Source organism: Lontra canadensis, unplaced genomic scaffold (genome assembly GCF_010015895.1).
Source record: "Lontra canadensis isolate GAN:19392208 unplaced genomic scaffold, GSC_riverotter_1.0 scaffold3, whole genome shotgun sequence".
NCBI lineage: Eukaryota > Metazoa > Chordata > Mammalia > Carnivora > Mustelidae > Lontra > Lontra canadensis.
In genome coordinates, this window is record NW_022630997.1 from 45,961,239 (window position 1) to 46,033,327 (window position 72,089).

The 72,089-nt window shown below is 39.4% G+C and overlaps 2 protein-coding genes across 3 annotated transcripts in view; both read right to left on the bottom strand.

Annotated features, from left to right (window-relative positions):
* Positions 1-11,684: 11,684 nt before the first annotated feature.
* On the bottom strand, positions 11,685-43,020 carry VPS26A (VPS26, retromer complex component A). Of its 2 annotated transcripts, none has more exons than XM_032841505.1 (9): positions 42,909-43,020; positions 36,488-36,637; positions 26,102-26,177; positions 24,796-24,952; positions 24,054-24,218; positions 21,167-21,273; positions 18,601-18,669; positions 15,378-15,520; positions 11,685-13,503 (listed from the first exon to the last, which is right to left on the bottom strand). In XM_032841505.1, exons 1-9 carry the CDS (start codon positions 42,909-42,911, stop codon positions 13,390-13,392), a joined length of 984 nt encoding a protein of 327 aa, XP_032697396.1. In that variant the 5' UTR covers positions 42,912-43,020; the 3' UTR covers positions 11,685-13,389. The 2 variants fall into 2 exon arrangements, with proteins under 2 accessions (XP_032697396.1, XP_032697405.1); XM_032841514.1 differs by lacking the exon at positions 42,909-43,020 and adding an exon at positions 42,556-42,840.
* Positions 43,021-61,625: 18,605 nt separating this feature from the next.
* The window catches only part of SRGN (serglycin), an 11,561-nt gene continuing 1,097 nt past the window's right edge, over positions 61,626-72,089 (bottom strand). Inside the window, exons 2-3 of the mRNA XM_032841529.1 lie at positions 65,343-65,490; positions 61,626-61,867 (exon numbers count right to left, since the gene is read on the bottom strand). Coding sequence (XP_032697420.1) covers positions 61,627-61,867; positions 65,343-65,490 — 389 coding nt within the window. The 3' untranslated portion in view covers position 61,626. The remainder of the gene's footprint in view (positions 61,868-65,342; positions 65,491-72,089) is intronic.

The window sequence follows — 72,089 nt, forward strand, 5'->3', positions numbered from 1 at the left end:
ACTGGAACAACCCCTATCAAAAAAAAAAAAAAAAAAAAAACCCAGGGAGGAAAACCAATTATAACTATAGCAAAATTTCTAGCTGAAAATAGTGAATTAGTGTGTCTGAATTGTGGACACCATGTGTATGGAATGGAGAGACTTAACAAATCCTTAGATAATTTAAAAATTACTGAAAATGCCATCAAACAGGAATGTCTCATCAGATTTGGAAACTAGAAGAATGAATGAGCCAAATATTGAATAGGCAATGAGGCTGAGGCTGATGGTCTTCCTTTTGTTAATATGCCTGACAAACGTTTATAATTATTGGGCCAGAATCGGCAGTTGTTAATCTTATGGATGTAGTAATGTACTCTAATACAGTTTTACAGGAAAAAAAAAAATCTTTTTTTTTAAGATTTTATTTATTTATTTGACAGAGATCACAAGTCAGCAGAGAAAGAGAGAGAGAGAGAAGGAAGCAGACTCCCTGCCGAGCAGAGAGCCTGAAGCGGGATTCATCCAAGGACCCTGGGATCATGACCCGAGCCAAAGGCAGAGGCTTTAACCCACTGAACCACCCAGGAGCCCCAGGAAAAAAAAAAAATCTTAGAACAATTTTAACTGGTAATGTTGTCTACACCTACTTGCAGGTAGAAATTGTGGTCTGAATTTTATGATAGTATATATAGGTTTTCCTCTTCAGCCATTCATAGAATTCTATAAACATTGAAATGGGAATGTTCAACATAAAATTTTTGCTTCTATGGGATAGAGAGCTGTCATTCCCTTTGGGAGTTATTTATCAGCACCTAGTACATTTTAGAGCCTCAGTAAGTGTTTTGTTTGAGTGAGTGAATGCAATAACCATAACTGGTATCCTTGTCTGCTCTCAAGCCTCCATCCATACTTTGCACAGTCACCATAATCTTTTGAAAACACAAATCTGCGGGTGCCTGGGTGGTTCAGTCAGTTAAGCATCCGACTCTTGATTTTGCCTCAGATCTTGATCTCAGGGTCGTGAGATGGATCCCCAAGTCAGGCTCCACGTTCAGTGTGAGCTTGGGATTCTCTCTCCCTCTGCCTCTCCCCCCACTCATGTGCATGTACACACATACTCTCAAATAAAATAAAATTTTAAAAAAATCTGATTAACTGATTCCTGCTTAAAATCCTTTCGTGTTTTCTTTTCTTTTTTTTTTTTTAAGATTTTATTTATTTACTTGACAGAGAGACAGTGAGAGAGGGAATACAAGTAGGGAGTGTGGGAGAGGGAGAAGCGGGCTTCCTGCTGAGCAGGGAGCCTGATGCAGGCCTGGATCCCTGGACGCTGGGATGATGACAGGAGCCAAAGGCAGATGCTTAACGACTGAGCCTCCCAGGTACCCCCTTCAGTGTATTCTTAGTAAGTGTTGAAATAAAGCCCAAATTCCATTCATTTGTATGGCATCGAAGACCCTTCCAAAATTTGCTCTCTTTATATCATCTCTCTGTTCCCCATATCTATCACTCTATCCATGCCAGAACTACACACCTTTTATTATGTCTTCATTCCTCACCTCTGTACCTCTGAACACATTGGATGCCTGTCTTGTATGCCACAGGACCTAGTATAACTTCTATCTAGCACTAAAATTGTGTCATAACTATCTCTAGCACAGTTGAACAACACAGGTTTGAACTTTGTGGGTCTGCTAATACATGGATTTTTTTATAAGTACAGTATTGTGTATGTATTTTCTCATGGTTTTCATAACAGTTTCTCTAGCTTATTGTACAAATTCAGTAATACATATAACATGCAAAATATGTGTTAATCTACTGTTTATGTTATTGGTAAGGCTTCCAGTCATTAGGTAAGTTTTGGGAATGTCAGAAGTTACAGACTTTCTACTCCACAGGGATCAGCACCCCTATTCCCTGCCTGTTCAAGGGTGAAATGTAGTTTTCAAACCTTGGGTGCATCAGAATCATATGGAAAGCTTGTTAAAACCAAAATTGTTGGAGGGGCGCCTGAGTGGCTTCAGTCGTTAAGCATCCCAGGGTGCTGGGATTGGCCCCACGTCGGGCTCTCTGCTCAGCGGGAAGCCTGCTTCTCCCTCTCCTATTCCCCCTGTTTGTATTTCCTCTCTCACTATCTGTCAAATAGATAAAAACTTTTTTTAAAAAAAATCTCATCTCTTAAAAAAATAAAAGAGCTGCACTTTTGCTGTATGAAGCTGGTGGTTATATGCTTAGTGTTCAAGGGGGGGACGTGCAGGGAGTATTAGATCATAAGTGTTTTCTTCAAATTTCTACTTAGAACTACTTTTGAAGATTTCTCTGTTGATTATCATTCAGCTTGATAGTAACTACTGGTGAGATATACAGGGGGTCATATGACCCTTTAAGAATGTAGCAACCAGGGGCGCCTGGGTGGCTCAGTGGGTTAAGCTTCTGCCTTCAGCTCAGGTCATGATCTCGGAGTCCTGGGATCGAGCCCCACATCGGGCTCTCTGTTCGGCAGGAAGCCTGCTTCCCCCACTCTTTCTCTGCCTGCCTCTCTGCCTACTTGTGGTCTTTCTCTCTCTGTCTCTGTCAAACAAATAAATAAAATCTTTAAAAAAAAAAAAAAGAATGTAGCAACTGGGTGGCTCGGTCATTAAGTGGCTGCCTTCAGCTCAGGTCATGATCCCAGGGTCATGGGATCCAGCCCCACATGGGCTCCCTGCTCGGCTGGAAGCCTGCTTCTCCCTCTTCCAGTCACCCTGCTTGTGTTCCCTCTCTTGCTGTGTCTCTCTCTGTCAAATAAATAAAATCTTAAAAAAAAAAAAAAGAATGTAGCAACCATCACGTATTTGATCTTTATCGATGCTGTGCAGGCTACAGGTCAGGCTTCTGGACTAAAGGTGAACATTTTTCTGTCTCTGTCCCACATCATTTCCCTCCTGATGAATTTTCAGTACTTAAATCTTTAAGGTTTTTGAAGGACAAAGGGCTTATCTTCTATAACTTCTTCAAGCTGCCAGGGGTCATAGAGATGTCCCTATCCATGGATCAAAATTGATCACTGTCTGTGTCTACAAGTAACTATCACAGAAGCCAATTGCTGTAGAGTCCAGAGGTGACATTGGGGTAAATTTGTTTCAAGTTGTAAGGATCATCCGTCAGCTGGGCAAAGGAGTCAGGAACTACTTGTATGTATTTCAACAATAGGAGAGAACAAAGTGAAAGACAAAATATTAAGATAAATATAAGAAAAATAAGAACTAAGTGTGATAAGAAGGCTCTTTAACGTAGACCATGGTCCACCTCCTGACCAGGAATTTACCCAGTAATTAGGTGACAATGTAGAGTCCTTAAGAGCACCAATTTGATTATTCATATCAGTAAGCAATTCTGTTCTACTTTTGTCATAATGGGCAATATAGACACAACACTCCACTTCAATAATGGCATGTATTTCTCCTTGTGCTGCTGTCAAGACACCTAATGCCATTCTGTTTTGTAGAACTGCTTTATACACTTGGGTCATTTCAGTATTTAATAATATAATGATCTTTTGAAAGTCATTTAATGTCTTTACTGTGTATTTATCAATGACCTCTCTGTGCCATGTGACATCTTCTAAACCTCCTGATGGAAGAAAAATAGATGGCAGATGGCCATACCCATGGAACACAGATCTTGTCCATCGTCGTTGTAGATGTGGGGCATCAGCTGGACTTATGCTAGTCTTATTGCTATGGCTGTGCATCCAGACATAACCAACAGTACATCTTCCAGTCCCGACTGGTGGATGTCATGGCCCCAGATTGGACCCACAGAACCATTGCGTTCCATTAGGTGCTAGCCATCTGATGCCTGGTCTCCTGTCCAGTCAGTAGCAAACCAATTGGCTGAGCAGGGAGCCCAACATGGGGCTCCCAGTACCCTGGGATCATGATCCAAGCCAGGGCCAGGCACTTAACCAACTGAGCCACCCAGGCATTCCTCAACCTTCATTCTGACCACACGTAAAATTTTTTTCCAAAGATTTCCCTTTGCAAAACTTCTACAATTTTCTTTTTTATTTATATTTTGTCCTAAGCCTTTTTTCTCTAAACAACCCATCTCATTTTAGGACAAAATTACTTTCTTCTTCCCTCAACAAAAGGTATTCCCATCCCTTATAACTTTCTCATGTATCTCCTACCTTGTTATAAGCAAAGTTGATTTCCTTATTTCCATCAGTCTTTTTTTTTTATTTCCATCAGTCTTAATGACATTTAGCAGAATTTTAACTTTCAGAAACCTTCACCCCCAGTAAAAATTAAGTAGGAACCAATTGTGAATTGTCTATTACACCGGGATTCTTGTATAGCTGAAATTCATGAATACATTTCATAATTTCTAAAAACAGGTTTTCCCATAGTACAGTTACTACTAAACCATGAAGCACATTTGCTAACAGACCCAAGTATCCTCAGTTTCTCTGAGAAGCCAAAAGCAGACAAACCTACATCCAGTAACCAATGCTTTAGTATTTTCTCTTATCTGGAAGAGACTTAGATATCCAATGAATTCAATTTATCATTTAACTCAGCAAAACTTCAAAATTTCAGGTTACCAAAGATTTTGAAAGCTGTTTAGAAGTCTTACCTATAAACCTTCTTATTTAGCCCACTCGGTTTTTTTTAAACAATTGTTGTTTTTTTTTTTAACAATTACCCTGGTAAACTGTGATGTGATAAACACAATTAACCCTTATATTAAGTCATTTTTCGCTGACAACTGGCAACAGCAATAACAAGAGCTTATTTGACCTTCAGTAAACCTTGGTAGAATACAAGTTTTACCTTTAATGCTGAGAAGTCTTAAGACATTTCTACCTTAATTAAACTAATGAATTTAAATTAGCTTAAATACTGAATATGTTTTCAGAGTCCACTAGAAGTCAATCAATTTGTGCCCCACTGTCAATTTTTACCTGAGGCACCTGTGGGGAAATCTGAAGGAGGCAGAAGTGGGGTGCTCTTCATTCCTTGATAGTGAGGGTAGGAGGAGCAGGAGGCAATGGCGCCAGGAGCCTGGGGGACCCTCAGAGCCAGTTTTGTAAGTGCTCGGCACATGGTGGTGCAGGAACAGGAGGGGGAAGTGGAGGCAGAGTAGGTGAGATGTTGCTGGCAAGACTGGAGTCAGGTAAAAGCTCAGAGGGCAGAGAAAAAGGACTCTTGGTCCTAACGTTCCTCAGCTCCGATAGATGAGCAGACAGACATTTTCTGTTTTCCACCAATGAAAAGTGAGGGACGCACGGGTGGCTCAGACGTTAAGCGTCTGCCTTGGGCTCAGGCCATGATCCCAGGGTCCTAGGATCCAGCCCCACCTTGGGCTCCCTGCTCAGAGGGGAGCCTGCTTCTTCCTGTCCCTCTGCTGCTCCACCTGTGTGTGTGTGTGCACGCACGTATGCTCTCTCTCTCTCTCTCTCTCTCTCTCAAATAAATAAATAAATAAATAAAATCTTAAAAAAAAAAAAAATGAAAATAGGCAGTCCATGTTGGACCAAGGAAGACAAGGTACCTCCCCAAAACAAAGGGAGTTTTGGCACTTGCTGGGGAATATTCCTTAAAGTCCCTGTCCCAAGGTGAACCAACCAGATCATTGGTTCCAATTATCATAACCATTAACCTGGGAAACGAATGATGGAGAAAACCCACATACAAGAGTCAGACACTCATTCAGTCCTCTCAAGAGCATATTGCAGATCTGACACACAAAAGAAGCAACAAAGAGGAGACTAGCGACTTAGGAAAAACAGGCAGGCATGCAAGGATCTTGACCGCACCCTGTTTACAAAAGAGCTGCGCATCTTGGGGGTTGGATTTATTTTATAGTCCAACAGCATGGGGTGCTTTTTCTTTAAATCCAAATTGACTCCAATATACTAGAAGACAGCCCAAGACAGAGTCCTTTAGGATTGAGAAAGCCGATCTCATAGTCCATTCCTATAAAACGAAGAGAGTAGGGGCGCCTGGGTGGCTCAGTGGGTTAAAGCCTCTGCCTTCGGCTCAGGTCATGATTCCAGGGTCCTGGGATCGAGCCCCGCATCAGGCTCTCTGCTCAGCAGGGAATCTGCTTCTCCCTCTCTCTCTGCCTGCCTCTCTGCCTACTTGTGATCTCTGTCAAATAAATAAATAAAATCTTTAAAAAAAAAAAAAAAACGAAGAGAGTACATTAACTACCCAAACTCCCCTTCGGCTTCTGAATGGCATCCCAACAGGAATATTGCCACAAGTTCCTGGGGTTCAGGGCAGCGGGAGGCTTCCATGTTCTCGACCACTTTGACATATTTGTACTACGTGAGAAGTGATGTCGACCTCCCTTTCCTTCCCCATTGCATCCTAGATTACAGCAGGGACTGGTGAATGGGCTGAAACACCACAGAGACTGGGGCTGCCTCTTTCCATTTTAGGGGAGCCAGTGTATTTGGAGACCAATAATAATACCCTTTGAAAGCCTCTGGATCTAGTATTAATGGATGGGGTAAAGGTCCTGGCCTTCGTTAGGAAGGAGAAGCTATTTTGTATTATACTAAATGTGTTATATCTAAGCTACAAGTACTTTCATTCTAAGAGCAGGACTGAGAATGCCAAACAGCCCATGGGCAAGGACAAATGAGAGACATGAAACAATGAAAGTGTGTCTAACCCAGGCAACCTTCTCATGAACTTCATCCATGACCCAGTCCCAAGGGAGTGGTCCCCCATTGGGTGAATGCCCCAACTGGGCAATAGCTCTGGTCCCTTTCAGGAAGCACACAGTCAGGCATGTCTCAGGTGTTATGTTCATCAAGGGATCACATTGGGTTATTTAGGAAGAAACCTTACACAGGTGTCTTAAGATTGGTGGCCATCCTAATGGCATGTATGGCTGTCCCATGCCTGAGAAGAATGCAAGTATTAACAGGTAAAACAGGAAAAGCCTGATTTCTGAGCCCAACACCATTAGGGCCAAGGTACTGGTGTCCAGCCAGGTGGCAGGAGTTTGTCCCTCCCTGTGGTGTTGGCATGGGCAAGAAGTTCTCTCCCGAGTATTCCAGTAAGACTTGTTCCAAAGGGTTGTACTATCCAGGACGTCTCTGAAAAGGAACGAATGAAAAAGCAAAGACCAGGGCTAAAGAAGGCTTACCAAGCTGCACCAGGGCTCTTGGAGTCATCCCATAATCCCTGTACAGGCCACCAAAATTGTGGGATCGTTGAGCTCAACAGTCAAGAAGTAATTCCTGAGCCATTTTACCATGCAACTTAGTAAGTTTAAGTAGCACAGAGACAGGACCCCTGGGCAGAAAGGGCTCCACTTTTGCTGTATGAAGTCGGTGATGGTTATATGCTTAGTGTTCAAGGGGGAGGGGATGTGCAGGGAGTATTAGATCATTCAGTGTTTTCTTCAAATTTATTCTCATAGAACTACTTTCATAATATTTCTCTGCTGCTTATCATTCAGCTCAATATTAACTCAGTGAGATGTAGAGGCAGTCATGAGACTTTTTTAAGATTTATTTTTGGGAGCACCTGGGTGGCCCTCTCCTTCTACTGCTCTCCCTGCTTGTGCTCTCTCACTCTGTCAAATAAATAAATAAAATATTTTAAGAATATAAAAAAAAATTTTATCTGAGAGAGAGAGAAAGAGAGAGACAGAATGTGAGCAAGAGGAGGGGCAGAGGGAGAAGCAGACTTCCTGCTGCGCAGGGAGTCCCAACACAGGGCTCAATCCCAGGACCCTGAGATCATGACCTAAGCCAAAATCCAGAGTTGGTTGCTTTATTGACTGAGCCACCCAGGTGCCCCGTCACAAGACCTTTTAAAAATGTAGCAACCAGGGGCACCTGGGTGGCTCAGTGGGTTAAAGCCTCTGCCTTCAGCTCAGGTCATTGGGCTCTCTGCTCAGCAGGGAGCCTGGTTCACCCCACCCCGGCCTGCCTCTCTGCCTACTTGTGATCTTTGACAAATAAATAAATAAAATCTTTAAAAAATAAAAATATAGCAACCAGTACATATCTGACCCTTATTGAAACTGTGCAGGCTATAGGTCAGCCTTCTGGGCTAATGGTGGACATTTTCTGTTTCTGTCCCTCATCAGACTTTTTTCTAAAGGAGGACACCTAATTTTATAATCACTAGGAAAATAAGGTTCACTCATTTATTCAGATAGTCAGTGTATTTTATGTCATAAGCACAAAGTACACTAAAACAAAACTGAGCCAAGAGGCTTAAAATCCATAAAATTAAAAGTCTTTTATAAGTGTGGTAAGCACAGTCCTGGAGGTAAGCACAGCACACGTTGGCAGCAAAACAGAGAACATCTAGCTTTTTGACTTGGAGATGGAAATGGTGTCTGGCAAGATTGGCCAGGAGTCTTACAAAAAGCTAGGTGGAGTGCGGGCAGGAGAGCGGGCATTCTCCAAGGAGTCTAGAATAACTGGAGGTCTTTTGTAGCACAGAGTTTAAGCCTTCTCCTGTCCTGGAGTGACATAAGAATTATGCTCATAGAAGGCCCCAAGCCTTAAAAATGATGTTAAAGGGTACACAATTTCCTCATTATGCCTTTGATTTGAAACTTAAAATATGTTATATTCCCATGCAAGCTAGTATAAGCCCCTGGAGAGTGCCTTTAGGTCTGTTCAACAGATTCTGTTGACTATAAAAGGCATGAAAAGAAGACGTTACTGACTCACCTAAGTATTTAGAATTGAGTATTCCATTTGCTTGATCCCCATTGATGAAGGGCTCTAGAATATGTCACTGTGGCATAACAATTTTGAGGAGCAGGCATTTGATTTCCTGAAATCCTCTGCCTCAAAGCAAAAATTTATTGTCATAAACCCCCTCTCAGGGAGCAACCAGGGAAGATGACATTACCAGGTACAGTGAGAAGTTGGCACCATACCTAAACAGACTTTGTCACAGAAGTATTCTATCTACCATCAATTCTCCAAAGGGCCCATTTATCTTTCTTAAGTCATTTGTTTTCCCTTAAGTACCCTTTCTACCCCCAACTTCCCCTATTAAGAAGCCGTGTATAAATGTCCTTCACCGCCTTTCCCCTAACAAGATAAGGCCCCCAAATTCTAACTATCCCTTTAAGTGGACTCCCTCATACTCATTAAGTCAGTCTTTACCCTTGCTTGTCTTTTGTCAGTTTAACCAGCAGGCTCCCAAACACAGAATCTAAGATCTAAAAAAGTAGAAGAAAAGTTTTTCCTCCTCAACAACTCCAAACACTGCCTGCCAACCACTTATTTCTAATTATGTACTTTCCCCCTTCTATGATTTCAAAATAAAACTCCTTTGGGAGCTGTTTCTGAAATTTAAGAGCACCTAAGGTAGAATCGGTTAAGTGTTCTAGTTTTTAATCTGATGATTGCATTGAAAAGGAATCGTGATTCCTTATTTCTGTAATTTGCCACTGAGGTTTCTTTAAAAGCCCAGGGTACTGGATTTACAGAGTGCTTTTTGTTTAGAATTAACATCTTCTAAATGTTAACCTCCATGTTTATGTGTAACTTAAAAACCTTAAATATGACAAATTAATGCTTTTTGGTCTTTAGAATTGAGTACTGCAAGGTAAAGTAGAGAGGAAATGTGTGAGTAGGGAAAGTAGATGATAATTTATCAATCATTCTTGAAAGAAAACTTATTAATATAAACAGCATGACCTGATTGGAAGGGTTAAGAATTGCAAAAATTCTAGTTTTTTTAAAAAACTGATTTGATTGTTCATGGTTTGTGTTTTGTTTTGTTTAAGATTTTATTTTAGAGAGAAAGCACAAGTGGGGCAGAGGGAAGTAGGGGCAGAGGAAGAGGGAGAGGCAAACTCCCCACTGAGCAGGGAGCCCAACATGGGTCTGGATCCCAGGACCCTAGGATCATGACCCGAACTGAAGGCAAATGCTTAACCAACTGAGCCACCCAGGTGCCTAGATTTATTTTTAGAGAAGAGCATGGGGGAGGGGGTTAGAGAGAGAGATAGCAACCCCCCCCTTGACTGTTCATTTTATTTCATTAGATTCTTGCTATCAGATCCTGCTAACAGAAATTCAAAATGATTAAAGAATGTCCCTCTTCTATTTTTTAGTTCTACTTAAAAAAAAATCAAAGTTCTTGGGGTACCTGGGTGGCTCAGTGGTTTAAGGCTCTGCCTTTGGCTCAGGTCATGGTCTCAGGGTCCTGGGATCAGGACCCCCATCAGGGTCTCTGCTCAGCAGGGAGCCTGCTTCCCCTTCTCTCTGCCTGCCTCACTGCCTACTTGTAATCTGTCAAATAATAAATAAAATCTTTTAAAAAATAAATAAGTTCAGGGGCCACCTGGGTGGCTCAGTTGGTTAAGTGTCCAACCCTTGATTCAGCTCAGGTCACGACCTTAGTATTTTGAGTCCCACATCCAATTCCCCACTCAGCATGGAGTCTCCTTGAGATTCTCTCCCTCCTCCCCTCCCCCTGCTTGCTTGTTCTCTAAAATAGATAATCTTAAAAAAAATAAAAGTTCAAAACTACAAAAAAAAAAAAAAACCACAATTCTTCACTAATGATGGAAACAACCATTTATATGGCTTAGACAGTGTTTCCCAACCCTGGATTTTTCTTTTTAAAGACTTTGACAGAGAGAAAGGGAACACAAGCAGGAGGAGTGGGAGAGGGAGAAGCAGGCGGGGTTGCTGGACTCAATCCCAGGACACTGGAATCATGACCTGGGGCAAAGGCAGCCGCTTAACAACTGAGACAACCAGGTGCCCCACCCTGGATGTTTATTTTTTTTTAAACACTGTGACCCTGGCCCCTGAAATTCTGATTTTACTGGTCTGGGTAGGACCTGACATGGTTATTTTAAAAAGCTAAAGTGATTTGAACATGCAGCCAGGGTTGAGAACCAATGGAAATTGTATTTTAAAAAATTAATGTAAGTAATCTCTTCAACCCAGGGCTTGAGCTCACGACCCTGAGATCGAGTCGCAATGTTCAGGGTGCCTGGGTGGTTCAGTCAGTTGAGCGGCTTACTCTTTATTTCGGTTCAGGTCATAATCTCAGGGTCCTGGGATCAAACCCCATGTTGGGCTCCATACTTAGCAGAGAGTTTGCTGGAGGATTCTCTCCCCCGCCCTTTTCTCCTACTCTGCTCGCTCACTCTCTTAAATGAGTATTAAAAAAAAAAAAAAAAAGTCACACACTCTACCAACTAAGCCAGCCAGGAGCCCCTGCTCTTTTTATTAAAGACACAAATTTCTTTTTTGGTTTATTTCTAGTTTTTTACTCAATTCATCAAATATTAATTTCCATTTTTTTTTTTATTTGACAGAGATCACAAGCAGGCAGAGAGGCAGGCAGAGAGGAGGAAGCAGGCTCCCCACTTAGCAGAGAGCCCGATGTGGGGCTCGATCCCAGGACCCTGGGATCATGACCTGAGCCGAAGGCAGAGGCTTTAACCCACTGAGCCACCCAGGCGCCCCTAATTTCCAATTTTTATTCTTCAAATTGGTTATGCAACAAAGTCTGAAGCAGACTGATAAGCATCTTATTTATGAGTGTTTTAAGCCACCTAATTAAAAGCATTATATAACTATTTGAAATTGAAACACATTTGTTACAAAAATAGCTTCCTAAACTATGAACAATCCTGTCCTCAATGATAAATCTGACAGTGAGAATTGAGAATAGAACTATTTTAATCATTCAAATAGCAAGCTTGGCATCATTTCAAATCCTTTATTATACATCATGGTTGCACAATTTGAGGCTGGTTAAACACAATTGGTTTCCAAAATTTCTTCGAATAGTTCCTAGATTACTACATGCATGTGACCATGAAAATATTTGGCATTTTTAAATTTTGAAACTTTGAACAGGCACTTACATGAAGGAAAACATTACCATTCACAGATAGCCACATTTAAAATAGATGCTCCAGCACATGGTACATGGAACCTTTTGCCAGTAATGAAGTTGGTTACTGACCATTTTATCAAAGTGCCATAGTAGTAAACAGGTTTAAAGAAATGTAATTTGGGTTACTTAGCTTACTCATAAAGTAAGGTTAACGGACAAGACTTGCGCTGAAGTGTATAAAAAAATATTGGTACAAAAACCAGTGAACCCTTAGTGAAAGTAGTTTCACACGGCAGGCTTCATTTTAGTTCCTCCACCCCACATTTAGTGTATCTGAGATCAGACCCCATGCATACGAACAGACGACTGAAACCTTCTTTTGGAACTTTGAATGAATGACTTGAATTTAGTGTTAGCAAAATTTAAACAGAGTGGGTGAAATTACATTTCAGTTTGAACTAGCCAAAGTTCCAGTTTAACAAACATTAAATTGTCCAGATCTAGATAACTACGTGCTTCACAGGTCCTCCTGAGTTCCCCATCCTCAAATTTTCTCCTGGAAAGGGAAGAGAGTATTTGTGAAGGCAAGAAAATTATATTTGTATGTATGTGGTAAAAAGATGCCTTAGATTAAAAAAAAAATTTTAAGTAGTTATAGAAAAATTATATAGTTGTAACTAAAACACCAACATAGAGTCAACTCTACATTGCAGAAAACATACAGTGGTACCTGCTGGATAGTAGTAGCAAAAGAGTTACTTAATATGGCAAAAAAGAAAGAGAGAGAGAAAGGAAAGAATGAAAGAAAAAGAACAGAAGAGAAAAGAGGGAGGGAGGGAGGGAGGGAGGAAGGGAGGATCAGGCAAGCAAGCAGGCCACTGTGACATGCCACATAATCTCAGGGAAAAATTTTAACATTCACACCACAGAAGTTCAAAGAAGATACAATTCAGGAAGCCATGGAATGATAGAATCGAAAGCACCTACAGTGAAACACTCCGTATGTATTTCTCAAACACAAATGTAGAAACATAAATGTATTTCTCAAAAATACTGAGATGCCATCTTTTAAATCTTTGCCGGATGTAAGGCCCAGTCAATTTTTCTATTTGAACACAAACTATTTAATTTTTTGCATGTAGAGAATAGAGGTAATTGTTAGCATGAAAAAGGAGAAAAGTATAATCAACATTACGAAGAAAAGCAAAAATTACAAATACCAGCCTACTCACATGAAAATCTTTAATGTTTATGTTTATGCATATCTGGGTGCTTATCATCATTTCAAAGTATGCAGTTAAAAAAAAAAAGGAAAGAAAAAAAAGAAAAAACGGCAGCTTAAGAAAGTTCCAGTGTTTCAAAGAAAGCGTTTTTTTTTTTTTAATGTATATACATGAAGAACATTTAGTTGTATCATAAAATAAATGCAGCACTGTAAGATAAAGGAAGACTATCATAAATGGAGTTTTGGCCTTCCCCCCCCCCACAAGCTGCAGCCGTCTTTAACAAGCTGAACTTCATCTCAATGGACATAGGAGTTTTTTGCTTTTCTTTTTTTCTCCTATTCAGTTCACATTTCGGGCTGTTCAGCAGATGCCTGTGATTCTGGTGATTCAAATCGCTGGTGAAAGTTTGTTCTCTGTTTCCTCAACTTTTCAGGAGCTTTTCTCCATAAAATGATCTCCTAGTAAAACATGCAAGACATCAACAAATTAATATTCTTGTATTACGCCTTAAATCTTCACCATGGAAATAATGCCACTTCAATTTTAACTAAAACAAAATTAAATTCTTCCCCCCCAAAAAAGCTGTTCTCTTTGCTGCGTGACTTACCTTCTTGCAATTCTCATCTTGGACCACCCTTCTGCCAACCATGCCGCTCCCCTCTCATCAGCAGCAATGCACACCACCACCACCACCACCACCAATCCAATCTGGCACAAAATTCTAGCTATTAAATGCTTTAAAGAATTCCTAAAATCTGTCCTTGGTTTGTTATGTTGCCCTTATAAGTTCAAACCTTTATCACTTCAACCTTAGACACCGAAAGAGCTGCCTGGTAGATGCTTCGGTCTCCAGGGCCTGAGGCCCTTTTCTAACCCATCCTTCCAGTCACTACCAGAGTAGTCTAAAGCACTGCTTGGATTGCACTTCAGCAGTTCTCAGCACCACTAGGATAAATCTCAAACCAGGCATTCAAGATCCTTCATAACCTTTGGCCATCACTCTGTTCCCCCACCAGCCAAACAGTTAACGCTCTCCTCCAATGCACTCCAAATAACCTTGCCCTGCAATTTCTCCTATATATTCTTCAAATACTTATTCCTCTGCCTATTCAAATCCTGTTCCAATCAATCCATCCTAAAATCTCTTTTAAATTCCTGAAATTAAAAAATCCCTAAATCTGCTTTATGAACTCATGACAGGCTGTTTATATTGGTCATCAAACACCCAAATGAATGCCTGTGGGAAGCAATGTATTTATTCAATAGGGCTACAATATGTAACTGATTTGGAAACTGTAAAGTTTACATAATCTATCTTTTTTTGCAGGGTGGAGGGCAGAAGAAGGAGAAAGAGAAAATCCCAAGCAGGCTCTGCACCAGAGCAGAGCCCAATGAGGGACTCGATCTCACAACCTCAAGATCATGACCATCATGACCTGAGCTAAAATCAACAGTCAGACACTTAACTGAGGCATGCAGACTCCCCTATTCTATCCTGAGTTACAAATTACCTATGTTTAATTTTATAACATTATGGCAGTATCAGCATAAAAGGTTTTCTCTCTTCTAAATTATTGTCAAACTATAATTTTTCTGTTAATTAGCTTTTATAATTTTTCTCTTTCCATACATATGCAATGTGAGGACCTTGAGCACAAAGTATGTTTATAAAAGGTAGTTTTTATACTCTTCACAATACTCAGTGCAGAGCAATTTCTAATTTAGTTTTGCGTACTCAACTGACATTCAAATATTTATTAATCTGATTCATAAAAGAGCACTCCAATCACAATCTTCACTGATAAAAAAGAGAAGTAGTTCTATGATAAATATTTCATATAAAAAATATTAGATTTGGGTCATCTCAGGTAAATTTACAACAGAATGGAAAGCCAGAATCAAGTTAATGAAATCATTTAAAGTGATAACTGAAATCTACAAGACACTATTGAATCAAGAAGCAAATTAAAAAACAACACACATATGATCTAAATACACACATACAAGTTTGTCTGGAAACTAATCACAACGTGGTGGAATTTTTGTTGTCTTGTTCTTTACTGCCTAATTTTTTTTAACAAACAGTAGGTATTGTTTTTATAAAAAACCAAAACTTTCAAAAGAAAAATAAAAGCTCTGCCAAATTACAGCCCATTCTGGAATCCTGTAGAATGACAGGAAGAGATCTATCACAACACTATTCCAGTCACACCTACTTCCTTATCACAGAACCTCCCACTTGCTCAGTACTGTAAAGCTGAGAAAGGTGAGAGCTTTCCAGGTGTTTTCAGAACTGCCACAGAACAAAACATCAGCCTACATGGCACCGTACCTGCTGCTTGAAGTACCTTCTGTCTTCCTCATCAACAAGGACTAGATTCAAAAAGTACCTTACTGAAAATTTTTTGTTCACATCTCGCATTGTAGGGGTTGGATCATATCCTGCTAAAAACAGTCTTATTGGGATTGATTCACCTGAAAGAAAAGCAATTTGCATTTAATTCTAAAGATGATTAAATATGGTCACATAACACCTAGAACTAAGCATTATAGAGAAGACACTAACACTTCATTTTTTCATGAGATGGCAGCCTAACAAAAGCTTTTTTTTTTTAATTTTTTAAAAAGATTTTATTTGTCAGAGAATTCGAGAGAGAGCACAAGCAAGGGGAACAGCAGGCAGAGGCAGAAGTGGGTTCCTTGCTGAGCAGGGAGACCAATGTGGGGCTCAATCTCAGGACCCTGGGATCATGAGCTGAGATGAAGGCAGACGCTGAACCCAATGAGCCACGCAGGCATCTCAACGTAATAAAATCTTTAGACCAGGGACTCACAGTGGTGGCACTGCCGCCATTTGGGGCCCAATAATTCCTCATTGTGGGTAACGTCCTATTAACTGCAGCATCCTTGGCCTCTATTCACTAGATATCAGCAGCATTCCCCAAGTGCAGCAACCAAAAATAACTCCAGGCAACAGCAAATGTTCAGGGGGCGGTGGGTGGAACAAAACTGCCCCTAGATGAGAACCACTGCTCTAGAGTCAGAATGCCTGGATTCAGATGCCAACTCTGTAACTTACTTGCTATGTGACCCTGCTCAAGTCACTTAATCATTCTGTTTCAAGTTCCTTATCTATGAAATGGAGAATTGCAGTAATATCCCTGTTGTAGAGCTCTGTAAGGACTGCATGAGTTAATATATGTAAAATGCTCAGAATAGTGCCAGCAGGTAAGTAGTTTGGTTATTCTTTCATGAAGTTCACCATAATTTCTAATCATGTGAGTAAGTTTTTCAATACTTATTTAACTAATTCACCCAAAGCAACAAACATGTTCTAAATGAAGATTATTCCTTCGTTACCAAAAAGACTATTCAGATTCTCCTGGCTTCTTTCCTAAGGGTAGCTATTTGCATATTGTTTTGAATCTTTTATATGTAATAATTTTCTTGTGCACATCCATTTCCTGAAAGATACATGACCCATTACCTTACATAAAACTGTGTGGTTTCTCTCTGCCTGCCTCTCTACTTGTGATCTCTCTCTGTCAAATAAATAAATCTTAAAACAAAACAAAAAACTATGTGGTTGCCAAAATTTTACAAAGTAATCTTGCGTAACAGGAGTATACATATACATACACACACACACATGCGCGTGCGCACGCACGCACACACATGCGGGTCTTGAAGTTAGAAAGCCCTGGGCTCAAACACCAATTCTGCAATGATTAGCTATTAAAGGAAACCAGATTATGTCACCACAAAATCTGCCTCTTTGACATAAAAATTATTTTGAGCTGAAGGCAATTAAAAAGTAGCAAAGAGCAGAAAAGGCTCCCTATTTTCTGCCTAAAGGCAGGCTATAAATTCTTTTAACAAAGACATATTCTCATTAGCCCAGAGATGGCTGATCAGGAATCAGCAAATAAACCTTACTCCATTTGTTTCCTCCCTTAGATTTATTTACCTTCGCACAGCTTGCCACACCCCTGGAAGCCTGCAACTACCTTCCCTTGTCCAGTTAGATCTCAAAATTTATTGTTTTTTTGAAGATGCTATATATGCTGAAATTTCTAAGCCACTGTTTTGGTTATTTTTTGTTGAGGTTTTTCCTGCATGATGTGCATTGCATGCATTGATAAACTTTTTTTTCCTTTATTCATCTGTCCTTCTGAGAGTCCCAGCTGAAATACTAAGATGGGGAGAGGTAAAGGTCTGCCTCCCCTACACTTTAACAAGTTTTTTAACCTCTTTGTAACTCAGTTTAATCTGTAGAGTAAGAGATACCATCACCTAAGTCAAAGGAAACATCGGAGCACCTCAGAGTACAATGCCTCACCTACAGTTGACACTCAATAAATGATAGCTGCTTTTTAAAAAAATTATTTTTTTAAGATTTTATTAATACTGGGGCACCTGCCTGGCTCAGTCAGTAGAGCATGTGACTTTTTATTATTTTTTTATTCATTCATTCATTCATTCATTCATTGGACAGAGAAAGAGAGCACAAGCAGTGAGAGCGAGAGGCAGAGGGAGAGGGAGAAGCAGGATCCCCACTGAGCAGAACCCTGGGATCATGACCAAAGCCCGAGGCAGATGCTTGACCCACTGAGCCACCCAGGCACCCTGAGCATGTGACTATTGATCTCATGGCTGTAAATTCAAGCCCCATGTTGGGTATAGTGATTACTAAAAAAAAAATTTAGAATCTTAAAAAAAGTAAAATTATAAATACTGGCTTTATTATCTTGGATACTGAAGATAATAATGAAAATGCTTGTTTTCTTGGGGGCTATAAGGACTACAGAACCCCACAGAAATTAATGCTCAGCTCTACAGCACCTTGTACTCAGCATGAATAAAAAAGACTTACCAAGATAAACTATTGTAACAGAAGACAAAGTATTATAAATTCAGAACTAGAGAAAAGATAATATATAAATGTCTCTTCTAAATACTAAATTTACATTTTCTTTCTTTTTTTTTTTAAATAGACTCCACGCCCAGTGTAGAGACCAGTGCCCAGCCTAGTGTCGGCCTTGAACTCACAACCCTGAGATCAAGACCTGAGCTGAGATCAAGAGAAAGAGGCTCAACTAACTGAGCTACCAGGAGTCTCTAAATACTAAAATTTAAACTGAGTAAAAAATTAAACTTTATTTCAGACTTGAAAGTACTATTACAGTCTGTTAGTATCTATAGAAAGATGATTTTTAAAACATCATTATAAAAATCATTTAAGAATTCGCAAATACTGGGACGCCTGGGTGGCTCAGTTGGTTAAGCAGCAGACTTCGGCTCAGCGTACTGGGATCGAGTCCCACATCGGGTTCCTTGCTCGGCAGGCAGCCTACTTTTCCCTCTGCCTCTGCCTGCCATTCTGTCTGCCTGTGCTCACTCTCTCTCTCTGACAAATAAATAAATAAAATCTTAAAGAAAAAAAGAAAGAATTCACAAATACTTTTACACTGCATAAATACTTCCAAACGAAACTACCATGAAACTGCTATGTGTACCACCTATGACACAAAAGAAGTAAACTGGAAGTCTGTTACCTTTTACTGGTGCGCCATCCATTATTTCATATTTAGCAATTGTTTCTGTTTCTGTGGTGGTACTGGGTCCTAGCACAATAATGTAAATGACATAAAAAAAATGTAAATGACATGAGTTAAATATTTCCAGAATACAATTTCCAACCTTGTATTTTCCAATTACTTTAGTACTAATTTATCTTCCTATTTTGTGAAAATTATTTTCTATTTCTTGATCTACACTTAACATACTTATCACTCGACTGAAGGTTTCACTCTCTTCTTACCAAATACATATAGTTCAGAGTCTTCTCCATAGAGTTCCTTCTATCAAAACTAGCAATACACATAAGAAATAACCATTGTCATGCTAGTTTTCTCTGCAATACCCAAACTGTCTTCTTTCAGTCAGTTAACTCTAACATGGAGAAAACATCAAATTGAGAACCTGATTGACATAATTCTTTTAAATTTAGGTGTTGATCTTCTAGGAAATTATCTGACCCACACATCTGTAAAAAGTCTGTAAAAATGAAAAAAGTATACCAAAACATACATTAATGATTCCAATGTTGTAAAATATATAATATGCAGAGACAATTAAACTGTTTTGAATGATGAGTACAGATTATTTTTTATTTAAACTTTTCTAGAATCAGCACAATTTTTAACCAGAAAAAATGTTTAACTAATTTCTTTTTAAACAACAAAAAACCCCCTGACATTTGATTTTAGTATCTTTAAATCACCTCAACTTTTATTAGGTGAAAATAGAGATTAAGAAATCACAGATGTTTCTAATTATTATTCCAATTGTAAATTCTTAAAAAGCGTGGCCTAAAATTATTTTCAGCAAAAATCCAACAAATGAGACAAATTCAATCTATACACTAATTAAAATTAAAAAGCAGTTACAAATAATTCTGGGGCAACTGGTTAGCCATCTGGAAAAAACTAAAGTTGAATCTGTAGCAAGACAAATTCCAAAGAAATTAAAAATTTAAACAAAATCCCAAAACTACATTATTTTAGGAGAATCAAAGCACAGAAAACTACTTTTAGAACCTGTGTGAAAAAGGCCTTTCTGTGGCATAAAACCCAGAGTCCACAGAAGTAAAAATTGGTAAATCTGACAACACAAACAAAAAGAACTTCTACATGGCAAAAACCATCCTAAGCAAGACAAACTGGGAAAATTTTTGCTGCATTTATTTATATTTATGTATTTATTTATAAAGATTTTTTAATTTATTTGACAAAGAGAGTGAGCAAGAGAGCACAAGCTGGGAGAGCAGCAGAGGAAGAGGGAGAAGCAGGGTCCCCGCTGAGCAGGGAGCCGGATGCAGGGCTCAATCCCAGGACCCTGGGATCATGACCTGAGCCAAAGGCAGATCCTTAATCAACTGTCACCCAGATGCCTCTTTTGCTGCTTTAATACAGAAAAAGGAATTGATTTCCCTAATATATACAGAGTTTCTACATATCAGTAAAAAAGACTAATAATTCAATACAGATGGAACACAGGATATAGGCAATATATTCAGAAAAGAAATAAAAATAGCTTTTATACACATGAAAAGATGCTTACCCTCATTCAGAAGGAGAAAACTAAATTAAAACTACAATGAGGAACTTTCTTCCCCCACTCATCAGATCAGCTAAAAATTTTCTAATGTTGTATTGGTCAGAATAGGAGGAAAAGGGGCACCTGGGTGGCTCAGTCAGTTAAGCATCTGCCTTCAGCTCAGTCATGACCCCAACCAGGGTCCTCGTCAGGCTCCCTGCTCAGTGGGGAAAATCTGCTTCTCCCTCTCCCTCTGCCCTTCCCCCTATTCATGCTCTCTCTCTCTCTCAAATAAATAAAAGCATAGGAAAAAAAAAAAAAGAATAAGAGGAAAAAGAAGCTTCTTCTACATTTCTTGCTGGTAATAATACAAATTGGTACAATCCCTAAAGAGGACAAACGGATATGTACCAAAACTACAAATGAATATACTCCTTGAAAGAAAAATTCTACTTTTAAGATTTTTATCTCACACACACACCTGCATACATGCAAAATGACATTATTAAGTGAAGTGCTGTTTGGAGTAACAAGTGACTGGAAACAACCTGTAGCAGACTGGTTAAATTCTAGTATACCCGTGGAAAGGAGTACTATAAAAACGATGAGTAAGTACTCCACACATTGATATGGAAAGATCTCTAAGATATAGTAAGCAAAAAAGCAAAATATGTATCCTACATAAACATTTAACTTAAAAGCAGGGGGAAGGGTATAATATAGGAATAGTTACTGTATATGTATAAATATTAAGAAATATTTTAAAACTTATAAACATATGACCTATGAGTAGCTGGAGTACACAAATAGGACACTTTTTACTATATAATCTTTTAAACTTTTTGAACCATGTGAATTTATAACCTATTCAAAAATTAATTTTTAAAAAAGCATACATATTAAGCAATATTAAGTTTCAAAGTTAGTATCCAATATGTATATTTATTATATATCTAAACAATATTTTAAGATTTAAAAAATTTTAAGACAGGAATTTTAATTCAAATACTCTTTTTGACTTACCAATTCCTGTGATCTCTTTTTTGATCAGTTGCAACTCCATATGTTGGATTTTTATTCTTACTAATAAAAAGTAAATTTTTCCAACAATCACATCCTTTAGATGATACCTTTGGGGAAAGAACATACCTCATTTACCAAATCAGTTTAAAAAACAATGAAAAGGAGCGCCTGAGTGGTGTAGTCGGGTAAGCATCAGACTCTTGGTTTCCACTCACATTGCAATCTCAGCGTCGGCAGACTGAGCCCATATCAAGCTCTAGGCTCAGTGTGGAGTCTGCTTTGGATTCTCTCTCCCTCTCCCTCTGTCCCTTCCACTCTATCTCTAAAATAAGTAAACCTTAAAAAAAAAAAAAAGTAAAATATGTCCCAAAAGGCTTTAGTAGACATCTTTGTAACATTAACTATTTAAGAATACCATTCTGGGGTGGTTCAGCATCTGCCTTCAGCCCAGGTTATGATCTCAGGGTCCTGGGATTGAGCCCTGCGTCCATTTCCCCATTCAGTGGGGAGTCTGCTTGTCCCTCTCCCTCTGTCCCCCCACACTCATGCTCTATCTCTCAAATATATAAAGCCTTTTTAAAAAAAAAGACCATTTTGACTATCCATATCATTTAACTTTTCTTTTTCCAAAAAATATTCACCATTTTACTATAAAAATAGGAATCAAGCTTTTACTTGCCCATCAACATATCTCAAAGAGAAGAATTTGCCTTATTAACTACGGGTCCTTTACTTAGAGGTTAGTTTCCAAAGAACTTAAGCACAGAAAATTAAGATTGTTATGCTTGCAATATTTATTTGGTGTATAAAGACGTTTCTGAACATTAAAACTCTACACAAGAATTTAGTGTCCTTCTTACTCTAAGTGCTAGAAGAGTGCAGCTAACAAAGCACTTGCCCATAGAGAGAGACACCACAGGTTGAGTCTGTTGCTATGACAGCTAGTCATCAAAGTCTTTTCCCATGTACTCTGAAATGACATGCTAATAAACCTGGAAATTGGGGCACCTGGGTAGCTCAGTGGGTTAAGCCTCTGCCTTCAGCTCAGGTCATGATCCCAGTGTCCTGGGATCAAGCCCCACATCTGGCTCTCTGCTCAGCGAGGAGCCTGCTTCCCCCCCACCCCCGCCCGCCTGCCTCTCTGCCTACTTGTGATCTCTGTCAAATAAATAAATAAAATCTTTAAAAATAAATAAACCTGGAAATTACTACAATCCCCAGAGGGCTTTATAACCTTCTCCCAGGTTTGAATCTCAAAATATCATCCCAGGAGCTGATCAGTGTAATTATGCTGGCTTGAAGGGAGGCTTCCAGTGACAAGTTTTAGGTCCTAAACAATTTGATTAATTTTACTCACAATATAATTTAAGACTCTGAAGGCATGCTTATATCACATTTTTAGTGATATAAACTGGTGAGTGACAACTAAAAAAGTCATGTAACAGAAGAGTACACAGGAAGGTGATGAAAGAATATACATCCATTTCTTCAACAAATAAACTTTAGTGGAAAAAAAAATAAGAGGGAAAGTTATAAATTAAATTGAAAGAAATTTAAGTGTCAAACAACCAAATGCCATGTGTCCGGATGCCCTGGATTTGAACAAATCTTGTCTGGACACTGATGTGAATAAAGCATGTGGGGGGAAAAAATGACATTTTATGAGACAATCAGTAAAACATGAACACTGACTAGATATATACAGATATTAAGAAATTATTAATATTTTTAGATATAACAATATTATGTTTAAAATGATACACAATTTTTATGGATGAAGTTCTGTGTCTGGAGTTGGCTTCAATATAATCTATTGGGAGTGTGAGGGCTGGATCCAGATAAAACAGATCTGACAGTGTACTGAGTGGGAGCTGGGCACTGGGTACCTGAGGATTCACTGTACTGTTCATACACTTTGGTCTATGCTTGACTTTTTCCATAATAAAGTTTTTAAAAGGCATTAAACAATAAACAAAACAGGAGCCCATTTCTGTAAAAACACAACACATATAAACATAATACATACCTTTCCCTCTCTATGAAAAGATATGCAAGAGATCTTAATTGTGATTAAGTGGTAAAATTTATAAAAATAATTAAGTTAAATATGGGATCTTTCACAATGCCAAAATTTTTTTTCTTTCTTTTTAAAAGATTTCATTTTTTTTTATTTCAGAAAGAGACAGAGATAGCAAGAGAGAACACGAGAGGAGAGGGAGAAGCAGGCTCCCCACTGAGGGGAGTTGGACACAGGGCTCCATCTCAGGACCCTGGGATCATGACCTGAGCCAGAGGTGGACACTTAACCCTCTGAGCCACCCAGGTGCCACTAAACTGCCAAAAAAAATTTTTTTTTTTAAGATTTCATTTATTCATATGACAGAGGAAGAGAGATCACAAGCAGGCAGAGAGAGGAGGGGGAGCAGGCTCCCCGCTGAGCAGAGAGCCCAATGCGGGGCTTGATCCCATGACCCTGAGATAATGACCTGAGCCGAAGGCAGAGGCTTTAACCCACTGAGCCACCCAGGTGCCCCTTGCCAAAATTTTCAATAATGAAAAGGTACTACTTATGCAGGCAGAAAAAAGTATTCTGTTTAAAGAGATGACTAGGATGAAGTTATACCAACGCAGTAAGGAAAATTTTTACAGAGAGAAGGGATTAGTTGCCTTCTGAGATAGTAAGATCCTCTACAAAAAATGACCAATCAGAGACTTATTAGGAATTGAATATGAAAGACTCCTGCACTGAGTCAAGAAGATAGTCTTTCCACTCTGAGATTTTTAGGCTGTTAACATCAAATTAATGTCAATTCTATCTTTACTCTGACCAATTTACAAAGCCCTGAAAAGCTTATTTCTTAAGTTATCTGTTGTTAAAGATACTTACTTTGATTTATTATATTCAAATTCTATGTGTAGACAATCTTCAATGCCTACTTCCATCTTAATCGAGTTGTTAACATCAGGATATGTGGCAAGCTGGTGAACAATAAGATCATATTCTTTTATCAAGTCTGTCAGTCTTCTTACTATTGTCACTTTAAGAAAATACCTACAAAGTCAACCAAGATGTAAGTTAAATCTCCTATGATAAATTTTAGTATTTTAAACAAACAGACATTAACTGCAAATCAGCTTTCTCCTTGCTGATCCTTTGGGATCAACTTACTTCACAAAAGAATTCCGATCTTTAAATGCTTCCACCCTCAAAAAAAAAAAAAATACAAAGTGCAATTTTAAGAAGAGTGTATGTGCTTTTTAAGATGCATCTGAAGTGCTATGGTCATGCCAACCTGAGGAAACCTATTACTTCCTACCATATACCAAATGAGATCTGCTGGGAAACTAATGGATTTTGAGAGAATTCTGTTTACAAGACAAAGGAAGTACCTAGGGGAAGATTCATTCAGAAGAAGTATATAACTTCTCATGATGGCGGTGTTTAAATCTACGAGAGAAGGCTCTTATTACCTCAGGTGGACATTAGGTAGACAAAATATGTGGCAGAATTCTTAAAAATCTGAAGTCTATCAGTCCAGAATTATAATTAAAGTTCTAATAAGACATTTGATAGTAGCCATTACTTTCTGGTTTTGACACCACCTACGGTTGTTAATACACATTCATACCTCAAGCGGACATTGGCACCGATGTAAGATTCATATGGCTTTTCAACTTGCATAAATTCAAAATCATAACTTCTGCTCTGAGTCAACTCTCCAGGCAAGGCTAGTTCTTTCACTAGGTTTACAAATTCGTGAGTATTACTCTTGTCATTGAAAAGTTCTACAAAATTTTAAGCAAAAAAAGACCAATTATACTTAATATCTATGTCATTAAAACCCAAACTTCTACCTCCAAAGCAAGTAATTTTTACCAAAAGAATTAGTTGGACTTGTCCCTAATATACTAGAGCTATAACATAAATTCCATCATCCTCACTCATTATGGTCCACCTAGACATAAAAAAATTCAAGCCACACAGCACAACGAAAATTTCTATTATAAAAGATGTATTCATTCCTTTAATGTAGTTAGGGCTTGCCCAAAATGAAGCTGCTTTAACAGACACATTTCCAGCAATTATTTGAACTTCCTCCGTTCAAGGCAAAAACATTCGTTGTTTTGCTTTAGTTACACAAATATATTATCTTGATACACTATAATATACAAAAGACTTATCAACTATCAGTGAATTACTATAACTTGCCCCTCAAGTATAATCTGATCTGGAATAGATATATAAACAAATATCTACCGATTATAATTTTGATACTTTAAAAATGTGTAGTACATCTTAGAAAGCTAGATTTAAAACTATGTATACTGTATTAGATCCATTTTCTTTTCTCTTTCTCAACCTGCAGTACCAAAAGATTTATACAGTTTAACTTCTACTAAACCAAGAATGCCTCTGAAATACATGTGTGGAAATCTACACAATGTGATCTAAGTCAAGAAAAAAATTACACCTTTCCTTTTCACATGCAATTTTCTGACAGGTGAGTCTGGCTACAGGCTCACATTAGGTTAGGAAGACAAATGGTATGGGTAATTAGAAAGTGAAGGATGAAGGTGACACTGGTAGTTGTAAAGCTGGTGAAAAATGTAGGCAGATGGAAATTTCAGTGAGTCAACTAATTTACCTGAATTATTTTTCAAGGTTGGTAACTTACATAACTCCTTTCATTTTTAGTAATTAAGTTTAATAACAAATAAAGGCATGATGAGTCAAATATTACTTAATACAATTCAAAGAAATATGATTTAATGTTTATAAAATAAATCCTCTCTTTTACTATCCAAAATCAATCCCTTCCTTCCATGAAACTAATCTCTAATTCAAAATTTAAGTGCCAAATCCAACTCAAATCCAACTTCAAACTCAGTTATCATTAAAAAAAAAAAAAAAAGTAATGCTATTTTAAAACTCACCAATTTGACCTACAAATTCAATTCTAATTCCTTGGTGCTCTAGCCTCTTTCCAGGTTGCTTAAAGGCTAGGTTTACCTGCCAAAACATGAAATTGTAAAAGATGTTAACAATCCTTTGAGTGGGCCTACTAACAGATTCCTTCCAGATGAATGCAACATGTAAGTATTTCAGGGATTCATTTCTGAAGTTTGAGACACCACCACATACCGAGATCATTATGACTTTACAGCACCAGAGAAGGTATAACTTACTCATATACAATCACGCTTAAAAGCACCTGCTTTGTTAGGAAGGAATCCTTTATAAGTTGGAGAGCTATAAAGACTCAAATCAAAAAAAAGGAAAAATCTGCAACCACTCAGATGTGTTTTCTGGTCAAATAGTTAAACAATTCTACACAATAACATTTTAATGTAAGGTAATCACTAATTTCAAGAATTTACCTAAAGAACACTTTCAGCTCTTTGTAACCAAAAATTTATTATTGTAATTCCTAACTTTAAAAGCAACACTTATTTCCCTGAATCTGCTACTCACTCTAAAAATAGAACGTCTAAAGGTTGAAATTGTATGATTTATCTTACATATTTTTGAAGTGAAATATACAACCCTGAAATCCTAAATTCACATCTGCCAAATGGAAGCCTTAATTTTATAAATTTTGATTTTATAAACTGTTTAATTTGACAAAATATTTATAAAGTACATACATATTTTAAAAATTTCCAAATGTTTAAAGATTAACTAACATACAACAAAGCACACTTCCAGATTTATTCTTTACTATAAAAAATATTATTAACATGACTCTTAAAAGCTTCTTTAAATAATGCTTCTCAAAAGAAAATAGTAATCAAGGGCCAATAAAAACAAAGATCCAGTTATTTCTGTTTGTACATCTATTAAATAAAATATTCAATTTTCTAAATCTTCCATATCTGTAACCAGAATGAGTTAGTTACTTGCCTTCCAAATTAATATCTCAGAGAAAGAACTAAATAGTTAATAAATTATGGTACATCATATGATGGAAAATTATTAAAGTTTAAAAACAATAAGACCAAAGAATTTTTAATGATGTGGGAAAATGTGCATGATATGTTACATGAATGAAGCATGGTCAAATTGTACACAAGAATAATGCCAATTATATATTTTTTGATTACACAAAAGAAATACTATTAAAGCAGTTACTTCTGGAATGTATGAGTAATTTTGTTTTCTTTGTAGTATTCAAGGTTTTTTGTTTTTTGTTTTGTTTTTACAACAGGCAACTAATACTTTCAAACTCAGAAAAATACTTATTTTAAAGAAGAAAGTATAGTTAGAGGCTTCACACACTAAGTTGAATTTTCGGTTTGAACCACAAATAATACAAGCCTAACTCGCAACTATTTCACAAGCCAGGCAGTAATTAGAACTATTCCCTAATTTACACTAATAAAGCACATAAATACACAATACTTTTATTAAATGTCTATCTGGCAAGAGATTTGGGGAATGCTTTCACTGAAACACGGCTGTGTCTGATACTTTTAAATTTACAGTTCTTCAAAAAACACTCTGACACCATACTTCTAAGGCAGAAATCCAAAGTCATTCCATTTTTCTACCAAATTGTCTAAATTCTGAAATTGTCCTTAGTCTCTCACTGATGTCAAAACACAGTTGCTTTTAAGCCTAATGCAAGATATTATGGAATCTGAAGGATCCCAGAGCTGGTATGCATAATCAAGCATTTTATTTAAAAGCTGTTCTGCAATGGAGCATAGAAACATAAATGAAACTAAGATTGTGAACTGAGTTAAAGAACATTAATACTAACTGTTACACTTCCATAACTTCTATTATAATTTCAAACATAAAATAGTGCCAAGAATAGTACAAGGAAATCCCACATAACCTGTACACAGATTCACCATGTTTGTATTTTGTCACATATGACAAAATATAATTTTATTATATTTATATATATTATATATATAAATTATATAAAATTTATAAATTATCATTCTCTATATATAGACGTGCATGCATACATATACAACTTTTTTTTTAATCAGTTGAGAATATTTGAAGATATCATGCTCCTCTACCCATAAATACTTCATGTGTACCTAAGAAAATAATCTCTTAATCACGGTGCAATTTACAAAATCAGGAACTTATAACTCCACAGTTTATATTCAAATTCCAACAACTGTCCCAATAATGTACTTTACACTCTTTTTTTCTCCTGCCCAGGCTCCAATCCAGAATCACATTACATATAGTTATGTCTCTTTAGTCTCCTTTAATCTCAAACATTTCTCAGTCATTGACTGACTTTCTTTCTTTTTTGAGAGCACATGCACATGTAGGTGGGGAGGGGCCGAGGGAGAGAACCTTAAGCAGGCTCTACGCTCAGCACTGAGCCCAACACAGGACTGAATCCTGAATCTCAGCCCCAGAGAGCATGACCTAGGCCACAATCAAGAATCAGATGCTTAACCAACTAAGCCACCCAGGCACCCCAGTCATTGCCTTTCTTGACCTTGATGTTTTTTTTTAAGAATTACAGGTCACTTATTTTGTAGAACAGCCCTCAATTTGGGTTAGAGGTTTTATCACAGTCAGACTCAGCTTATGCATTTTTGGCAAGAATACCACAGAAAGGAAGCTGTGTCCTTCTCAGTGTATCTTATTAGGAAGTACATGATGCCAAGTGGTTATTTTAACCAAAGTTAAAATAACCACTTCACTTAGTGAAGGTGATCTACCAATTTAAAGTTACTATTTTTTCCCTTTGCTATTAGTAATTTGAGAAAGGTTTAAGACAATGTATACCTGTTTAAAAAAGGCCATGAAAACAAAACACAGGGAAACTATATATTTACTGTTCTAACAAGCCAATCTCAAAGTTCATTCTTCTGCATCTTTAGCAGCTAATATTCTGTAGATGTCTCCAATAATGCTGTCTTCAGGAGCTGTGTAAGGAGTAAAATTCATCTGCATTGTGTTTAAGACAAACATCTATCAATGTACTACACACCATTTATAGCTTCATTTACAGTAAATTACTGAGATATCTGCATTTTACTGTTGCTGAATACTGTAGTTATCCAAAATTCATTTCCCACTGCTGCCAGAAGAATGTGGTCCATATTCATGTTGATGAAAGATACTGACATAATATTCTTTGTCTAAAGAATTAAACTATAAAGCCCTACAATCTCGGATAAACATATGTCATTGTTCACTTTTGTAATAAATGAATACAGAGTTCCTTATAGGTGACATGGCACTGGCAACACCTCTTTAAGACAATTTACTTATCACTGACCAATCTAAAAGAATCTTAAGGAATTATAACTTATGAACCCACCAGAAATATACCCACATTACTACCAAATTTTTCACAATTATTGTGCCTCAATAGTTAATTAGGCAATCCAGTAAGGCTCTCTCAAAATTATTCAGAAGGTAAAAAGTGATACAAGCTTTATTTCAAAAAGAGGATACCTAGGTCAAATACATTCTTAAAGCATAAAAAATTTAGGATACACTACAACTGTTCTAGCCTTAAGGAAGAACTGTCACTTGAACATGAACGAAGCAGTAAATATTCTACATAAGAATTAAAAAAAAAAAACTGAGTAAGTACCTTTCAAGAATTTCTCTATTTATCTTGTAATAATATACATAGTCCCACTTGTCTTAAGAAATGCTTCAAAAACAGGGCACCTGGGTGGCTCAGGTCATGATCCCAGGGTCCTGAGATCGAGCCCTCCATTGGACTCCCTGCTCAGGGGGGAGTCTGCTTCTCTCTCTCCCTCTGCCCCTCCTCCTGCTCTTGCTCACTCCCTCTCTCTCAAATGAATAAAATCTTTGAAAAAAAAAATGCTTCAAAAAAATCTCCAAAAAACTTTTAACAGACAGCAATTAATTTTAGCTTTAAAAAGTATATGCTATAAGAGTCCCCAAAGAGTCCCCAAACAATTCAGTGGGGAATGAATATTCTTTTTAACAATACTGCTGGAACAACTGAATATCAACGTACAAAAGAATGAAGCTGGATCTCTACCTCATGCCATAAACAAGTATTAACTTGAAATGGATCAAAAACCTATGTAAGACAATTACAAAACTCTCAGAAGAAAACAGAGGTATAAATCTTCACTGCTTTGGATGGACAATGGTTTCTCAAATAACACCAATGCATGAGCAACCAAACAAAAAAACAGATAAATTGGAACTTCATAAAAATTTAAAACTTTAGTGCTTCAAAGACACCATCAAGAAAGTGAAGACAAAAAAAAAAAAAAAGAAGAAAGAAAGGAAGGAAGAAATAAAAGAAAGAAAAGTGAAGACAATTCAGAAAACAGGAGAAAATATTTGTGAAATATAACGGATAATGGACTTGTATCCAGCATATATAAAGAATTCCTGCAACTCACAATAAAAAGGCAATCAAATAAAAAAGGTCAAAGAATACAAAAAGACTTTTCTCCAAAGATTTCACCAGCAATAAGCACGTGAGAAGATGCTCAATATTAGTTATTAGGGAAACGCAAACCAAAACCATAACGAGATCCCACTTCATACCCACTAAAATGGCCATAATAAAAAACGCAGACAATATTGAGTGCTGCCAAGAAACTAAAGAAACTGGAGTCCATATACATCATTGGAAAGAATGTAAAAGAATGCAGCTGCTTTGGGAAAGACTGGCAACTCCTCTAAAAGTTAAACACAAAGTTAACACATGACCCAGCAATTCCACTCCTACATATACATCCAAGAGAAATGAAAACATATATTCACACAAAAACTTGTCCACAAATGTACAGCATTATTAGTAATAGTCAAAAAGTAGAAACCCAACTGTCTGCAACTGATGAGCTCATAAAGGAGATGTGGTATATTCATATTCCACATGGATATATACTGGAATACTCGTTAATCTTTTTTAAAAAAAGGGGTCTGATACATACTACATGAATGAAGCTTGAAAACATTATGCTAAAGGAAATAAGTCAAACACAAAAGGATAAATCTTATATGACCACTTTTTTTTTTTTTAAGAATTTTATTTATTTATTCGACAGAGAGAGATCACAAGTAGGCAGAAAGGCAGGCAGAGAGGGAGGGGGAGGCAAGCTCCCCGCGGCGCAGAGAGACCGATGAGGGGCTCCATCCCAGGACCCTGAGATCATGACCTGAGCCGAAGGCAGAGGCCCAACCCACTGAGCCACCCAGGTACCCTTATATGACCACCTTTAAGAAATAACTAGAACAGTCAAATTTATAGAAAAACAAAGTGGACCAGAGGTACCCAGGGACTGGGAGAAAAAGGAAATGGGTAGTTGTTGTTTAACAGGTACCAAGTTTCTATGTGGGGTGATGAACAAACTTTGGAAATAGTGGTGATGGTTGTACAACCTTGTCAATGTAATTAATGCCACTGAATTGTATACTTTAAAATGGTTAAAATGGCAAATTTTATAATATGTATATGTTTACCAATTTTTTTTTTAAATGAACCTTTAAAGCATCACGCTAAGTGAAAGGAGTCAGACAGAAAAGGCTATATATTGCATGATTCCATTTATATAAAATGTCCAGAATAGGCCAATCCATAGAGAAAGAAATCAGATTTGTAGATTAGTGGTTGCTAGGTGTCTCAGTTCATTCGGGTTGCTGTCACAAAATACTGTAGACAAGGGCGGCTTATAAACAACAGAAATTTACTGTTCACAGTTCAGGAGGCTGGGAAGTTGAAGATCAATGTGCCAGCAGATTTGGAGAGAGCTCTTTTTCTGGTTCAAGGATGGCTGTCTTTTCACTGTGTTCTTACATGGCTGAAGGTATAAGGGATATAAGAGCACTAACCCCATTCATGAGGGCCCTGTCCTCATGACAGATCATGTCCCAAGGTTTCAACACATAAATGAGGGCACAAATAATCTATTCACTAAGGAAGTGAATGCTAATGATATGGTATTTCTTTTGGGGTGATGAAAATGTTATGGAATTAGTGGTGATGGCTGCACAATTCTGCAAATATAGTAAAAACACTGACTTGTACCTTCTAATAGGGTGAATTTCTTGGTATGTTATTATACTCAACAGGTTTTTTTTTTTTTTTTTTAAAGAAAAGAAAGTAAATGCTGCAAATAGACCAATGGAACAGAACAGAGAGGTTGGAAAAGAATCACACAACCTCTGCTATGACAAGGGTGATATTGCAGCGCAGTGAAGGAAAGGATAAATGTTCTGGATTCATGAGATACCCATACAGGAGAGTAAAAAAAAAAAAAGTGGGGGGGAAACTAGCCTTAATTCCTAGGTTGCAAAGACAGAAGCAACTCCAAGCAAACTGAAGATCTAAATGTGAAGTGTAAAATTAAAAAAAAAAAAAATTGTAGGAGAAAGATAACAGGAGAATATCTTCATGCCCATAAGGTAGGCAAAGATTTCTTAAATAGGATACAAAACACACCAACAAAAAGGAAACATAACATTTATCACCTATTAAAGTTAAGAACTATTCATCAAAAGACACCAGTAAGATAATGAAAAGTCACACCAGAAACTGAGAGAAAATATTTACAACACATATACAAAAGACCCTAACTAAGAAGCACAAAAGCCTTGTACCAAGAATGCACACACAAGAATATTACTCATCAATAAGAAAAAAAGTCAACTGAGTAGAAAATCAAGCTCTCCTCACCCCCTAAAAACTAGAATAGGCACTTCATAAAAGATAACAAATGGCCAGTAAGTCTATGAAAGGTTGGTCAACTTCAATGGATGTCAGGGAAATCAAAATTAATACCATGTAACAACCAAGAAAGTGAGACCATGAGAAGAAAAGCCATAGACTGAGAAAAAATATTTGCAGAAGACAGATCTGGGAAAGGACTGTTATCCAAAACATACATAGAACTCTTAAAACAAGAAAACAAACAATCCAATTAAAAAGTAGGCAGATGATCTGAACAGGCACCTCACTAAAGAAGACAGACATTTGGCCAAGAGACATAGAAAAGATGTTCATCATCATATTACCAACTACACGCCTATTAAAATGGGACCAAATCCAGAACACTGACAACACCAAATGCTGGCAGGGATGTGGAGCAACAGGAACTCTCATTCAAGGAATGAAAAAGAGTAGCACTACACTGAAAGACAGTTTGGCAGTGTCTTATAGCACTAAAGATAAGCTTACCATACAATCCAGCAAGCACACTCCTGGGTGTTCATCCAAAGGGGTTGAAAACTTATGCCTATACAAAAACCTGCATACAGATGTTTATATAAGCTTCATTCATAACTGCCAAAGCTTGGAAGCAAGCAAGATATCGTTCAGTAGGTGAATGGATGGATGAAACTGTGGTACATCCTGATAACAGACAATTATTCAACACTAAAGATAAATGAGCTATAAAGCTGTGAAGACACAGAGGAACCTTAAACATGTATTACTAAGTGAAAGAAGACAGTATGAAGTATGTCAACTACATGACATTCTGCAAAAAGCAAAACTACGGAAACAATATAAAGGTCAGTGGTTTGGCAGGCGAGACAGAGGAGAGATGAATAGGCAGAACAAAGAGGACTTTTAGGGCAATGAAAATACTCCGTATGATATTATAATGATGAACATATGTCATTATACATTTGTCTAAACCCACAGAATAACAACACCCAGAGTGAACCCTCAGGTAAACTATGGACTGGGTGATTATGATGTGTCAATGTAGGATCATCCTTGGTAAAAATTGTGCCATTCTGGCAAGTGACATCAATAATGGGAGATGCTATGCATGTGTAGGGGCAGCAGGCATATAGGAAATACCCGTACTTCCCTCTCAATTTTGTTATAAACCTAAAACTGCTCTAAAAAAAAAATTCTTGAAAAAAAAAAATCTGGGAAAAAAAGCGTGCGGACAGAAATTCACATGTCAAGAATATCATAAAAGGATTTTATTCTTGCTTTGGTTAGGATGTCAGACTCTCAGAACTTCAAAATTACATCTAAGGTATGAGGAATTGTTATGCAGAGACACTTTAATGCAAAACCAAGTTTAGAAACCAATTATTCAGTCCAACTTTCTTAATTTTATTGTGAGATCCAGAAAGTTAAATGACTGCCCAGAGTTACCTACCAAGACAGTGGTAAAGTCAAGACTAGATCTTCCAACTCTAAGCCAATGATCTTTTTATTATACTCAGATATTTGAGAAAACGTAGACTTGTTCTTAGTGAACATGCTGGGTCACAGGTAACCAATGCTTGTTTTCTTCTCTTTCTTTAAAGTTTTCTTATCAAAGCACTTATAAGTCACCTATTTAATAACCTAAAGGTATGCCAGGAATCAATCAATATTAATAGCAGTTACAACACTTGTAAAAAAAAAAAAAGAGAGAAAACCAAACATCATGTACTCCCGATTTAAAAAAAAACAAAACACCACCACATATACTCTTGCCAAAAGAATTGAACTCGACTCGGATCAAGCTTCTAGATCCAGCTACCAATTTACAGGCAACAACTGTATCTGAGTATGCAATCACAGAAAACTCTATAGTTCAAGAGTCCCCAGTTCTTCAAAGTATAAGAAAAGAAAGGCATGAAGAGGGAATCTGAGATTAAAAGAGATTTTAAAAGCATTATCAATCTTTTTAAAGGAGCAAAACTAAACAATTAAGAAACACAAGGAACTGTATTATAAAAATCAGCAGAGTGGTTTCTTTTGAGAGGAAGAGGCTATGTTTGGGTAGCTGGCAAAGTTCTCCTTCTGGACTTGAATGGTAATTACAAGAAAACATGCCTTATGATTATTTATTTGTTTTGTGGTTTTCAACATCTGTTTTATTTTACAATAAAAGGTTAAAAATGATAAACATCTCAGGTCAGTAAATAATCAGACTCCAGATATAGTATCTTCTGAGCAACAGATTATTTTTTAAAATGCAATCTACAGTTATTGATTAGGACTACTACATGACATCTAGCAATTCCAAAAATGTAACCTGAAGGCACACTAATTTCTATAAATCACACTGAAGAAGATTTCATTCCCCTTATTTTCCCATCTTCCTTTATTTGTCCTATGAACATTAGCCACGAACACCTAACAAACCCAGATGACATAAGATCACTTTAAACCAGACAATGATTGTTCCCTACTAGACTTAAAAACAAACAAAAAGTGGTGCCTGGATGGCTCAGTCAGTGGAGCACGTGACTTTTTTTTTTAAGATTTTATTTATTTTATTATTATAGAGAGATCACAAGTAGAGAGAGAGGAGGAAGCAGGCTCACTGCCTAGCAGAGAGCCCGATGTAGGACTCGATCCCAGGACCCTGAGATCATGACCTGAGCTGAAGGCAGAGGCTTAACCCACTGAGCCACCCAGGCAGCCCACTTTTTTTTTTTTTAAGTGGACTCTACACCTGGCCCAATGCTGGACTTGAACTCACCACCTCTAGCTCAAGACCTGAGCTGGGATCAAGAGTCAGACACCCAAACCACTGAGCCACCCAAGCACGCTTAGAGCATTGGACTCTTAATCTCAGTTAGGGTCTGAGTTCAAGTCCTACATTTGGCTTGTAGGCTACTTAAAAAAATTATGATTAACGAGTATTAATCATATTCGCTAAGGCATAAGACTTTTATGCATCACTTGATAAGGAAAAGGGGGAAAAGTGAAACCTTACAGAAGAGATCACAGATGCACCTGATTCTACACAGATACATTACAAATGTACATTAAGTCCTCTACAGAGATCAACAGACACAATGGTGGCAGTGCAGAGAGATAAGCTGTAAAGAATGAGAAAGAAACATTTAAAGGTCTACTAAAGAATTATCCCCAATCTCTGTAACTCAACTTAATATAAAAAGGAGAAACAAACTTTGAGTGGATCACAGCCCCTTTGGAAAAGTGAAGCAAAACAGATGCATATTCATAAACACAAAATTCTGCTTGCGATTTTAGACTCTGCTCCTGTAACCCCTCCACTTTAAGACTTTTTCCTGTAAATGCGCTAATGAATCAAGGATTTTAGCTGACCTTCTAAAAAACTTTCCACCTTGGGGCACCTGAGTGGCTCAGTGGGTTAAGCCTCTGCCTTCAGCTCAGGTTATGATCTCAGGGTCCTGGGATCAAGCCCCGTATCGGGCTCTTTGCTCAGCGGGGAGCCTGTTTCTCTCTCTCACTCTCTGCCTGCCTCTCCGCCTACTTGTGATCTCTGTCAAATAAATAAATAAAATCTTTAAAAAAAACTTTCCACCTCTAACAAAATCATTCAAATTTAGAAACAGTACAGACAACTTTGATGATTAATTCTAATATCTTACATCTAGGTACTTCTCACAAACAAAAGATTTACCTTTCCTGAAACGGATTCTCCATCATAGAAAAGATAGTGTTTTTCTACTTTGCCATCTTCAGTTTTCATTTCGGCCATTTTCCTGGTCTCCCCATCATTAAGGACAACATCGATCTCACAAATGGGTCCAAAAAAGCCTCCAAGAAAACTCTGAAATAAAAAAGGAAAATAAAAGGAAATATAAAAGAAAAATGCTCATAATTATGTTTTGTCAGTCACTACATTTTATAATACAAATCTAAGTATCTCTTACCTACAGTTAAACAGACTGCGAATCTGTAAGTACAACATGGAAGTTAAGAACTTACATCAAATTCGACCTCAAAACTAAACAAATTTAGTATAACAATGTATATACAGCTAATACTGTACTGCACATTAAAATATGTTAAGAGAACAAATTCATATTGCATGCTTTTTACCACGGTTTTTTAAAAGACAAAAAGAAAACTAAAATTTAAACATGCTATAATTTCAATCATTTCCACAGGTAACCACTATAAATAATCAATTACTACTATACCAGAAATCTAAAAAATTAATTCTTAACATTTGGACTTGAAAAGTTATCTTTAGTTATACTTCTATGCTGTTATTTCATATGCAGCACTCATACAATCCAAATTATGCAGTACTCATACAAATCCAAATGAATTATTACAATGTACTATTTACTATAAAATGTACTGCTATATAGGTCTGACCAGGATGTGTTAAATTGTAAAAACCTTTGAAATAAAACTGGCTCTAATGGAGAAGACTAAATTTCTGTGAATTTTTCCAAAGAAAATGTGTAAGCCTTGTTACAGAAATCCTGAATATGACAGAAATATAAAGGACAAAAATCAACCGCTTATGAATGCCAAAACACATTAGTTGATAATACTATGGACTCCATTAGTAATTCCAATATCAGATACAGTTGTGAATCATTTTTGTTACTAAAGAAAGCTGGTATTCTAGTCTTTTTTTTTTTTAAGATTTATTTATGTATTTATTTGACAGACAGAGATCACAAATAGGCAGGGGGTGGGGGGAAGCAGGCTCCCTGCTGAGCAGAGCGCCCCATGCAGGGCTCGATCCTAGGACCCTAAGACCATGACCTGAGCAGAAGGCAGAGGCTTAACCTACTGAGCCACCCAGGTGCCCCTAGTTTTTTTTTTTTTTTTTTTTTTTTAATTTATACCAACAGTCCTCTATCCTGTCATCCTATATCCCTTCTTAGTCTGCCCTACACAACCACAATAATCTCTTAAAAACATAAACCTCATCATTTTCTGTTTAAAATCCTTCAGTGGGCTGGTAAGAGTATAAATTGGAACTACTTTAGCAAATAGTTGGTATTTGGGGCACCTGGGTGGCTCAGTGGGTTAAAGCCTCTGCCTTCGGTTCAGGTCATGATCTCAGGGTCCTGGGATGGAGCCCTGCATCAGGCCCTCTGCTCAGCAGGGAGCCTGCCTCCCCCCTCTCTCTCTGCCTGCCTCTCTGCCTACTTGTGATCTCTGTCAAATAAATAAATAAAATCTTAAAAAAAAAAAAAAAAGAAAATTGTTGGTATTACCTGGTAAAGCTAAAGATATACATATCCCATGACCCAGAAAATACACCCTTAGATATATACCCTAAAGAGAAACTCTTACATACATGAACCAGGAAACAAATATAAGAATGTTAATAATATCTTGGTTCATAAAGCCCCAAATAGGAAACAATCCAAATATCCATCAACAAGAGAATGGATACATAAATTTTATTCTATATTCATACAGTAGGTAAAGGGATGAGACACAACTATACACAATAATAACTTTCACACATACTATAGAATTACATTTATTATAAAGTCAAAAACATGTAGCGCACACTATAGCATCAGAGATCAGGAAGTGGTCAGAAGAGAGCATAAAAATGGGGTGCCTGGGTGGCTCAGTGGTTGAGGCCTCTGCCTTCGGCTCAGGTCATGATCTCAGGGTCCTGGGATCGAGTCCCGTATGGGGCTCTCTGCTCAGCAGGGAGCCTGCCTCTTCCTCCTCTCTCTCTCTGCCTGCCTCTCTGCCTACTTGTGATCTGTCTGTCAAATAAAAAAAAAAAAAAAATCTTAAAAAAAAAAAAGAAGAGAGCATAGAGGGAGTTTCTGGGGTGCTAATTATGCTGTTTGCTTTCATCTGAGCACTTCACACATAGGTTTGATCACTTTGTGCACTTATTCTTCTGTACACTTATCTGTGTACTCTTGTGTACTTCAATGAAATGTTATTTTAAATATGTGCACACGTGAGTGCACAAATGCATGAGCACATGTGCGCGCGCGCGCACACACACACACACACACACACACACTGTATTCCCTGACATGGCCTGCACATATCTGGTCTATCATCTCTCCAGTCACACCAGCATCAAATTATTCAAGTTAATTAAATCTGCCAGGTTCCTTCTTGTCCTAGACCAAGTACCCTTAACCTAGCTAACTCAGCCTCTGAATCTCAGTCTGACTCATTTCCATAAAGAGGCCTCCCATACATTCCTAAATTGAAACTAGAGTCTCCAAATTTAGGCCTCACAACACCATGTAGTTTTATTACTTCATCATCTGTTATAGTGTGTGCTTATTCAATACCTGAATCCCTGACTGAACTCCAGGAGGACAGACACTTTATCCTTTGCTCACCACTGAAGACATAGTAGCTAGGAGTAGTGTGTGGCATTTAGTAGAAAGCATTCAAATACCTACTGAGTGTTAATTTTGAATAAACTACATACTCTCCTGATAATAAAAAAAAATAAATGGATATGCAAAAGAAATGAATTAAACCCAGAATATCTGGAAAGATGGGAGCTCCCCCAAAGGAAGTTAGCTTTGGTGCAGTAGCTACGTCTAGAGCAAGGAACTTTCCTCAAGCCTCAGTTCTGTCCTCAGGTGGCAGAGTAACAGCAAGCAAGCTAATGATCCTCTCAAAACTCTGCAGGTCACAGGGCGATACTATGATCAAAGGAGACAATGCTTTCCTAAATTCTGAGCTTGCTTTTTTGTTATTATTAATCCTATATAAACAAAAAGATTATAATTTCAAGAAATCAACTCAAAGAATTGGCAGATTTACACTTCTGACATACTACAAAGACACAAATAGCACTTTTTCCTTTCAACGTTTTAATCCTTCCTGGCAACTTTACAAATAACAAAGTCAATTTTAACCAAAAAATTAATTTTAATCAGAAAAGTATTCTGAACTTAGAATGAAAAACATCAATGATAGGTCACATGCAATGCCCCTTTCCAATTAGCTTTCATACTACAAGTTTTATACTCAAAACTTGCTTAAATGGTGTTATTTTTTCCTAAGGGCTACAGATAAGAGAATGTATAGCAGCTCAAAAGCAGGCTGCTGATATTTACAAATTCTCTACTATGTGCAAACTACAGAGCCAGCCAGGGTGGGGGGAAGCTGCTATGGGAAGAGCAATTCTGAAAGGGTAGAAGACAACAGCCTCATTTAAGATATAAAATCACAGCAGAAAAATAAAATTTAATTTTCTCATTCCCCTTAATACATCCCAGAGCTGCTTCTGGGAAAAATGAGATTTGAAAACTATAAAAATTATTTTACGGATAAAAAGAATTATTATGGTAACTTTTTCCACATATGGATACTTAACACATAGAGCTGAACTTGGGATTTGAAAGCTGATATTAAAAGATCAACTAGTCAAAAATAATGAAATCAAAATTTCCACTAAATAAAGTGGTGTAAAAAAGGTTAAAGTCTTATGAAACTTCACTATTAACCAATAACATAATTATAATTAAACAGACTTATTCTGACACCAAAGGTAAAAATGAAAAATTCCTAGGCATTAAAAATCTGAGAAAGCTATGTATTATCTTCTATTACTTTCTGTATGCAGAAGAGTATTTCATAACTAAAAATTTAAAAAGCAGACTTACTTTTCAACACAGTCAAAACACTAATACGGGGAGAGAGCAGAAGGTATTTTTAAAAGCCTAGTTACAGCACATGCATAATAGGCTGAGTAAAAAGCTATAGTACCTTAACAATGTTAACCGAAACTTTAGCACCAGGATAACATCCAGTTTTCCACACTAGGACACATCAAAAATCAAAGAGTCTTACTGAAAGCCTCCAGAAAAGTGTTGATGTCTTACAATTAGCAAGCAGGCAACAAAGAGAAAAAAAAACTGAGAAAAAAGGTTTGTATTTTCTGTTTTCCTTCTAAAAGAAGTTGAAAGAGAAATATTTCTCTATCCAAAGTCTTGCTTTTAAAGTCTTTATTGCAAGATGTGCATCTTCTATCTTTTCAAAGGAAAATTCATGAAATTAAAAGTTTTAAAACTCCTCACAAATTATGATAATTCTCCTGATACGTAAAGAGGAAACAAAATACATAATTGGCAGGATGGTGAAGACTCCAACAGTGGAAAGGGAATGAAAACTGTAAAGGTTAGAATACATTAACAGAGACTTTTGCTGCAATTACAGATGAGACATTTTAAAGCGAAAGACTACTCAGTTCTGGCGAAGATATCTTCAAGTGAGCATTCAGAATATGAGATTTTCAGGACAGTATTAGACAAGTATATGTAAGTCAAAACTCAGGTAGCCTTTAAATAACTAGACTCCAATATATATGACTATTAAAAGATTATACCATTGTTTTTACAGTTTTCTACTTGTGGCCTAACCCTCCTGTCACCTTTAGGTTAATTTAAGATTTTTCATATAATTCATAAACCCATACTGAGCATTACCATCCAGCAAAATTGCATGTGGATATGTTAAAAGCCAACAAACTTTCTAGCGCTCACTGAAGAAACTTCACTCCTTCCAAGTAATGTAAAGTGCAACTCAAGGTGAGTGGAAAGGGAGACTCTCAAAATTTACACAAGCAATGAAACAGCAAATTTTCATGCACGGATTACATTTATGCCCAGTTAAGTGTTCTAAAGCTTTACAATTTAGTTTATGTTTGACCAGCAAGTTGAAAATAAATTGCTGTTAAACTAATTCAAAAGCTTATTAAAAGTAATAATTCTTAAAATAAGCAAAAAACTTTTAAGTCTTCTTGGCAAAGTATATTCAATGAAAGAACACTTCCTAACTCCCTGACTAGGCAAGGTCTTCAAATACTTCATTGTTAAATTTATCACAACTGTTATTTCCACGTTAAACAAAAAATTATACAAAGAGATGTTTACCTCCCTCTAGACTGTAAGCTACAAGAGAGCAAGGGCTGTTTCACTTTTGCTAGTGGCCCTTGGGTACGCCTAAATAATTATCTGCTGCGGGAAAAAAAAGGCCCCAAGTTTAAGAATGAATATGCCTGTCTTCACTCTTCTGATTTTAATCAAATCAACACACCTTGAGTTTAAAATGTATTTATTCAAAACAACTTTTTTTTTTCTTTTTAAAAATAAACCTAGCTTCGTCTTCAGCCAAAAGTCTCAAGCAGTGTACAGAACCGGTGAGTTCTGGGAAAGCTGATAATATCAGGCGAGCACACAGTAGGCGCTCAACATATGCTTGCTAAATGAAATGAATACCCTAAGTGAGCCAAATGAGACCCAATCTAGAGGAGATGGCCAACACGCACACAGTTAAACGCATCGTGCCCACGCCTGAGCTTCCCACTAACTGGTGAGAGTATTCTTGACTTTCCTCCCTCCTCTGCTCCCTAGGCCATTTCAACATCCCAAAGCGTTAAGTTTCCAGAAAATGGCTTGGGGAAGGAAATGACCGCCAGCGCTTAAACTAGCAGGCACAAAACCAGTCTTCTGAATTAAAAACGTCCCCACTTCAGTGTCCTTTTCTTTCTCTCTCCCATTCTACAAGTGTCAACATCAAGGCTGAACTGGGGTCAAGATATCGCCGAATGTGACCACATCGAGATAATACCAAAACAAAACCCCGGAGTTTATCAATCTCGTGACCACTGGAAGAGTGACCCCAGTCCCTCCCCCTCACCCCAGCCCGGAACTGGGGGACTGCCGGGTCACTCCACCTGAAGGGAAGCGAGGCTGTCCGGAAGGAGCGGAGGGACTTGGCTACCTTGGAAGGGGAGGCGGCGCTGAGCCCCCGCACAGGCGGAGTCCGAGGACACAGCCAGGGCCCCCACAGCCGGTCGAGGAAGGCGGGCAGAGCCTCCGACATGGCCAGGAGAGCGCGCCGCCGCCCGCAGGTGCTCGGGCCTCTACGAGACCGGGAAGAGGCGGCGCCGCCGCCGGCCCTTCCCCGATCCCGCGGCAACCAGACAGGCCTAACCCGGCTCCCCGCCCTGCTCGCTGCCCGCCTCCTGCCGTTGCCCTCCGCCCCACCCGCGACACGGAGCCCGCGGTTGGCCGTCCCGCCGCGCGCTCTGAGGCCAGAGCCGGAGTAGAGCGCGCGGCCCGCCGGGCACTCACCATTGTCAGCGCCGCCACCGCGTCCCCACCACTTCACTCCGCTTCCCTCAGGAGAACTCCCAGTCCAGATTCCCTCCGCCCAAGCGCCCGTCACGTGACCTCGAGCCGCTGGCCGCACGTGACCCCTCCCTTCCTCTCCTCTCCTCCCCCTGCTCCAGTCCCCTCCCGGCCTCTTGCCCCGCCCCACTGGCCAGCCTGGCCCTCCTAGAGAGGCAGTTTGGAGGCGGAGCCTCGTGCTCCACCCTGGGGCTGGGGGGCGGGGCCACCGAGATGCCGTAAAGTGGGAGGAGTCTGAGTGGACGCAGGCTCCTCTGGGCGTCCTCGCCCTCTCTTCGGTCATGTGGGGGGCGGTTCGCTGACGGGCTTCTTTGCCACGCCCAATTCCCCTTCCTTAGGAAGTTTGAGTAACTGAAAAGGGAGAAGGAAGGAAGGATTGATCTGCCAGGAGCTCTAATCGGGTGGGTTACGGGGCCGCCAAGGCAAAGGGGAGCTGTCACCCGAGGCGCTGCTTCCTTAGGCCTCGCAAGGTACAAATTCTCTTAATCCACGGAGAAGGCATTCTTCTTTTATCTTTCTGGAACTCTACCCGGCTCCCTCTCCCACTGGGAGCTGCTGGGTTTTGAGAACTAGTTAGCTTTGTAGCATACCCTGAAGAGCCGGCCAGTGGGAAAAACTTGAGAGTAGTACATCTGTTGCTTTGTAAAGTACATGGATAACTTGCGACCTAGCCACCTAAACTGTGCTGTCCTGCCAGTACGTGAGGGGGTTGGGGGGCTTCGTAAAACAGGCGGTGCAGCTAGCCGGTACTCTGGCTTTGACCTCATCCCGACACTGTGGTCTAAGCCTAGAGGCAGGCCCTCCGGATGAATGGGATGCTGTTTCAGTTTTTTAAAAGCAGTGTTGAACCACCGCAGTGTATACGTGACCAAGGCAGAAAAATGATCATCTGAACGCACCATCAGTATCCCATCATAACAACAAAATCAGGTTTGTGAAGCAGGGCCATAAAGCAAGTATAAAATTGTATAAGGCTTGAAATTAGAGCATGGTCTCTAACCACACTAAAATTCAACTAGAGATAACAAAAAGAGAAAATCCGCAAATATATGGTAACCAAGCAACATAATTCTAAACCTCTATGTCAAAGAAGGCAGTGGAAACTTAAAAATAGTTTGAACTAAAAGAAAATTATAATAGAATTCATGCGATACAGCTGAAGTATTTATAGGGAGATCTGTGGCTTTAAATGCATGTATTTAAAAAGAGTTTTTAAATCAGCAGTGTAAGTTCACATCAGGAAATAAAATCATACTAGCATGTGGAGGGGAGCAGCGTGTATATGGGAACTGTACTTCCCACTCAGCTTTGCTGTGAACTTAAAACTTCTCTAAAATAATTTAAAAAACAGTAAAAGCCCTCATGTGGGTAGTTACATTATCTTCAACAAAGGTGTCATGACAAATTAATGGGGAAAGGACAGTTTAACAAATGATGTTGGGAAAACTAGATATCCACTCGCAAAAGAATGGAGTTGGACCCTCATCTTACACTGTATACAAAAATTCACTCAAAGTGGGTTTAAGACCTAAAGCTATAAAACTGGTAGGAGAAACATAGGGGAAAATCTTCTTTGGACTTGACAATAATTTCAACAAAAATGACAGGCATAGCACAGGCAACAAAAGCGAAGATAGACAAATGGAACTGAATCAAACTTAAAAACGTTAGTGCTTCAAAGGACACAACAGAGTGGAAGGGAAACCTATGGAATAGGAGAAAATATTTGCAAATCCTATATCTGATAAGATATCCAGAATACATGTTACTCCTACAACTTAACATACATTCTTCACATCTAGAATAAATGAAGAATGACCACAACTCAATAGCAAAAAATCAAATAACCCAGTTAAACGGTGGGCAAAGGCCTCAAACATTTCTCCAAAGATGTTATACAAATGTCCAATAAGCGTATGAAAAGATACTCAACATTCAGATAAATGCAAATCAAAACCACAAGGCAGCACCTCACACCTATTAAGATGGCTACTATCAAAAGCAAAAATAACAAGTATGGGTATGAACATGGGGAAATTGGAACCTTTGAGCACTGATGGTGGGACTGTAAGATGGTGAGCCCCCTATGGAAAACAGTATGGAGGTTCTTCAAAAAATTGAGAATAGAACTGTCATGACCCAAAAATCTCACTTCTGGCTCTATATCCCCAAAGAATTGAAAGTAGAGTCTCAGAAATACTTGCATATTCATGCTCATAGCACATACAAACACTCATATTCATTCATAATAGCCAAGAGGTAGAACGAACCCGAATGTCCATGGACGGATAAATGGAATATTATTAATCCATCTTCAAAAGGAAGGAAGTCCTGTCGCACACTACAACATAAATAAACCTAGAGGATGCTGTGCTAAGTGAAATAGGCCAGTCGCAGAAAGAGAATTACCATATGATTCCACTTATATGAAGTATCTAAGTCCAATTCATAGACACATAATAGAATGATAGTTACCAGAAACTGGAGGAAGGGGGAAAGAAGAGTTACTATTTAATGAAGATAGAGTTTCAGATTTGCCAGATGGAAATGTTCTGGAGATCTTTTTCACAGCGATATGAATATACTTAACCGCTAACAAACTGTACACTTAAAAATGGTTAAGATGATAAATTTTATGTCTTCTTTACCACAATAAGAAAAAATTAAACTCAGAGCAGAAAGAAGGAAGACAAAGAACAGAAGTCAGTGGAATAGAAATAGGCAAGCAATAGAGAAGATCAAGGAATGCAATAGTTGGTTCTTTGAAAAGATTAATAATGTTGATAAGCCCCCTGGGAATACTAATCAAGAAAATATGACAAAATGTAAATTAACAGTATTAGGAATGGAAAAGAAGACATCACTTCAAATCCTACAGACATCAAAAGGATAATAGGGAAATACATGAACAACTTTTATGCCAGTAAGTTTGGTAAGTTAGGGGAAATGGACACCTTCCATTAAAACAACTTTCTGAGGGGCGGCTGGATGAGTCAGTTGGTTAAGTGTCTGCCTTCAGCTCAGGTAGTGACCTCATGGGTTGTGGGATCGATCCCCACATAGGGCCCCACACTCAGCAGGGAGTCTGCTTGAAGAGTCTCTCCTCTGCCCCTCCCCCACTTGAGTGAATTCTCTTTCTCTCAAATAAATGGATCTTTTATTTATTTTTTTTTATTTGAGAGAGAGAGAGAGAGAGAGTGAGAGAGAGTGTGAGAGGTGAGAAGGTCAGAGGGAGAAGCAGACTCCCCGTGGAGATGGGAGCCCCATGTGGGACTCGATCCCAGGACTCTGGGATTGTGACCTGAGCTGAAGGCAGTTGCTTAACGAACTGAGCCACCCAGGTGCCCTCAAATAAATGGATCTTTTAAAAAAATATTCTGGATAAATAAATTTAAATTAATTTAAATAAAAATAAATATTCTGAAATAAACAAAAGAGGGTATACAAAATCTGAACAGTCTTCCATCAGTGAGATTAAATAGAAAATTTTAAATCTTCCCACCCCAAAACTCTAAGCTACAGAATTCACTTGTGGGTTCTACCAAGATGTAAGGAAGAAATAATATACCAAGCTATCTACACAAACTTTTTAAGAGAATATAGGAGGAGAGAACACTTGCCAACTCCTTTTCTGAGCCAGCGTGACCCTGCTACCAAAATCTGACAAGGACATTACAGGAAAGAAAACTGTATATCAATATCCTTCATTAAATACTTAGCTGCAAAAATCCTAAACCAAGTTCATAAAGCAGAAATTTCTGTAAATACCATGATCTGTGGGTTGGCCCCACACTGGTTAAATGTGTTCCTTTGTGTACCTATAGAATTCCTAGTTAGTGGAATGGAACAACATCTTTATACATGTTCTAAAGTTCTTCTCAGGGGGCACCTGGGTGGCTCAGTTGGTTAAGTGTCTGCCTTCAGCTCAGGTAGTGATCCCAGGGTCCTGGGATCGAGCCCCATATTGGGCTCCCTGCTCAACAGAGACCCTTCTCCCTCTCCCTCTCCCTCTCATTCTGCCACAATCCCTGATAGTGCTTTCTCTCTCTCTCTATCAAATACATAAAATCTTTAAAAATTTTAAAAAATAAAGTTCATCTCTGTTATTGTTGATGTTCAAATCAGCATTAAAATATAAAGTGAAATGAAACGAAAACAAAGAAACTTTTAGTCTATGGCTGCAAAGAAAGCAAGGATAAATCTAAGGAGACGGAATGTGTTTTATGTTTTCCCCTTCCAGGTGGTATGTCTATATAGAGATATATAGAGATATATATTTGGTAGATATCCAATAACTGAGAGTATTTCCTGGAGCTGATATTTGGATTCTAGGATCCAAACAGGGATCCAAATATTTGTTCATTAAACATATACTTAATGAGTTCTCACTAAATGGCAGATGTTGTTTTAGGCTGTGGAGATAAAGTCAGTTAGAAAAGAAGAAGAGGAAGAGGAGGAGGAAGAAGAGGAAGAGGAGGAAAAAGAGAGAGGAGGAGGAGTAAGCTGTTCTTGTCCCCAAGGAGCTTATATTGTAGTGTAGGAAATGGTCAATAAGCAAGTAATTAAATATAATATTTTCAATTAGAAGAAACCACTAAGAAGAAATAAACATGGTGACATGAGTAGAAAAGAGCTATTTTTAGATAGGGTGGTAGGAAAGTGACATTTAAACTGAAATCTGAAAGGAGGAGTCACCTACTAGGAGAACTGAAGGAAGAGGTCCATCCCAGGCAGAACAGCGGATGCTAAGGTCCTGAGCTAGAAAAAAAGCTTAGTTCTTTCCAGGAATGGCAAGACAGTGTAGCCGAAGCCTAGTGAATGAATGATAGGGACAGTAATACAGGATGAAAAGCAGTTAGAGAACAGTCCAGTATAGTAAGATCTGTAGATTTTGTTCTCCTCTCCAGATCCAAGGAGGATTGTAGGGTCAGATTTTTAAAGCAGCATTTTGCGATTTAGCGGGCGTACCTTCACAGCTCTGAGGAGTGTCCTTCCATCTTCATTCCACCAGAGGACTCTACTTACTCCCTTTGAATAGTCTCTCTTCCCTACCAGATTTAGGGAAGGAACCAAAAGCTACAGATTCACCCCATACCTCTGGCCAACAGCAATATCTAAAATCCACTAATTCCACAATAAATATTTTGACTTAATGTTTTCAATTTTTTAAAAATATTTTATTTATTTACCTGACACACAGAGAGAGAGAGATCACAAGTAGGCAGAGCAGCAGGCAGAGAGAGAGGGGGAAGCAGGCTCCCCGCGGAGCAGAGAGCCCGATGCGGGGCTAGATCCCAGGACCCCGAGACCATGACCCGAGCCGAAGGCAGCGGCCCAACCCACTGAACCACCCAGGCACCCCAATGTTTTCAATTTTTTAAAAAGATTTTATTTATTTTGTTTGACAGAGAGCGGTAGACAGAGGGAGAGGGAGAAACAGGCTCTCTGCTGAGCTGGGAACCCAACACAGGACTCCATCCCAGGCCCCCTGGATCATAACCTGAGCTGAAGGCAAACGCTTACCCGACTGAGCCACCCAGGTGCCCCTGACATAATTTTTAATTAGAGCTGTACATCTACTTGGAGATCGACTAGTGCAACTCTTTTATTAGGATCAAAAGACTATACAACTGAGTAATGGAGAACACCTGATGTCTTGACTCCCACTCCAGTTCTTTTTAATTTCTAGACTCCCCACTTGACACTCGTAGATGACAGTATAGTCAAAGTACATTTAATAAGTGAGATAGAACCTGGATGGGGTCCAGTGATTTCTAAATTTCTAAAAGCTATTTTAAAGCCGTATTAGATATTAATTAGTATGTTATTCATAACTGTACTGACACTGGTATTGTCATTTGAGCTGTGAGAAGAAAATCATTATAGCAATGCAACTCTTCATGAAATAAGACATTATTCATGAAAGAGGAAGGGGTTCCTGGGTGGCTCAGTGGGTTAAGCCTCTGCCTTCGGCTCAGGTCATGATCATCCTGGGATCGAGCCCTTCATCCGGCTCTTTGCTCAGTGAGGAGCCTGCTTCCCTCCTCTCTCACTCCTGCCTCTCTGCCTACTTGTGATTCCCCTCTCTTTCTGTTAAATTAAAAAAAAAAATCTTTAATGAAAGAGGAAAATGACTTTTTTTTTAACTTAAATTCCCCGGTTATCTTGACTGCTATTCTGATTCCCACCTACTTTTGTCTGGGAGCCTAAATATCAACACATCAAAGAGAATAAATGAAAGAAAAGTAGCAGCAGCAAAGAAATACCAGTGAAGTCAAGTATAGATAAGAGCTGGCCAAAAAAAAAAAAAAAAAAAAAGCTGGCAAAGAAGGTCACAACAGTGGCCAGTTTATACTAATGCCTTTTTCTACTCATCAAAAACCCAGTAACTGTGCTATTGCAATTAATGCAAGGAGCAACAGAACTGTTGAGCATGTTTTTTATTTATCCATCTAACTCCCTATCTATTTGGCAAGCCAGGATGTTAAAGCTAGACGGTAAGAAGTGCAGTGTTTTGCTAGGTGAGGACTGCGACGTCACTAAATTTGTCCTTTGCAAAAAAAAAAGAGGGGAAAATGTAATTAACTTACAAGCATTGACTTTCATAAACAAAAGTACCAGGTTTAGGTAAAAAAAAGTATTAGGTAAGAAGGTAATTTGAGTTTTATATACCTACCAGGAACCACTTAGGAGAAAAATAGTACTTTATTGAAATTTATGAAAACTAAAAAGTCATGTTAATAACTGTGACAGTGTAAAGCAGCAACTATTTGCAGAGTTGACAGCCAAAACTAAGAGAATCAAGTATAAATACACCAAAAGAATGAAAAAATTAAAATCTAATTTAAATTATGCTAAGTATAAAAAACACCTTTTTCTCAACTTAGAATATAGATATATATTCTATCCAGAATTCTATTCTAAACTCCATTTAGAATATATATGTAAATATATTTATAGGATCTATATGTAGTAGGAAATACATGTAAAATATATATATTCTCCTTAACTTCAGCCAGTACAGCTGTAATCATGCTAAATACTCTTTTTGTCCTTTTTTGAGTTGCCATTGTCAATGACAAGTGTTTCTCTCAAAATATATAGTTCTTTTCTTTATGTACTCATACTTAATGTTTTATCTCACTGTTCCCTTTTCTTTTTTATTGAGATATGATTTATATACAGTGAAATGTGCAAGTCTTAAGTATACAGTCTGATCGGTTTTGACAAATGCAAACGTTTGTTTAACCTACACCTCTATCAAGGTATAGAATGCTGCCATCAAGCCGAGAAAACTTCTTATATCCTCTCAGCCCATTGCATCTCCAGGAAGCAAACAGTATTTTGATTTTTTTCAATATTGGTTAACGCTGAGTGTTTTGTAATGTCACAGCAATGGAATCATGCAATAAGTACTCTTTAAAAAAATATTTTATTTATTTTGAGAGAGAGAGTGAGCACAATTGGGGAGAGGGACAGAAGCAGAGGAAGAGAGAAAATTTCAAGCAGACTCTATGCTGAGCGTGGAGCCTGATCTGGGACTTGATCTCACAACTCTGACATCATGACCTGGGCCAAAATCAAGAGTTGGTTGCTTAACTGACTGAGTCACCCAGGAACCCCTAATAAATATTCCTTTGCAAGGTGGCTGGGTGGCTCAGTTGGTTAAGTGTCTGTCTTCAGCTCAGGTCATGATCCCAGGGTCCTGGGATCGAGCCCCACATCGGGCTTCTTGTTCAGCAGGGAGCCTGCCTCTCCCTCTCTCACTCCTCCTACTTGTGTTCCCTATCTTGCTGTGTTTCTCTCTGCCCAATAAATAAGTAATATCTTAAAAAAAAAAAAAGAAAAAAAGAAAGATGGGCACCTGGGTGGCTCAGTCAGTTAAGTGTCTGCCTTTGACTCAAGTCATGATTCCAGATTCATGGGATCAAGCCCTATGTAGGGCTCCCTGCTCAGTGGGGAGTCTGCTTCTCCCTCTTCCACTCCTTCTGTGTCCCTCCACCCCCCAGCTCCTGCCGTCTCATACTTTTTCTTTCCTATTTTCCACCTTTCTGGTTTTGTTGTTGTTGTTGTTCTCTTTTCTAGGGTATTTCTCCCAATTTTATGTTCCAACACTTAAAATTTTTTTTGCTTCTGTGTTATGGTAGCCAGCTTCCAAGATGGCCCCCAAAGTTCCTGACCTCTATGTAGTCCCTTCTCAAATTCTTCAAGGTCGTTCTGTACGCCCAACACAAATAAGGTGGAAGTGGTAGTGTGTGACTTGCAGGGCTGCTCTGACTTGTTCTCTCTTGGATCATTCACTCTGAGAAAAGTCAGCAGCCATGTCATGTCATGTGGACTTCCAGTGGGGAAGTCCACAGAGTGAGGGACTGCGGACCTGTGGACAGCTAGCACAAACTTTCCAGCCATTTGAGTGAACTGTCTTGGAAAGCTGGTCCTCCACTCCAGCCAAGTCTTCAGAGGACTGTCACCCAAGCTAACATCCTAACTGCAATCTTAGGAGAAGAATCCCACCTTGTGGTTTAGACCAGAACCACCTGGGTAATCCACTCCGAGATTTCTAATCCACAAAAACTATGAAATAATTAAAGTTTATTGTTATTTTAAACCAATACTTTTTTTTTAAGATCTTATCTATTTATTTGACAGAGTGAGAGACAGAGAGAGAGGGAACACAAGCAGGGAGAGTGGGAGAGGGAGAAGCAGGCTTCCTGCTGAGCGGGGAGCCCACTGTGGAGCTCGATCCCAGGGCCCCGGGATCATGACCTGAGCCAAAGGCAGATGCCTAATGACTGGGCCACCCAGGTGCCCCTTAAACCAATAAGTTTTGAGGTAATTTATTAACAGCAATACGTCACTAAAAGATACTACTTTATTTTTAATTCTCAAGAGCTCTTTCTTATTCTCTGAACACGTCATTTTATTAGCATTTTGTTCTTGCAAAGATAAAGACATAAAACATCCAGAAATCAACATATAAACATTTAAAATGTAGATTTGTCCATAAATCACTGAAATAATTTCCCCTGTAACAAATCACATATCAACTAGCAACGTGATGGTGATAGATAAGTTCCAAGTTTCTATGGACTGATAATAAATGATAAATCATACTATACCATTATAAGCTGGAAACATAACTGATAAGGCTTAAGTCTAAAAATAATCACTGATTTAGTGCAGTGGATATCAAGAAGAGCGGGTATTTCTCCCTAATGGCATTTGCCAATATCTGGAGACATTTTTGATTGTCTGGTCTGTAGGAGAGCTACTAAGATCAGAAATGCTGCTAAACCTCTTACAAGCACAGGGCAGCCCCCTACAACAAAGAAGCATCCTGTCCGAAATGTCAATAATGCTGAAGCTGAGAAACCCTGGGTTAGTATAAACCCAAGAAGACAAATAGAGTTCTGAAAGATCAATTGTATTAATATTTTAAGCAGTGACTCAAATGATGAAACAGACTACTTGCTGAGGGAATGGAGACAAAAGCTTTTGCAAAATCAATCAGTCTCTTTGCTACCTTAGCTTTTTGTTTATAATTATTATAGATTTGAAAAAATATCTACAATGTAAAGTGAATTATAGCTATTTATATGTTTCCCCATTTACATTGTGAGTACTCTTTTTTTTTAAGATTTTATTTATTTATTTGATAGAGATCACAAGTAGGCAAAGAGACAGGCAGAGAGAGAGGGAGGAAGCAGGCTCCCCTCTGAGCAGAGAGCCCAATGCAGGGCTCCATCCCAGGACCCCAGAATCATGACCTGAACTGAAGGCAGAGGCTTAAACCCACTGAGCCACCCAGGTGCCCCGTGAGTACTCTTTTTGATAAGATTTTATTTATTTGAAAAAAAAATATTTTATTTGTTTGTTTGTTTGTTTGTTTGGAGAGTGGGGCAAGTTGGGGCAGAGAAGAAGAGAGAGAATTCAAGCAGACTCCACACAGAGCACAGAGCCTGACAAGGGGCCCAATCTCATGACCCTGAGATCACGACCTGAGCCAAAATCAAGAGTCAGATCCTTAACCAACTGAACCACCGAGGCCCCCATTTTGAGTACTCTTAACTACTCTTAACTCTTAACTCTGGGTATTCTTTTTTTTTTTAAAGGTTTTATTTATTTACTTGACAGAGATCACAAGTAGGCAGAGAGGGAGGTACAGAGAGAGGAGGAAACAGACTCCCTGCTGAGCAGAGAGCCCAATGTGGGGCTTGATCCCAGGACCCTGAGATCATGTCCTGAGCCAAAGGCAGAGGCCCACTGAGCCACCCAGGCACCCCAACTCTGAGTATTCTTAACTGTTTAACTGGATCTTTTGTGGGTTCTGGTTGATTGTGTAATACTTGAGAAAAGGTGACCAGGAATTAATAACTCAAAAGTACTAATTAGAACCCTAAGGCCTCCCCTTCCAGAAAGCCCCGTAATTCTAGCAAATTACTGACAAATAGAACCCAAAAGGTAAAAGAGTGAGAATTAGGAGGAAAAAAAACCTACAAGGGTCCTACTACCCTTATGTGCCTGAGAATATTTCCTTCCACCTGTCTACCTTCCTTTGTGCCAGACAAGACTAACACATCCTTTCTCACTCAATCTCTGTGAGACTCTAAGTTCAAGGACAAAGGCTATCTTGTATGTCTTTGTTTCCCTTTGTGTCTCCAACCCCAGCGCCTTATCTGGCACATAGATGGAATTTTGAATCTTATGAATCAGCTGTAACACACGTTTCCATGATTATAATTGTCTTAGGGGCTAACTATGTGCCAGGCGCTGAGCTAATCATATCTCATATCTTGCCTCATTTGATCTTTACCACAACCCTATGGGCAAATATTGTTAACCTTTAAGATAGATAATGATAATAACCCATGTTTATTGATCACTTGCTCAATGACGCTTCACATACATTAATTTATTTAATCTTCTCAATAACGCTGGAAGGTAGGCACTATCGTTATCTTCATTCTAAAGGAGAAACTGAGGTACAGGGAAGTTAAGTAATTCATCTAAGCTTGCCTGGCTGGTAAGTGACAGAGTTGTGATTCCAGGTAATCTGTCCTCAGAGGCCACACAGTTAACTCCTTCACTATAGTGTCCTCCCTGGACAAGCTTAGCAGAAAGAACTTATCTTGATTAAAAACTAATAAAGACTGGGGCGCCTGGGTGGCTCAGTGGGTTAAGCCTCTGCCTTTGGCTCAGGTCATGGTCTTAGGGTCCCGGGATCGAGGCCCACATCGGGCTCTCTGCTCAGCGGGGAGCCTGCTTCCCTTTCCGCCTCTGCCTGCCTACTTATGATCTTTCTCTCTCTCTCTCTGTGTCAAATAAATAAAAAGATTTTTTTTAAAAAAGCTAATAAAGACTGAAATTAGTATTTAAGCCAAGACTTTGTAGTTCTAAAGCTCATACTTTTTCATGCAGTCTAATTACCTCTCTAAAGATAGAAATAATCCATATTTCCTTTGGGGCAAGTTGAAGGTTTTTCTCAATAAAACTGTCATTTTTTTAAATAAAAATCAGCCTGGGGATGGGTTAAATGGGTGATGGGTGTGAGGGAGGGCACGTGTTGTGATGAGCACTGGGTGTTGTATGGAAGTGATGAATCACTGAATTCTGTTCCTGAAACCAATATTACACTCTATGTTAAGTAACTGAAATTTATAATTTTTTTTAAGATTTCACTTATTTTAGTTATCAGAGAGAGATTGAGAAAAGACAAGCAGGGGGAGCGGCAGGCAGAGGGAGAAGCAGGCTCCCCGCTGATCAAGGAGCCAAATGTAGGACTCCCTCCCAGGTCCCTGCAATCATGGCCTGAGCCAAAGTCAGACGCTTAACTGACTGAGCCACCCAGGCCTGCCAAGTAGCTAGAATTTTTTTAAAAACTTGAAACTACCAAAAAAAAAAAAAACAAACAACCTACACTATATTCTTTCTTCAGATGTGTAAAGCGTAACACTTAAATAGAAAACACAAAGCAATATGTATATTTTCTAACACATGCCTTTCTCCCTCTGCTATACTAGTTATGGGAGCCAAAAAATAGGTCTCATGAGAGTAACACCCTACTGAGCAAAAAAACTCACAAATTTCCTGTTAAATAATCACAGGTAGATTTAGTAATGGAAAGATCAAGGTATAACGTAACAACTGTCACCAAAAGTAAATTGCTATAAAGATAATTTCTGTGAGTTGGGTTCTACGAGAAGCAAAGTTGTAGAGCAAACTTACCAACGGGTATTCTTAGGATCAACAACGGCGCAGAATTGGAAGGTACCCGAATGTTGACAGCCGTAGCTTGAAGTTCAGTAGGATTCTTATTATGTCCCCTGGTGAAGAAGTTTCCCCTAAGGAACTATAACATCTAAATCTGCAGAACACAGAATTACAGGACTAGGAAGCACAAATTCCCCACAGTGGGTTTGATGTTAACTACATCCTATCCTACTTCCACTTCTTGGTTCCTGGAACCATGTATTCTACATAGTATGGACCCAGCATGATATAAAGTTTATTGATTTAACATGTGTACTGCATCCTGGAAGTTGGCATCCCAGCTTCAGTGCATTATATCAATGCTGGTATCTTGGCTGTTACCTTCAACAGCAATCATCCCATTGTGTGGGTGGCATCTAGGAGATGTGATGGAACCCGTGGATCTCATGGTCATGTACCACTGCGGAAAGTCTTTGCTGTGAAGTGGCTCCTTTGGTTGGATGCAATCATATCTGTGGGTCAAACATTCTAAGGATCAATAACCCTTAGATACTGGTGTTGTTGGAGGCCCTGCAGGTAAGAAAGGCAAATCCATACCTAGAGTACATGTCTGTTCCTATTAGAACAAATCCCTGGCCCCTCCAGGATGGAAAGGGCCTGATACAGTCAACTTGCCACAGAGGTCTCCTTGAAAAATGGCGCCATACCAGTGGCTCATCAATGAGCTCAGACATGTCGTTCTCACCAGCATATCTTTATTGCTTGGGCCTTCCTGCAGAACGAAGTCCTCTGGTGGGTTTTCAAGGCTTACAGTCTGTTCATTTAACATACTCACTTCCTTAAACCTTTTCATCCCTTCTTCCACTGCCCGCCTTGGCGGCTGTAGCATTTCCAATCCACTTGAGAAGGGTGGTCACTTCCTTCAAGCTTCTGAGAGCCATTTTAGCGATGCATCAACACCTTCTCCTGGAGTTCTCGCCAGGGTGTTAAAACGTGTATCCCACAATAGTACTTCTAGGTTGGTAAACGCTACTTGATCCTACTTTACATTTTACTTTTATCCCTTAATCTAGTGCTCTTAGAATTAAGTCCCACAGATACTCAGCTGCTGAGATACATGACGGCTGGGTCCTGCAGAATCTTGAGAGTATATTACCTTTCTTTCTTAGCAGGCCCAATGTTTCCCTGCTCGTTTTTATTGTAACTGTAGTCATTGACCTCAGGGGTAGGAGGGAAGATGGGGATAGACTTTGAGGGAGCATCCATGTGATGTCGAAGGGCACACGCCTCTTAATAATTTTCAAGCCAAGCATTAGTTCTTAAGGAAGGGGCCTCTTCTTAAGTTCAGAGGACTTGAGGGAATCCAGGGCATCAAGATCTGAATGTATCAACCTAGATGTCCTCTCTCAGGGCCACACTTTTTCCTATTCAGGGCCCTGACTTTACATAACAGACTTCTAGGTTGACAACATTTGAGAACCCTGTTAGTCTTCAGATTACATCACGGGCCTGGTCCTCAGCTGCTTCTACCCTTCTGCTGTGGAAGACAGCTTCTTAATACAAGCATAACCATCTGATGATGCTTCATGTTCTTGTGATTCGCAGGTATTGTGTTTTTTAGAAATTGATTTCTGGCAACACGTCTCTCGGCACCATTTTTTCACCAGCATTTGCTCACTTTCTGTGTCACGTTGTAGTAATTCTCACAACATTTCTAACTTTTTCATTATTATTGTATTTGTCAGGGTGATCTGTGATCAGTGATCTTCGATGTTACTGTTGTAATTGTCTTGGTGTATCATAAATTGCACATATAAAAGACGGCAAGCTTAATCAATGAATGTTGTATGTGCTCTGACAGCTCCACTCATCAGGCAATTCCCCGTGTGTGTCTCTCTCTCCTCCAGCCTCCCTATACCGAGACACAACAATATTGAAATTAGGCCAGTTAATAACACTACAATGGTCTCGTAGTGTTCAAGTGAAAGGAAGAGGTGCATGTGTCTCACTTTAGATCAAAAGCTGGAAATGACTAAGCTTAGTGAGGAAGGCAGGTTGAAAATCTGGATAGGCTGAAAGCGAGGCCTCTTGCACCCAACAGTTAGCCAAGTTGTGAATACAAGGGAAAAGTTCTTGACGGAAATGAGAAGTGGTACTCTAGCAAACCCACGAATGATAAGAAAGCAAAATAGCCTTACACTGATATGGGGAAAGTTTGAGTGGTTGGATAGATCAAACCAGCCACATCATTCCCCTATGCCAAAACGTAATGCAGAGCAAGGCCTTAACTCTCTTCAATTCTGTGAAGGCTGAGAGAGGGGAGGAAGCTGCAAAAGAAAAGTCTGAAGCTAGCAGAGTTTGCTTCTTGACGTTTAAGGAAAGAAGCAGTCTCCATAACATAGAAATGCAAGGGGTGGGGGTGCCTGTATGGCTCGGTCAGTTAAGTGTCCCACTCTTGATTTCAACTCAGGTCATGATCACGGGTCAGGAGATTGAGCCCTGTGTGGGCTCACACACTGAGCATGGAGCCTGCTTAAGACTCTCTCTCTCTCTCTCAAAGGAAAAAAAATGTATAAGGTGAGGTAGCAACTGCTGATGTCAAAGCTGCAGCAACTTATCCAGAAGATCAAGCCGAGATCGTTCACGAAGGTACTGCACTCAATAAATAAAAGTGGGACACCTGGTGGCTCAGTGGGTTGAGCCTCTGCCTTCAGCTCAGGTCATGATCTCAGGGTCCTGGGATCGAGCCCCGCATCAGGCTTCAGCCTCAGAAGGGAGTCTGCTTCCCCTTCTCTCTCTGCCTGCCTCTCTGTCTACTTGTGATTTCTCTCTCTGTCAAATAAATAAATAAAATCTTTTTTAAAAAAATAAACAAAACAGCCTTCTGCTGGCAGAAGATGCCATCTAGAACTTCCATAGTGAGATCAAAGTCAATGTCTGGCTTTAAAGCTGCACAGCACCGACTTGATTCTCTTGCAAGGGGCTAATGCAGCTGGTGGCTTTAAGTTGAAGCCAGTGCTCATTTACCATTCTAAAAGTCCTAGGGCCCTTAAGAATTCTGTTAAACCTACTCTGCCTGTGATCTATAAATGGGGCAAAGCTTAAATGATAGCACATCTGTTTACAACATAGTTTACTACCTGCTTGCTTAGAAAAAAATATTTCAAAATGTTACTGGTCATTGACAATGTCACCAAGTCACCCAAGAGCTCTGATGGAGATGTACAAAGAGGTTAATGTTATTTTCACGCATCACACAGCATCCATCCTGCAGACTGGATCAAGGAGACCTGGAACAAGACTTGAAAGTCTTATTATTTAAACAAATATATTTCTTAAGGCTATAACTGCCATGGATAGTGATCCTCTGATGAGTCTGCACAAAGTAAATGGAAAACCTTCTGGAAAGGATTCACCATTCTAGATGCCATTAAGAACATTCGTGATTCCTGGGAAGTGGTCAAAATACAACATGAATAAGGGTGTGGAAGAGGTTAATTCTGACCTTCCTGGATGACTTTCAAGGATTGGAGACTTCGGTGGAGGTAGTAACTGCAGATGTGGTGGAAACAGCAAGAGAACTAGAACTAGAACTAGAACTAGAACTGGAACTGGAACTGGAACTGGAACCGGAACCGGAACTAGAACTAGAACTAGAACTAGAACCAGAACTAGAACCAGAACTAGAACTGGAACTGGAACTAGAACTAGAACCAGAACTAGAACTGGAACTAGAAGGGGAGCCTGGAGCTGGGGCTTCATGGCTACAAACTCATGACCAAACCTGAACAGCTAGGGAGTTGCTTCCTCTGGATCAGCAGAGAAAGTGGTTTCTGGAGACAGGAACTAGTCCTGATGAAGACACCATGAAGGAGGCTGAAATGACAACTAAGGACTTAGAATATCACATCCACGGTTAGAGCAGGGGCAGGGCTTGAGAGGACAGACCCCAGTTTTGAAAGAAGTTCTACTGTGGACAAAATGCTATCCAACAGCATCCCACGCAACAGAGACATCATCCATGAAGGGAGAGTTGATCAATGTGGCTAAAATTGTCTGATTTTAAGAAATTGCTGCAGGCACCCCAACCTTGAGCAACCGTCACTGTGATCAGCCAGCAGACATCAACATCAAGACAAGACACTTCACTAGCAAAAAGATTATGATTCACTAAAAGAGGATGGTTAACATTTTTTAGCCATAACGTATTTTTTTTTAAAAGATTTTACCCATTTATTTGACAGAGACCACAGGTTGGCAGAGAGGCAGGCAGAGAGAGAGAGGAGGAAACAGGCTCTCCGCTGAGCAGAGAGCCCGACGCAGGGCTCGATCCCAGGACCCTGGGATCACGACCCGAACCGAAGGCAGAGGCTTTAACCCACTGAGCCATCCAGGCGCCCCAGCCATAACGTATTTTTAAATTAAGGTACGTACATTGTTTTTGTAGACACAATGCTATAGCATCCTTAATAGACTATGGTATAGTGAAACATAGCTCTTACATGGAATGGGAGACTACAATTCATTTGACTCACTTATTGCACTATTCACTCTATGGTGGTGGTCTGGAACCGAACCTGCAGGGTCTCTGAGGCCTGCCTAAAAACTTGCTGGGGGGGGATCTCATTTGTTTTCACAGTTAGCTTTTAATTCATTATCCTTGATTTTTCATTGTCTCTTTTAAAACTCTTCATTGCTTCCAGCAATAGACATCCAATACTATTGTCTTTATAATTACTACTGTCTCAGTACCTCGTACTCCACACTGGGGTGCCCTCCCTCACACTGGTGTGCCAACCCAGTCCATCATCTGAAAATGTTAACAATTGTAACCCTGTCTTGGGACTGTGCTGCATCTACGGCCAGGGATGGGGTCCTCATTGCCAGCCGGGCAGCAAGGGATCTAGCTCCATATTTATCTGAGAGAGAAAGAGAGAGTACACACACGAGCTTGTGGCTGGAGTGGGTGTGGGGAGGAGTGCATGGCAGAGGGAGAGGGAGAAGCAGACTCCGCACTGAGCATGGAGCCCAATGCAGGGCTCGATCCCAGGACCCCAAGATCATGACCTGCGCCAAGGGCAGATGCTTAACTGAGCCACCCAGGTGCCCCCCAAGTCCATTATCGCATCTGCCTTCCACCCTTCCTGGCACCAACTATCACAGGTTGGATTCTCCATGGAGCCAGGCAGAGAGTTTCTAAGGGAGCTCTCTCAGGATACCTGGAAGGAGACTGGAAAGAAGCAAGACTAAGCAAAGAAAGAAACTGCACCGCAAAGCCAGCCCAACAAGGTGTTGACGATCCTGTCAGGGAGCTCAAATCTGCAATTGCCCTTCTGTGTTACCCGAAGTTCAGGGGAAGCGCCTGGCATTCATATGTTCCCACCAACCAGTCATTAGATACCGGCTGCCCTGGGAAAAGGTGGAGCCTTGGACAAGGTGGCTCTTTTCAGCAGAGACTGATTTGCGTAAGTCCTCAGTGCTGACGAGGAGATCTGGACCGTGCAGAACAGGATTCATGAAAACGATGCTTAGAAGCTTTTCAGAACTCAGGGGAACCAGGATGGGAAAAGCCTTCAAGAAGAGGAAGTGTTTGGACAAGAACAAGCTTCTTGTTCTCCCATAACTGTTTGCTTGATTTGCTAGTGAATAGGATTGGATTCTAGTTCTAAAATTTGCTCTGTAAAATAATCTCACAGATTACTTTGTTGATAAGACTTCTAGAAACATCTGAACAAAAATAATTATTTCTTGAGTTTAGAACAAGAGACCCCAGACAGCTTAACATGTTGATTATAGTTCTGCTTTAATAGGATAAGGTTTGAAAATACATAGATATCCAGGGAGAAAAGTAAAGCAGTATGAATTATTGAGAACATACTGTGCTTTACTTTGGGTGTTCCATTTCTAATTGTAACAGCAATCATACTTCTCAACGAACAATGTCCACCAGCTCTGCAAACACATCCAGTGGTAACATTAGAGTAATACACTTTATACTGGACTTGTCAAACGGCTGCTCTATAAATTCATCATGTGTTGCATCTGGGTTTTTCATAAGAAAAGAGGCATATCTATAATTCACAACCAGAGTCAGGTTTCTGAAGACTTAGATATGAAATATTGCCTGCCAACTTGCTTCTCAAACTGAACTTTTAAAATAAGTATAATTTATTCTTTAAAGCAATTTTATAGACAAGAATGGTCCAGTTAATTTCATAATGACGTTGGTTGAATATGATACAAAGGAAATACAGGTATTTTCCAGGACAATAGGATAAAGGAAGCTTTAAGAATTCACGAGGGAAAAAAGGTAATAAAACCTAAACTTCTTTTTCAGATGTTTTAAAGTTTCCATAAGACCTTTTGTTGCAAAAGTAATCATTTAACTATGATACATAAAATATATTGAATGCACTGCCTGACATCAAGATGGAAACTCTTTTACACTCTTTTACATAATAAAATTCTTTTCTGGTCCATCTTGAACCAAGTCCTGGTTGTCTGATGGTGGATTTCTCTTCAGAGGCCGAAAGTTGTAATAAAATGCATTGTTTTCATCTACTGGTTGGTATTCCTCTTCAATTTCAATTAAGCCACTTCCAGATCCTGATCCAGAGCCAGAGCCAGAGCCAGACACAAAATAGTCCTCAGAAAGAGGGAAGACATTATTCAAGTTCTGGGGTCTTGTCATTCTGAAGTAAGAGAAAAATGAAAGGGAAAAAAAAAAAGTAAAGTTTGAGACTTAAGGAATATAATCATAATAAATTTTTTAAGATAGAAAATTAATGCAGCCAGCTGGTTGCTCAAATTAAAAGTTAAAAGTTTCCCAGTTATTCAATGCTTTAAAACAAAAAACAAAGCAGACCTCTCTACATGTTTGCCTATACTTGTACTTAACTCATTCTATTTATCAGTCAACATCTATGCATTGCAGACTCATAATAAACAATGCTACTTTTCTTACCACTAGCATAGTAATTCTGTACTTGGTAAATTTAAGGAGTCATTTATTTAAAAAGAAGAAGAAGAAGAAGAAGAAGAAGCAGCAGCCTTTCCCATTTTCTTCCATTAAAGAAAGGACAAACAAGTGTAAGTTAGCTTAGATAGATGACATTTTTTTCTAACATAAAATTTCTACAAAACTTGTAATAATTCACAAAATATCAACAAAACTCATTCTTAAGAAATTCTCTAACTAGTTAAACATTATGTTTACCACCAATTAACTAATTTCCTCTCAAAAAGTAAGTGTATTCATTCAGCTGGGCTCAGTTTGGTGGTTAGAAGTCCACTCAGCACCAAAGACGGGAGGAATGGTGTTACCCCTCAGTGGTAGAACAAGGCAACTAAGCATCTGAGACAAAAATTAATATTATAGTCTATGGGTCATGTTTTCCATGAAAATAACAATCCACAGGCCATATAACAGATTAGAGCTTCATTCATGCGTGCATTCAGTAAATATTGAACATCCGATTCCTGTTCTAAGTGCCTAGTTAAGAATGGGGACTGACAGATTAGGTCCCTGCTCAAGAAATTTAGAACTTGTTGGGGAAGACAGACAATAAAAAATGAATAAATCAGGAAAACACGAGGCGGTGCTAAATGCCTTGTGGAGAAGTGAAATAGACTAATGTACTAGAGGGTGACCAGCGGGTTAGTTACACTGTGAGGTCAGGGAAAAGGGATCAGAGCTGGAAACACAGATCGGTAGCGCCATATGCATGCCCGCACATGCGCACGCACAGTGGAAGCCATAGAAGAGGATGAGGTCACCTAAACAAAGATGCAGATCGAGAAAGGGCCTTGGACAGAGTCAGGGCCACACCAACAACTTATTAAATACTGAACGGAGGAGAAAGAACAATCAGGGAAGCAGAAGAAAACTCAAGATAAGGTGGGGCCATGGAAGCCCAGAGAAGAACGCATTTCGAAGGGAGGAAAGAAGGGTTGGGGGCGGGGTCGGTCAACTGTTTTTGAAGGTAATTAAGAAGCTCAGTAAGGAGAGGAGTAGAGAAGTAAACAGTGGATGTGTTAAGCAGGAGTAACCGCGACCATAACAAGGACTCTTGAGTGGAAGGTGGGAACAGAAGTTCAAACAGAAGGGGTAGAGGAGCGGGGGAGATAGGAAGCATCCCTTTCGGTAAGTTTTCCTGTGCAGAGGAGCAGATGGCTGGCAGGGATGCAGAGTCAAAGAAGAGAGTTCACCTGACTGTACAAGATGCTAGAGAATGTTTGCACACCGACAGCAAGAAGATACTGGGCTCAGAGGAGTAACGGCAGAGCTGACGTCCTAGATAAGTGAAGCCAGCTAGCGGATAGCGAGGAAACTCAGAGTTGGGCTACAGTAAGGAAATACCTCGCTCTCTGGGCTAGAGGGGTAATGGAAGAAGGTGGTATTATCTGATCCCAGCATCTGGCAGGAGAGAAGCCATGGATAAGACAGAGGTAGGGCTTGAGAAGAAATATCCTGGTCTCCCCCTGCCTCCTTTGCTCCCCCATCTCCCTCCTGTGCCTTCCATTGGCCAAACACAGCCACAGACCTGGGAGCCTAAGAAAGGCAGACAGTGGGATGAGCCCTCACTCCCCACCCAGTACAGAGCAAGAAGGGAAATGGAAGATGGAAAGGAGGGCAAATGGGCCCAGGACTGATACAAGAGCAGAGATGGTTCATTCATAAGTGTCAGGAGTGTGAGAGTAAGAAGGAAGCTTTCCTGGCTGGGGAAAGGGGAAGATCAAAGAGATTTAAGAAGAGAAGAAATGGTGCAAAACAGTTGTTTTGGAGAACTTGGGTTATTCCTCTAACATTTTAGATTTAAATGAATTACTATGGAAACCCCTGAGTTAAAACCAAGGAGGATGTTATGAAATCAGTTTCAGGCTTAATGCTGTGGGCTAAAAGCGGCAGCACAGGAGCAGGACGGCAGACTGGCATTTTGAGGGTGGTGATGATGTCATCTCTCATGCAGTGAATGCCAGTGATGAAGAGAGTCACCGGGACCCTCAGACGGATGATGGTCTTACCTGGCATGGACTTGATGATCCACCCAGCTTCAAGGAGAGTGACTTTCAACAGCTAATCTTTTAAATCTAAGGAATAAGCCTTCTACAAGAATCCTTTTCATAGTACAGTTTTGCTGCATGTTATATAACTTTGATATTCATTGAAATAATTGATGCTAAGACAATTCCATTTTGGTTACTTACGAATTCCTGTTGGATCTTTTTTGCAAGTTTAAAGCAGGTTTGAGTTGATCAAGAAGAGGTCTGGCTTGCTCTCTGACAAGCCATGGCCATTTATTCTTCCTTTCCCTAATTTCTTTTTCACTACTATCTAATCTCAGTACATTTTTATCGTCCCTCAAAAATCCCGCACCTGTACTCCCCACTCTAGTCCTCTCTCTCCTCCAGCCCCCCAGGACCACTCATCTATCTCCCACCTTTATAGATTAGCCTATTCCAGACATTTCATGTCGACAGAATCATACAACGTGTGGCTTTCTGTGTCTGCTTTCTTTCACATTGCGTAATGTTTTCAGGACTCATTCATGTGATAGCATGTATCCGTAGTTTGTTGTCTCTTTGGGCCAAATAATAGTCCACTTAATGGAAAAACTATGTTTTGTTTACCCATTCAGTTAACATACTCCGATTGGGTTTCAATGGATACTGTGCTCTACTTACATAAATAATGTTCACTCATTTCCAGTACTTGTTGGTGAAAAGCACTCGATGTCTGTCTCTGCCCCCACAAAAAGACCTTACAAAAGTATAGATGAGGGGCACCTGGGTGGCTCAATGGGTTAAAGCTTCTGCCTTCGGCTCAGATCATGATCCCAGGGTCCTGGGATCGAGCCCCACATCGGGCTCACTGCTTGGCGGGGACCTGCTTCCCCATCTCTCTCTCTGCCTGCTTCTCTGCCTACTTGTGATCTCTGTCTGTCAAATAAATAAATAAAATCTTTTTTAAAAAGTATAGATGAATCGTGCATTCTTGCGCATCTCAAATGCCAGTAAACACAGTACTGTTTTATTACATACTGTGCAGCGAGAACCAAACCATCAAAGCAAGAGGCTGAAGAAAGACCTTCTGGACAACGCTCCCATCTCCAAGCCAAGATCTTAACAGATGTGGGTGAAAGGAAAATAAGGGGAAAGTTCACTTACGAAGAAGGGTCGGTCCTCAGAGGAAGGATTCTCTTGGATTCCCCTGGAAGCAAGTTGAACGTGGGTCCCTTTTCATCAATGCAGTTTGCAGAATTGCCGTCAGGACTGCAGCGTACCCACTGGTACCTGGCTCTGCGCACAGGAAAACCTGCCCAAACAAGGAAGCCACATGGTTAATTCGTATCTCTTATACTGCTTCTAATCACCCTGTTCTTAAGAAACTTTTGATTCAGTTGATTCTAAATTTGACAGAAGGTAAGGTGTGGGCCGGTTTTATGACCGTAAATATAACAGATGTACCTGCTGTGTGCCAGCCTTTTATACACATTGTCCTCACAACAACCCTGAAAAGTAGCCCAGAGTTTAAGGTTAGAATAGGGCTTTGGCAGGGGCACCTGGGTGGCTCAGTCAGTCAAGCGTCTGGGATCAGGTCATGATCCCAGGGTCCTGGGATCGAGCCTCTCATGGGGCTTCCTGCTCAGCAGGGAGCCTGCTTCTCCCTCTCCCACACCCCCTGCTTGTGTGCCCTCTCTTGCTGTGTCTTTCTCTGTCAAATAAATAAATAAAATCTTAAAAAAAAAAAAAGAATAGGCTTTGGCAAACAGCTGCCTGGAGTAATGTCCCAGCTCTGCTACTGGTGAGCTGTACTTTTCTAAAAAAAATAAAATAAAATAAAATAAAATAAGTAAATAACTCTTAAAAAGAGGGGGGGCTGGGTGGCTCAGTGGATTAAGCCTCTGTCTTCGGCTCAGGTCATGATCCCAGGGTCCTGGGTCCGAGCTCCACATCTGGTTCTTTGCTCAGCAGGGAGCCTGCTTCCCCCTCTGTCTGCCTGCCGCTCTGCCTACTTGTGATCTCTCTCTCTATCCAATAAATAAATAAAATCTTAAAAAAAAAAAAAAAGAGCATCAGCTCTCTGGAGACTGATATCGATTCTCCAGGGTAGATTATTAAATTTTTAAAAAGTAAGGAACACTATGCATTGTGGTAACGTGTGTGTGTGTGTTTTTAAGACTGTATTTACATACATGCTTACATGCAAGTATCTTGAACCTCTGAACAGATACAGAACAAACAGGCTCTCTGAGGGAATGGGTAGGCAGAAGACAGTGGTACGTTACTGCATATCCTTTGAAGCTTTATTTATTTATTTTTGAGAGAGAGAGAGAGAGAGAGAGAGAAAGGGGGGGAATGAGTGGGGGAGGGGCAGAAGGCGACACATACTCCCCGCTGGTCTGGGACAGCCAGTCATCCAAAATGGGTTAGTTCTGTCACTGCCTGGAGCCTGGAGGTAAAGTAGCAAGATAACACACAATGTCTGCCCCTTACTGGCTATGTATCCTTGACCAACTTACTTAACCTTCCTGTACCTCCATAGATCGAATAATGAGATATAAACACTAGGTTCTTAGAATAACACCTGGCACCAGGTCCGAGCTCTCTCCATGTTAGTTTCTCTGATGAGGAGGAAGACCACGGTGACCAATCTCTGCTAGTGGACAGCTTATAGGGATCAAGAATTTAAATACTCGTTCTACCATTTGGTACCTGATTCTCAATTTCTCATCATTCAAAGGTGAATAACAGAGCCCCAAAGAGTTCCAGTCCAAACGAGATAACAGTATGTAAAACATCTAGCACAAATCTTTAGGTATGGTATTTACTATGTTTTCGTTTTCTTTCTCCGTCTCTGATCCTTTCCCAAAACAGCCTAAGACTGACATCTGGTTGCTACTTAGAAGCCCCGTTATTGTACGTGGGGTAGAAACCCAACATCTCCAGCAGAGGGCGCCAGCTTCACGCTCTGTGCCGGCCAGACCAGGGCTGTTCAACAGCGTGAAGACAAACCACACAGGTTATTTTCAGTGTTCTAGCAGCCGTATTTTTAAAAGTAAAAAGAGACAAGCGAAATTAATGTCAACACATTTTACTCATCCAATGTATTCAGATATTGCTATTTAATATAAATATATTAAGCAATATACAAGTTATTAATATTTTACATTTTTCTTTTCATGTTAGTCTCCAAATCTGGTGTCTATTTTGTACTTAACAGCACATGTCAGTTTGGACTTTTGCCACATTTCAAGTGCTCGGGGGCTATCGTTCTGGACAGGGTAGGTCTCGGCATTCTCCTTTACATGCAATTGGTGTGCATGCAACTGAGGTAATGTTTGCAGAGATAGGAAGTTACGCAGAAAAGCAAAACTAAAACTTTAGGAGGAAGCGTCCAGGTGAAAGACTGTATTTTTTCACCCACGTAACAAATACAACTTTGGCCAATTAGTGAAAACAAATTATAAAATACAAAATCCACCCCCCCGCCGCCCCAGAATTCAGAATCTGTTTTTGAAATTTATAGAGGGATTTCTTGGGGAGCCTGGCTGGCTCAGTTGGGGGAGCATGAGACTCTTGATCTCAGGGTTGTAAGTTGAAGCTCCACACAGGGTGTAGAGATGACTTAAAAATAAAATCTATTTTTTTAAAAAGAGGGGCTTCTTTTTGGGGGGGATGATAGGAGACTGTGGTGATAGTTGCATATATCTGTCAATATACATTAAAAAAACATTGAGCTGTACACTTTATTTTTTTAAGAATGTATTTATTTATTTGAGAGGGAGAGAGAGTGAGTGAGCAAGAGAGAGAGAGAGCACAAGCCAGAGGAAGAGACAGGAGAGAAGCAGACTCCCATTGAGCAAGGAGCGAGATGCAGGACTCGATCCCAGGACTCGATCCCACACCCCCTCTGGGATCATGACCTGAGCTGAAGGCAGATGCTTAACCGACTGAGCCACCCATGTGTCCCTGAACTATACACTTTAAATGGATGAACCGTATGGTTTGTGAAGCCTATTTCAATGAAGCTGTTTAAAAACTTGTAGAAGTCTCCCCCCTCCCCCCCAAAAAAAGTTTATCTAATCTGGGGCTGATCATTTTCAGTCAGCTCTAAAATAAAAAGCATGGTTACAGACACAAAGTTCCTGACGTATCTACTGAAGGGTATTGGCATGATGTGAATTCAACAGTGTCAGCCTCTGCTGTCATGGGACTACTTTGACTCTATCTTGCTTGGGAGCAATGTATTATGATTACCGTAATTGAAAAAAAAAAAAAGAAAGAAAGAAAAGAAAAGGGAGAATGCTAGTGGACACAAAGGTTATCTTCCTCAAAAGCCCCACCTGCTGGATCTGCTGGTTAATTTTGTGGTGGATTCCAGGGAAAAGAGTGGTTTTATTTAGAATCCTTTCCCTCACTGTCCCCACCACAGCACATGCGCGCGCGTGCACGCGCACGCACACACACACACACACAATGTCACTAGTCCTGCTTTACCAAAATGCTTTCTAAGAATGAACATTACTCCTGTCATCCCTCTGCAACTTTCTTTAAAAATATTTTTACTTTTTATTTTATTAAAGTAGTCTCCATGGCCAACACTGGGCTCGAACTCACAACCATGCTCTATGAACTAAGCCAGTCAAGTGCTCCTCTCTGTATCTTTTTATACTGTTATACCAAAATTTCCCTAACATCATCACAATTTACCAAATTCCTGTTCTTAATGGAGATTTGCTACAGGTATGTTACAGCAACTTAAGCGGAAAATGCCATGGGGGGGGGTGGGTAAAAAAAAAAGATCATTTTTGGTCATTGTTTTGGTAGCATTGAAACAGACATCACATCACTAAGCTGCAGTTGCTTCCTATTGGAAAATCAATTCCACAAGACACGTAAGGTTCCCCCAACCCTGCATGGTTTGACAAGCTATAAACGTTCCAAGTTTACTTTCAATTTCTCTCTCTCTAACCTTCAATTCAGTGGTAAACTTTATAGCAAGTCTACCATAGTCAAAGCAAGGGTTTTTGTTTTATTTTTTTAAATATTTTATTTATTTATTTGACAGACAGAGATCACAAGTAGGCAGAGAGGCAGGCAGAGAGAGAGAGGAGGAAGCAGGCTCCCTGGTGAGCAGAGAGCCCAATTCGGGGCTCGATCCCAGCACCCTGGGATCATGACCTGAGCTGAAGGCAGAGGCCTTAACCCACTGAGCCACCCAGGAGCCCCAGGGTTTTTGTTTTATATAAAGAAAATCTCAAAGTCATAAGTTCAAGTCTCATAAGGGGCCCCTGGGTGGCTTGGTCATTAAGCATCTGCCTTCGGCTCAGGTCAGGGTCCCAGGGTCCTGAGATCGTGTCCCACATGAGGCTCCCTGCTCAGCAGGAAGCCTGCTTCCCCCTCTCCCACTCCCCCTGCTTGTGGTCTCTCACTATCTCTCTCTCTGTCAAATAAATAAAATCTTTTAAAAAAATGTTCGAGTCCCATGTTGGGTGTAGCAATTACTTAAAAATAAAATCCTTAAAGGGGCACCTGGGTGGCTCAGTGGGTGAAGTGTTGACTCTTGATCTCAGCTCAGGTCTTGATCTCAGGGTCATGAGTTCAAGCCCCTTGTTGGTCTCCACACTCAGCGTGGAGCCTACTTAAGGAAAAAATATTTAAAGAGAGAGGGAGGGAGGAAGGAAGGAAGAAAGAAAGAAAGAAAATCTCTAATCTACCTAGAAGACGGCCAAGCTGCAACAGAAAGTTAACTCTGACCCTGAAACCAAATGACCGCTTCTAGCATTAACTAGCTGTAACCGGCCTAAAACAAGTCTCAAATATTTCACAAGAGGTTGATCTAAAGAGCAAATGAGATGGTGAATGCAAGATCAATTTTCTGTCTATAAATCGGTGTTAATTTCTCCTCACAGGGAATGTGATGATCATTTATGAGAGAATGGATACAAAATTACTTTAATCAAACAGCAGCACACACAGGTGAAATCAGTATCTACTATAATCTAGGGAGTGTGGAGTGAACACATGATCTGGCCACACCTGCTCATGGATCTTCCATTTTCTCTCTTTATGGGTATCTTTAAAAAAAAAAAAAACAGACCTTATCAATAATCAATAATTCCCTGGCACTCTACATTAAATCGATAGCCACCTGTGCTCTTCAGGATCTCCTGCACATTGCCAAATTTCCCATCCTTTGCACCTGACAGGCACAATTTTACATCCTGTCTTGACTTGGATTTGACTTATTGTACCTGATACGGGCTGAATTGTGTCCCATCGATTCGTATGTTGAAGTCCTAACCCTCAGTATCTCAGAATGGGATTATATCTGGAGATCGTGCCTTCACAGAGGTAATTAAGGGATAATGAGTTCATACAGATGAGCCCTAGTCCAATATGGCTGGTGTCCTTAGAAGAAGAGACACTAACATAAACACACACACACACACACACAGAGGAAGGACCGTGTGAAGACAGAGGGAAGATGGGCTTCTCCAAGCCAAGGAGAGAGGCTTCAGAATGAAACCTGCCCCACTGACATCTTGATCTCGGACTTCCAGCCTCCAGAACTGTGAGAAAATGTATTTCTGTTAAGCCACACCAGTCTGGGTACTGTGCAGCCTCAGCAAACTAACACAGTGAGACGTTTTGAATATGTTTTTTAAAACAAGTCAAAAGCCAGGTTTGAGCAGTTCAGTCAAATCAATGGTTTAAATAAACATTTTTTAAAAAGATGGGGGACGAATGCTGTTGAATTGCACCTGGCATCCCATGGATGGATGGGAAATGGTGGCGCGCCTTCGGTATGGCTGCCCGGAGCTGCTGGCATGCGCCGTGGGTGGGCATCTCTTTCCCTTCTTATTCAGATGCGGGCACAAGCCCTTAATTCCAACACCAAGGGCACTTCTCCTTTGGAAATACCCTCGTTTTTCAGTTCATTCACTCTATCTTTTTTGGTTCCTTTTCCAACAAAGAGTGAAACCTACCAGGTAATGACATAAATGCTAGTACTTTATACGTTTTCATAATGGTTTCTTCACTTTCTGATGAATACCTACTACGTAAGGAAAGTTTTTGCTGTTTAAAAGATTTTATTTATTTATTTGAGAAAGAGAGAGAGAGCACGAGCAGGGGCAGAGGGAGGGGGGAAGCAGACTCCCCTCTTAGCAGGGAGCCAAACTCGGGGCTTGATCCCAGGTCCCCGAGGATCATGACCTGAGCCACTCAGGTGCCCAAGAATGTTTCTGTTTCAATTCCAGTTTTACCTACTGAATTTTAGTGGGCAATGTGATATTTGGGGGAAATCTCGACTATGTAAAGACTGACTTAGCTCTAGCGGGGGTGGACCCCCCCCCACTAGTCACTCGAGTTTGTGCTACAGATGTAGACCTTATTACTCAGGATCTTGTCAGAACACATTAGGGAATTATTTCATCAAGCTCCAGATTTTCCCTAGAAGACCCAAGACTGTTTCTTAAAATCAATACTGTTTTATGTTTTAAAAATTACAGATTATAAAAAAATTTTAAATACATAATTAGTAGAAAAGTTTCAGCAACATTATTTGCAGTTATTTTCTTCAATAATTGCATAACAAGAAGAAAATTATTTTATAAGTTTCCAATATATAATGAATATATCTGAGATTATCTGTACGATTTCATTTCCACCAGAAGTAAAAATGGGACAACTAGAAGTCACTTCGAAGAAACAAATCCAGGACATGTGTGTCACTATTTCTTGTACAAATTGGGAAAATTTAAAGAATTTTCTTCTATAAATTCTCCCGTGTGTTTATCAGGCCATGACCTTCTGCCTTATTTAGACATGATCCCATATTTACCAAAAGAAAAGAAACTATATTCTTCTTACAAACTGGTCGTTTCTGTTGTCTTCATCATAAGGATA

What these genes read in the sequence shown, in the direction of transcription:
- VPS26A (XM_032841514.1), bottom strand. Translation starts at nt 42,657, where the DNA reads ATGTCGGAGGCTCTGCCCGCCTTCCTCGACCGGCTGTGGGGGCCCTGG. An exon ending in GGATGGCGCACCAGTAAAAG is followed by an intron (nt 15,521 to 18,600) that starts GTAACAGACTTC and finishes CTTTTCTTTCAG; the next exon opens with GTGAATCAATCCCAATAAGA. An exon ending in GAAGGTACTTCAAGCAGCAG is followed by an intron (nt 13,504 to 15,377) that starts GTACGGTGCCAT and finishes ATGTTTTACTAG; the next exon opens with GAGATCATTTTATGGAGAAA.